This window comes from Spinacia oleracea, chromosome 4 (assembly GCF_020520425.1).
Source record: "Spinacia oleracea cultivar Varoflay chromosome 4, BTI_SOV_V1, whole genome shotgun sequence".
In the NCBI taxonomy this organism is placed as follows: domain Eukaryota; kingdom Viridiplantae; phylum Streptophyta; class Magnoliopsida; order Caryophyllales; family Amaranthaceae; genus Spinacia; species Spinacia oleracea.
In genome coordinates, this window is record NC_079490.1 from 125,896,808 (window position 1) to 125,968,440 (window position 71,633).

General features: G+C 36.7%; 4 protein-coding genes and 1 long non-coding RNA gene across 7 annotated transcripts; 3 read left to right on the forward strand and 2 right to left on the reverse strand.

Annotated features, from left to right (window-relative positions):
* The first annotated feature begins 7,902 nt into the window (after positions 1 to 7,902).
* Positions 7,903 to 11,872, forward strand: LOC110794354 (putative methylesterase 12, chloroplastic). Its single transcript, XM_056826440.1, has 5 exons — positions 7,903 to 8,524; positions 9,340 to 9,579; positions 9,683 to 9,826; positions 10,483 to 10,617; positions 11,439 to 11,872. Exons 1-5 carry the CDS (start codon positions 8,264 to 8,266, stop codon positions 11,709 to 11,711), a joined length of 1,053 nt encoding a protein of 350 aa, XP_056682418.1. The 5' UTR covers positions 7,903 to 8,263; the 3' UTR covers positions 11,712 to 11,872.
* Positions 11,873 to 15,405: 3,533 nt separating this feature from the next.
* Positions 15,406 to 25,751, forward strand: LOC110794355 (uncharacterized). Of its 3 annotated transcripts, XM_021999316.2 has the most exons (7): positions 15,406 to 15,965; positions 21,931 to 22,095; positions 22,472 to 23,504; positions 24,000 to 24,646; positions 25,133 to 25,310; positions 25,398 to 25,519; positions 25,613 to 25,751. In XM_021999316.2, exons 3-6 carry the CDS (start codon positions 22,611 to 22,613, stop codon positions 25,476 to 25,478), a joined length of 1,800 nt encoding a protein of 599 aa, XP_021855008.2. In that variant the 5' UTR covers positions 15,406 to 15,965; positions 21,931 to 22,095; positions 22,472 to 22,610; the 3' UTR covers positions 25,479 to 25,519; positions 25,613 to 25,751. The 3 variants fall into 3 exon arrangements, with proteins under 3 accessions (XP_021855008.2, XP_021855009.2, XP_056697917.1); XM_021999317.2 differs by lacking the exon at positions 21,931 to 22,095 and having other exon boundaries at positions 15,407 to 15,965; XM_056841939.1 differs by lacking the exons at positions 15,406 to 15,965; positions 21,931 to 22,095 and adding an exon at positions 22,182 to 22,202.
* On the reverse strand, positions 17,439 to 19,718 carry LOC130471679 (uncharacterized). Its single transcript, XM_056841940.1, has 2 exons — positions 18,835 to 19,718; positions 17,439 to 18,109 (listed from the first exon to the last, which is right to left on the reverse strand). The coding sequence occupies exons 1-2, from the start codon at positions 18,904 to 18,906 to the stop codon at positions 17,600 to 17,602; spliced, it is 582 nt and encodes a 193-aa protein (XP_056697918.1). The 5' UTR covers positions 18,907 to 19,718; the 3' UTR covers positions 17,439 to 17,599.
* A 2,632-nt stretch (positions 25,752 to 28,383) lies between the features above and the next one.
* Positions 28,384 to 32,032, reverse strand: LOC130471860 (protein FAR1-RELATED SEQUENCE 5-like). Its single transcript, XM_056842195.1, has 6 exons — positions 31,999 to 32,032; positions 30,279 to 30,957; positions 29,922 to 30,129; positions 29,030 to 29,335; positions 28,735 to 28,870; positions 28,384 to 28,649 (listed from the first exon to the last, which is right to left on the reverse strand). The coding sequence occupies exons 1-6, from the start codon at positions 32,030 to 32,032 to the stop codon at positions 28,384 to 28,386; spliced, it is 1,629 nt and encodes a 542-aa protein (XP_056698173.1).
* A 28,117-nt stretch (positions 32,033 to 60,149) lies between these two features.
* LOC130459843 (uncharacterized) lies at positions 60,150 to 62,484 on the forward strand. Its single transcript, XR_008919518.1, has 3 exons — positions 60,150 to 60,258; positions 62,142 to 62,214; positions 62,418 to 62,484. It is a non-coding gene; the product is annotated as an uncharacterized lncRNA (long non-coding RNA).
* Positions 62,485 to 71,633: the final 9,149 nt, after the last annotated feature.

Genomic DNA, 71,633 nt, shown 5'->3' on the forward strand with positions numbered 1-71,633 from the left:
GCCGAAATACACAATTGTATATCAAGTACATTCAAAAACTTATATCGAAGCACGTCAACACGGTCTACACACGAACTGGCCTCCCACAAATAAGGTCGTAGACCTCAGATTTCCTCACATTCAAATCGCACAAGATATCATCAACAACAAGTGATATCCTTGCATCCTCTATTGCACCCTGATGATGATAAGATAGCAAATAATTATTATTTGTTACAACAGACAATTGTTTTGATAAATAAACACACACAACTAAACACATGGAACTACATGAACCTACCGGTTTGAATGTGGCAGAAATTTTGTTGCGTTGGACTATGTCTTTTATCCATGCTAGCATTACAACACAACTTGACACACTGCATGACCAGTGTTTGACAATGATAAAATCAATATATAAACGAACCAACTTATATTTATGCGAAGAGATTGTGTTGGGTTACTTACTCATCGCTCGGTGGGACAGAGACAATGTCAACCCCCCATCCACTCAGTTCATCCTTTACCCATGACTCGTCTTTAGAGTAAAACAGGGTGTCCAAGTACTTCAACTGCAAGATATGTTGTAGTCAATCATATGTATGAAATTTATGCGACATTTATTAAATGTTTTTACATACAATCATTACCATGTGGCTAATCAGACGACCGTGCTCAGACAAAGGCTCGTCTGATGTAGGATCAAGGACCCAAATCCGCTTATCCTTCATGGATAATGCAACACAATACCAACGTGTGTGCGGTGGAAGTGTGAAGTACATGTGCAACACGGGTACTACAACCTGCATAAATTGCAAAATGGAAATGTATAGTCAATACTACCAATTTTCAATAATTTTACAGATAATTATAAAAAATGTATTAAATTATGAAAGTGAGTAATTAAGCATACCACAAACATTTCCTGAATTACGAGGTTTTCAAAGGGGGCACCGAATGGGGCTACAAGAGACTGAGGGGGTTCGTTTGTTTGTACCTTAACCTGCCACAATTAGAAGGTGTAGCTCAAGATACGTTTAAATAAAAATGGTCGGATCATGATAACATAGATGAGAAATTCGTCTGAATACTAACCCCGAAACCAGGTTCAAGCATTACACTTCGTCCTCTGCCGTCACCCAATTCTGCCTTCCACCTGCTAGTATACATCTTACTAGCCACTTTGACGTATTCTATCCCCGCATACTCATCCATTGCTACCATTCGATACATCTGATATTTTCTTAGACATAAACCATCGAACTCAATCAACTCAGGTCCTTCATCCCTGCATATATTGATCCATTGGAGAATAATAAACTATTGTATTCCAGGTTTAAAATTATAAACATTAACAATATACATTCATAATCCCCTTATAATTTACTAAATAGTTTGACATTTACTTGCTATTTCCCTGGCTCTCCTTGATGAAAGTAACCAATTCCTTCTCCATATTAGTTCGACTCTTCCGGGAGCTCCTAAGACCTGGAACTCCCTTTAAAATTTCAGCGGTGATTACCTGTGCACATTAGATATGTAAAACCCAACATTAAAATTCTCTAAGATAAATATATATTGGATTGTTCATTGACAGTAGTGTAAGAAAATATACCGGCTTCTGAGCAGGAGATTGTACTTCAGTTTGTAGGGCGGTCACAGATTTCGTAAGGACAGAACAATCAGAGGAAGAGGGAGCCATAAATCCAAGAACATCTTAGGTAACCGCAGAAGAAGGACCAGGGGTTATGGGATTTATAGGATCACTCGCCAAAACTGGAGAGACTGAAGTGGAAGGCGGAGGGAACCCAAAGCCTCGGGTGCCAAAACCACGAGCTGAACCAAAGGCCTGTGCAAAACCCACCGGCCACGGAACTCCAAAAAGCTGTGTAGGGATTGTGGCCGTAGGGATTGTGGCCGGCCTGATTGTCTGCGTACCTCCGAGAGCAGGGCTAACAACCACACCACCCACACTACCACCACTTGTACCTCCACTATGAGTGTCCTTCAGCCCACTATCTTGATCCCTTACCCCTACTATTCTTGACAAATCAAGTTTCATACTTCTTAAAACCTCTCCTTGGTTGTGCATTTTCTCCTCTACTCTCTCAAATCGGCTTGTTAAAACATTCAGAACCTACATACATAATTTTTATTTTCAAATGCACACAATCAGAATATCTACAGCGCGGTATGGATGCCAATAACTAATAAACTAATCAACTAATAATCTAATTAAACCAAATTGGATTAGACACAATAGCAAATAACCTCTTTTGCAATGTAGGAACCCCGCATATCTCTTGGCAATCGAGGATGATGTCTCTCGCCGTAAGCAACATCAACAGACTGGTTGTGGCAAATCAAAATAAAACATCAGTCCTTATATGAATAAATCATTACACTGCTGAATCACTACTCACACAACATGACTATTTGGTATTCCATCTCACCTGAGTTCTTCTATAGTCACCTCCAGCTTTCTTGTCTGCCTCTATCAGGGCATCGACATCAGATTGGGACCACACAGCCACCCTCGGCATAAAACACCATTGCCTAGGAACAACATTAAGGTGGTCCAGGTAGAACACCTACAACAATAACCAACTTGCTTCAGAATCAAATAAGAGCTTTCAAAATTATACACAGTAAATATAAATATTTTCAAAAATACCAACCGTCAGAAACAGGCTGCAGCCCCCCAATCCGGAAACAACTCCATGCTGATCAAACTGACGTGCAAACATTTTGCACCATATCTTTAGCCACTCAAAACAGAACGTGCACCAATCATATGAATTTGTCTCCGGTGCTACCGATGCGGCAGGTAACAACCTCCCTGCCAAGGTAAAACCGTCTATGCTTGGGCACAACACCAGCTCCAATATAACAATCATAAAGGCTATTCTAAATTCATATTCCTCCTCTCTTGTTACAATTGGGACAATACTACCCACCGCCTTACCCTGTCCATCCCTCATCCCAACTGCAAATTCCCAAGCTTTCTGAACAGAAATCCCACCACTATCCCCATACATCTGAACAATATGGTCTGCTATATCCCTATGGCGTGTGTCTAGGTTGGCATTAAGAGATGGAACAGGTTGAGTACCCATAGGCAGCCCCAAAACGGAGTTAAATTGGATGGGATCCAGGCTGAATTCCATATCGCCCCCACCATAGAACACCCCTTTAGCACCATCTACCCTCGTCACTAACCAGTAGGCAAATTCAGGGGACAGGTTGTGTAGTTTCAGGGTGAGGAGGGCTCCAAAACCCATTTTCCTAACTAAATCCCTTCGACTCTCATCCAACAGTGACAACAACTTTGAAAACACCTCAAGCCTATCATTCTCATGCATTACTCCGCCTTTCCTCAGCCTGGTGGACACAACAGTCTCCGATTTATTCACCTGAGCACCTAAACTCAACTAAGATGCATACAACAATGGCACTCAATCAAAACCATGTAAGAATTTATCATAAACATCTGTTATGAGTAATGTACATTCAATCAAAAACTAGATAGTAAGTTAACAATTCAACAAACCTTCGGTCTAATAGTAGTGGTTACGTTATGAATACTAACGACGTCTTCGTCATCGTTGCTCTCTGTACGTGGCTCCTCCTCTCCACTAGTCTCCGCATCATACACTATTCTCTTCTTTCCACTGGAAGAACCTTCCACTGCCTTTAGCCCACATGCAGTTGTTCTCTACACCCACAACACAACAAGTTCACTTATGACTTAATATTAAAAATAGAATTGGATTAGAGTTGGATTCTTCTATTTAATACAATAGCATTCTTGTACTAATTACCGTTCGTGCTCCTGCCCTTGTAGACACGCCCTTTCCCTTAACAACGTCTTCCTCTGTTTTTTTCTCCTTTGGAAGTGGAGCATTACGTTTACCCATTTTCCTACAAAGTTATAAAGCTTAATGACTACAATAACAACGTAAACTAAACACAACAAATTCACAACATTCAAAAACATCACACTCCAATTACTTTCTTTTTTAAATGCACACATATAAACATCCACACATAATTAGACCCATTTTGGTACAAATCTACCAACCCAAATCTCATTTGCGATACCAAACTGTCAAACACTTTCAATACCATATTAGTATCAATATAAAATTATGATCCTTTTTAAAAATAATTCTATATTTTAAGTACAATTCTCCATATTATCAACACTATTTCTAACAAATTTCACATCATTTAAGCGACACATCAAATATACCAAATTTGTTCAAATATCAAAACCCAGTTACAAAACAACCGCCATTCATGCTCCTAATTCCACCATTTCACAAACAAAAACCTAAACAAATTTTAATAAACGATTATTAATAAACGAACAAAAACATGCAGCAATTAAACCAGAAACCCTAACTGAAACCCAGAAATTCTTAAAATTTTACGAGTTTAACAATTACGATTACAAATATAAACCCTCCAATAAACCTAAATACATAAACTTTTAAAATTTTCGATTTGGGTTTTAGGGTTTTACCTCTTGATGACAAATAAATCTTCCTCCAGCGCAATTGCTTTTCACGAATTCACCAAACCGAATTTATCGGCAGTTATCGGCGGTTGAGCGACTGAGTGGGTGGTTATTTTGTGAGAAACGACGGAGGTTACCGATTTTGGAGGGAGATCAAACGAGCGGGAGCGCGGAACAGGTGAAGAACTCAAAGGAACTGCTAAGATTATGGAGAGAGAGAGTGAGATATTAAGTGTAAATTTATTTTTTTCACATTTATTCCAATTTTACAGCTGCACTAAATTTTTAACAACTTAAATTTAAAGGTAAAACAATTTTTTTTTCGAAATTTGAATTTGAAATACCAGAAATCTAGAGAGAGAATGGGAAAGTAAAGGGAAATGAAAATGTTGGTGGGCCTTACACTTAATACCACCTAAAATTACCATCATGCCCTGGTTATACCTTTGCAATGGTATAGTAGGTATAGTCCAAGACAACCTCGGCTCGGGCATCATATAACTGGTTGTATTTTGTGAGATATAACCAATGCGGAGTATGACTGCGAATGATTAAATGACATACTCCCTCCGTTTCTTAATACTCGCATCGCTTTCCTTTTCGGGCCGTCTCTTAATACTTGCACCGCTTCTATAAATGAAAATTTATACCAATATTATTTCTCACACTTACTTATTAACCCCACATACACCCCTATTCCCTACAAAAAAATCATTTAAAAATTCACACCACCACTCACCACTCCCCACCTCTTACTCATTTCCCACTAACTATATTATAAAATACCCCACTATCAACTAACACCCATTAAATTAATGAGTCAATTCAAATGTCTTAAACTCCGCACCAGTCAAACCGGTGCGAGTATTAAGGGACGGAGGGAGTAGTATAGTCTCCGACTTCCCCAAAAATAAAGATGTTTGATATTAGGGGATTATGCATGATATAACTAGTTGTACTTTGCTAGGTATAACCTATATTGTTTTTTATTGCTCATTATCAAAAGTAGCTAAGTTAACAAGGGTGAAAACTAAATAGATCTATCAGAAATGGTTAGAATGTACTCCGTACTTGGTGAATAATGTGATAAATTTGATACTTGTGTGTTATGAAAAGTAGAAACCACAACTTGATAAATGGATATTTCTAAAGTGACCATCAAAATGACAACCACTAAAAGCTTAACTCCGTATAAGTAAAAATCATAAAAAGTCTAGACTCGTATTGATAAGAATTTAATAAAATCTCACTCGACTATGTTTTTCCTTATATAATGTGAAAAAAAGATTGTCAAAGTTGTTTGATGAATAGTGTTCAAATGAGAAATAATACAAGTACTGCTAAATGGATATAATAGTAAGCTGTACAAATAGAGTGACCTATGGGCTATTGGCTATTTTTCTTGGGTCTACTACGAGGAGATTCGATCACCTTCGGCGGGTGGAATAATCTCCCGCGGGAGTTTGTATGGGTACCTCGATGAACTGCATCCCTCCTAATTGAGATTTTTTCATATCAAGGCTCGAACCCGAAACCTTGGTTAAGGAACAAGATACCCTTAACCACTCATGACCAACCTCAATTGGTTATGAGCTTGGTTATGGCAGTGGCTAGAGCTGATCAATATGGGCCCGGTCCGGAAAATTACCGAGTTATGGGCAGAATATTCCGGCCGATTTTCGTGCCCGACCTGAGGCTATGTTTGGCAAGCACTTTCAGTCACCTTAAATAATTAGGTGCTAATAATATAAGTCACCTTATACAATTAGGAGTGTTTGGTAGGGAGCTGAAATAAAATATAAGTTGGAAAAAGTGACTGATATTGAAACGTTAATCTGATTAACGTTTGATTTTCAGCTCCTGAAATTTTTGTTTTCTTTTGACAAAAAAGATGTCTCTAAAATTCTAAATAATTTAAAACTCTAATACTATGTTGTATAATTGTAACTCGCTATGGGAGAAAAAAAGTCCCTCCTCTGTGAATGATCAAACGTCGGTAAGCACTTCTCTCTACTTTTTTGTATTTGTATACTTTTGCTTATATGCTTACTGATTCTCTTAAATTTGATTATTATTCTTTGTAATTATGCTTATTGCTTGTAAATCATACAGAATATTGATAAATTGTTGTAAATTTTGGTTTTTTTTGGTTGCATAGTATATCAGTCAGGAAATTTGTTTAAAGTTTTGGGGTTTTTATTTATTGTTTTGGGTTTTGATCAAAATCTTATTTTTCAATTTTAATTTCAGTGGTTGTAGACTTGTAGCAGCAGTATTGAGAAAAAAAATGTTTGGGCTATATTGTGAAAATAACATAATCAACTACTCTTTTAGGAGAAATAGAAAAAGAGTTGTTTAATTTCATATGGGGAGCATAGTAAAGCTATGAATACCGACTAGATAAAACCTTAATGATATTTAAAAATTACGGGTTGCATCCAATAACTACTTAACAAATAGTCTTTAGAGAAATTCTTCAAGGTAGGAAATAGAGAATGTAGACATCAACAGAAATAAGTTGGTGTTGCTCTTCTTATGGGGAGTTCACAACCATATGCTGCAAAGATGAATATATTGCCCATATATTCATTCTACTGATATTTTCTTCGTACTTATTATATTTTCTATTAATATTCTTACTATGGAAATAGTTATTGATATTGAAATATATAGAATAATACTCCCTCCGTCCCATATTAGTTGTTACATTTACCTTTGCACAAAGTTTTAGGTGATAAGTAGTTGTTTAGTTATCAATTGTTATTTTATTGAAAAAGTAGATGTGATAGGAGTTAGTGGGGTATTTTTTTAATTGAATGAGAGAAGTTGTGGGGACAAAAAAAAAGTTAGTGGAAAGAGAGAGATTATATAATAATTGTGGGGTCATTCCTAATTTAGAAGTGTAACAACTAATCTGGGACGGCCGAAAAAGGAAAGTGTAACAACTAATCTGGGACGGAGGGAGTAAAAATTTCAGGTACTTAATCAACTAGTTTTACCAAACGGGTAATATAAACATTTGCCTTATCAGTTTCAGCACCTTATCAGTTTCAGGCGTTAGTTTATCAGTTTCAGCTACCTTATCAATTTCAGCTCAATTTCAGTTAATGTTGCCAAACAGAGCCTGAACCTTTTTAAAAAATTGCAGGTTTTGGACAACGTAAAACAATAATTTTTGTTATAAATTTGGCCCGGCCCGAAGCCAACTATTTTGGCCCAAAATAGTGGGTTCGGGCACAAAAATTGGCCCAAAGTTAGCGTGGTCTGATATTATGTACAGATTTTTATGCCATCGGTCCGGCCTGAACTCAGCCCGGCCCGGCCCGCCTTTTGATCAGTCCTAGCAATGGGCAATGGCTATGAACAAGCAAGAGTTCATAATGCAATAGTTCATCCTGTCATTCTGGCGGGGGTGAAATGCGAACACAAAAAAGCAGTTGAGAAATTGTAGGCAATAAATTTAACATCGCATAAAATCAGCTTAACATCAAGCTCACCTCACCAGTCACCTTCTCCCATCTCATTTTCTCACTCCTCATTTAAAACTCCCTGCTTTGCTCTTCACCTACTCTTCTCTCTCTCTCTATTATTCACACACACATTCGAATCAATCAAACTATTAACTTAAAAATCATAGAATGCCAACTCAACCCCAAGTCAAACACGCTGCTCTACCCCCAATCTTCCGCCGGAATTTCTACTCATTTTCACTAAATTAATCCACAAACTAATAACTGGGTTTTGCTCAAAATCGAATTCTCTGAAATGGGTAATCGATTTATTTGTATGTCCAAGAAAGATACCAAAATTAATGGATCAAAAAGTAGAAGAATGGGTAGTAGGTCGCAGAGGAAATTGCTTGAAGATGAAGAAGTTGCTTTGCATAGAAGAGCTTTATCAATGGCGCTTCAACAACATCAGTTGTCGCAGAGATTTGATCCTGGTTCTATGTCGTCTCGCCGTGTTGCCGGTGGCGCCACCTCCCGCCGCCGTACTCTCTCTGACCCCTTTTCTAACTCTAAACAGGTGCTTTTTTTGTCTCGAATTTTGTTTAATTGATGCTTTTAGAGTGTTCCGTTTTATTAGAGAAATGGTATTCGTGGACGACCTCAAGAGACTCTTGCCTCGTGCAGCCGGCCCTGTCCCGTTGGGACTAGTATGTATAAAGTAATCGAGAACTGTCAACATAGTTAGGGAAAATATATTTGATTTTGGTTTAATGATTGTTTGGGGAGAAAGTTTGATAATCATGATGTTTTTAAAAAGTGGAAGATTCAATTGTGTTTTCGGAACCCCAAATCTGGATCTTGTAAAAGCTGGGTCAGAATAATAGCTTTTTCTTTACTTTGAAATTTATTTTGCTTCTTTATGCTGTATAAAAAAAGGTTGTTTTTGAGGTTAATTTATCAGTCTACAATCATGATGCCCAAAAGTTAAAGAGAATGGGAATTTGATAATGTTTCCTGTATTAATCCTTTCATGGTAGAATTGAGTTCTTACAAAAAAAATATTCTTTTTGTTTTTTTCAAGTGTATATTGAGTGAGCTTTCAGTAAATTGAATTCGCTTGTGTCACACTGGCAACACGACTTTGCCGTGGTTTAGTGGCTTTTTGATGATATGAACATCCAAGTTTTGGTGATAGAGAGAAGTTGGAAGCATAGTTCAGATGTTCTGAATGGAAATGCTATTGTTGGGGGGTCATTCATTCATTCATTGTATATTTGTATTGAAAGAAACATAGATGAGGAATTGATATACCCGCGTTTACTTGCACTTAAATTCCATCTTGAACAAATGGCAGACTGTAGCTTTCTTACAGTTCTGCTTATCTTCCCTCAGGCATCCGACTTTTTGGAAAGTCTGAAAGGAATGAAAATTGTTTTAGTACATGGAGAGGGCTTTGGTGCATGGTGTTGGTACAAAACCATTGCTTTGTTGGAAGAATCTGGATTGGTTCCTGTTGCTTTAGATCTCAGTGGATCAGGTATAGATACAAAGGATACAAATTCAATTGCTACACTCGTAGAATATTCTAAGCCACTGATTGCTTATATAGAGAACCTGCCAGGTGATGAAAAGGTGAGATGCCATTAGTAATATTGCTTTTTATCTATGATCAATTTGTGGCAACTTTATGGGCCAATTTTCAGGGAATTTTATGAAATTTGAGGTTTACTTCTAGGTTATATTGGTTGGTCATGGATGCGGAGGTGCATCTGTTTCGTATGCTATGGAGCACTTCCCGCAGAAGATTTCCAAGGCAATTTTTGTATGTGCCACAATGGTCTCTAGTGGACAGAAGCCCTTTGATGTTTTTACTGAAGAGGTATCTTTACCATCTCAGCTTACTTCTGTCTATTCTGTATGCAAATCTACTGTCTTTTTCTAATCTACCTTAAACTATAGTTCCCATAAAAAAAAAAATATATATGCAAAGCTGTTTTTACTGAAGAGGTATCTTTACCATCTCAGCTTACTTCTGTCTATTCTGTATGCAAATCTACTGTCTTTTTCTAATCTACCTTAAACTATAGTTCCCATAAAAAAAATATATATGCAAAGCTGCATCTAAAAATCGTCATACAAATTACAGCTTTGATTATTATACATGTATATAATTTTGGAGATTGCTAAATCTGTCTGATTGGAATGAGTCAGTGGTTGGGGTATTTTCTTTTTTGCATGACATCTCCCGATGTGGAGGGCAATTTTGTGTGGTAAAAAAAATGATGGAGCCTGTTATGGTTCTTCGTCTTCTCTTTGTGCCTCCCCCATCCTCGTCTTAGCCGTCAGATTTCCATTTTGGTTTTTAAAAGAGGTTAAGAGGGTCCATTTGACTAAAATTTGGTTGCACATATACTTTTATCAGATTCTAAAAGAGGTTAAGATCACCCATTTTCAATTGTCTCTTGTGCCGGTGGTTGCATGTTCAACTCTGGTAAAATTTTCAACTTGCATATTTTTATAAATTTGTTCCTGCAGCTTGGCTCTTCTGAAGATTTTATGAAGGAATCAAAATTCTTGATTCATGGAAATGGTACTGATAATCCTCCTACGTCATTCATGTTGGAGAGGCAGCATATGAAGGCTTTATATTTCAACCAAAGCCCTCTAAAGGTAAGTTGAGGAAGAACTATCTTAAGTCGCACAAACACCAAGTAAAATCATGTTATAATTTGCATGGTGAATGTTTATTATTTACACGAGTGACTCAGAAACTTCCATATTTAATAAATTTGTGCTCTATTCTCCCTGAGAAATCTGACCAGTACTAGATTGACTGATCCGAGTTACTCACTCCAATTCCAAACCTTTGCTATACCCAAGATAACATGTCCTAGTTTTGACCCAAACTGAAAATTAATTTGACGAGTTATCTATTAGTGGTAAACCCCAAAAGTTAAAAGCTTTTTGACAATAGACTAGGATCTAGATTCAAATCGGATAGCTCAAACGAATGACCCATCACCCAAACATAATGTTGAACTAATTGAGCTGATCCAGACAAGCGATTTGCCACCTCTACTCCGTTCTTCCCTGATATTGGAGAGGATCTAATAGTATTTGTCATGTGGCCTATGTTAAAATCTGAATTATTGTGACCAGAATTGAGGAAGTGCATGTTAAAAGCTTGGAGGGGGAGTTTGAAATGAATTATATGCTAGAAACCTGATGAGTTGGACAGCTGTGTAACGATTCAAGTCTTAGGTTGACATAATTAAATAGTTTTCAAGACTTCCTATTGAATTTAGTCTGCGTTTCTTGGCACATAAGAAAAAGGACCATTTAACTCCCGTTTACTATAAAGAAGTCAAGAAATAAACATAGTTGACAAGATTTGTTTAGAGATTTGTTTTCCCCCTTGATATGTTCCTCCTGTTTGAGTTAATAGTTATTACAGATTTAAAGGAAGCTATCCTTATTTATTATTATTTCAGGATATTGCTTTGGCAATGGTCTCCATGAGACCAGTCCCTCTGGGCCCCATAATGGAGAAGCTATCTTTATCGCCTGAGAAATACGGAACTGTTAGGAGTTATTACATTCAAACACTAGACGATCGAGCACTTTCACCAGACGTCCAAGAAAAGCTAGTCAGAGAAAACCCACCTGAGGGAGTCTACAAGATTAAAGGTAGCGATCATTGCCCGTTCTTCTCTAAGCCCCAGTCTCTTCACAAGATGTTACTTGAGATTGCTCAAAAAACATAACATACTTCAATATATAGCTGCTACTTGTTTCATGATTGGAAGATTTTCTGCTTATTCGCCACTTGCGCTTGAAATTGTACAGGAGAGAGATAAAGGTTATATACCTCATTTGTTTTTGTTATTTATACAAGAAAATCTTCATTTGTTTTTTGTTATTTATACAGGGAAATCTTCAAATTCTTTTTTATTTCAAATATGTTGGGACTAAAATGGGATTCCTGGGAGGTTAGTGAGCCGAAATACCAAGTTTATCTTCAATGACATGCTCTTTTTTTTTTTTTTGTTAACTAGTGAAGAGCACGTGCGTTGAACGTGGGAGTAAGATATTGAAATTTGTTTATATGCAAAATATTATTAGGATATTTACATACATTTCATTATTGTTATATTTTACAAAAGTATTTGCATGTCTAATTACATAGGGTTTAGTTTTGTTGACATCCAAAAGTGGACTTCTACCTTAGAAAATAGTTACATATTCAAAAGAGGTTAGTTAATTTTGTACATAGAAGCTTTGTGGACCTGTACATAATCAAAAGCAGCTGAGTGAGACTTGTTCAAGTTGTACGATGTCACAAAATTACTTATAATATACTTAGCATTGAAGTGGTGGGTCGAACAAAGTCTACAAAATCTTGTTGAGTCCCACTTCAAGCATGCATTGTTTTAGTTTACTTCAAGCATCCTACGGAATAAAGAGTAAATTAGAAGATCCTATGAAATAGTAAAATTTAAAAAATAAATTGGCAATTCTAGGCTATTCTCACCATCTCTCAAGGAGATGAAATAGCCCATATGTCACTTCAAATATTTTCACATGAACAATTAGTAAGAGAGTTGTAGCTAAACGTTAATATTTGGAGAATTCACTTAGGTAGACATACATCCATTAGATTCTTTATTTCATGTAAGAATGTAAGATAATATTTTAGGTTCATAATTAACTTTTTATTTCGAGCCACAATCTGTAATTGGCTATTCTTCCAAAAGTGTATATTAAATTAAACCCAAATTAATTAATCTAAGAACTCAACTAAAAGGAAGAAATATGAGAAGAAAAATTTGTAATCAATTCAAGTTCTCAACCTCTTAATTCATAAAGCACATTCTTTAGTTGAAACAAACATCTAACGGTATGAAACAAACATCTAACGGTATGCAATTCTTGATCTGGGTATTACAATTATTATTTCCCTCGATTCTATCTTGGTGAATTAAAAGTATAAAAACACTCCCTGTAAAAACACCTGTGTACTCAAAGGGGGTGAAGCTAATCATGCAATTTTATCAAAGCCATTATTTAAAATTTTATCTACAACTTAAAAGAAATTTCATCTAAATTCATGATAAACACAAGTGTCAACTTAAACATACTTGCATATTTTCACATGATGCATATAAGAGAGGGGAAAGCGGAAGAGACAATGTAGACTTGGTGTAAGTTCCTTTTTCTTATCAGCATTGAACCACATACCCATAAACAATAAATGCAAAAACATAATAATGTGAATGGCGAGACCAAACCTTAATACTTTCAGTTGCCCATTTGTTAAGGTTCTTGTCCTCCCATGTTCCAGCCTAAAACACGGACAAGAAACAGGAGTTAGCAAAATTCAATAAACTCAGAGTAACTATGATGCTAATGCAGTGAACAACGGCGACAAATATAACAAAATTGAAAGATTCTACATCAAATCTTTGTGTTTCTAGGATTGGATTATGTCTGAAGTATGAATGAGAAAGGCCAACAATTTGAACTACTTCACCAGAAAGAACAACAAGATTATATTTTTATACAAAAGTAACATCAAATTGACAGCTCTTGAGAAGCTATAATCTTTAGATACCCCTCAACAACTCGATTATTTGAAGAGTACATCCAAGTGTACATCCATAACTATTTGTCATTCAAGAGGTGTTTAGGTTAAGTATATTAGTGGCTTTATGTGGTGAGGTATTTGAAGTTGAACCTGCCGAATATAGAATTTTAAATTTTCTTCTCTGTGAAATAATATAAGTAAAAGGACTTATAGTAGTACATTAATTAAACTAACCTGTCTCGAAGATGCTGAAAAATGTCACTTGAGTCTTTCCTTTAGTTTTTTCAATTTCAACTACATCTTCACGTCTTAATGTTTTAGGTTGGTCTATATTGTAGACGCTTTTTTTAACACTGATTATTTGAGCATCATTTTTGTTCTCTTCATTTATAATAACTTGGTTTTTCAAATTTTTCTTGTTATGATAAGCTTCTTGTCGTCTTTTTCTAGTTTTCATTTTTCTTTCCTCAGACAAATCGGCATACCATTTTCTCTTATATTCATTTTATTTTAATCTTTTCTCCAAAGGAGTCGCCATACCTAATTTCTTTGCTGGATAGGCAGAGATAGTCCGAAGGTGAAGTTATATGTGTATATGTCTACTACATAATAAGAACAAGTAGTAAATAGAAATCAAAAAGTTTAATATCACGTATAAATTCACAATAATGGCACAGTTTGATGTCTTGTTGTTCCCCTACTAAAAACTCACAATATTAATTAATAAAGTACACTTGAAGATGAGACTTCTAGATTGACTCCTTATTCAAGCCTAATAACCTTGGAAAACCATTAAATTTTAAATTAATAAAATAAAAATGTTGAGGAAAACTTAAACAAACTACTGAACACAAAACTTTGATTTATTAAACAAGCTGAAAATTAAATTAAAACTCCAGTAATGTGAAATGACTTGATACCTGTTATTCGCGAAATTTGTAACACCGACTTTATGAGCCCACCACCTAACCAATACACTCTACAATAAAGCTCCAAGCCTCGACCTTAAAAGCTTATCGTTTTCACCTCTTCCGTGTATTTTGTGACCTACGTACATACATGCACTTGTAATGGAAGATGTAAACGTCATTTTTATGGGGAGAATAAAACAATAATATTTGGAACCTCGAATAATGTGGGCAAAACAACATATATAATTTTGGATTTTGGATCGAATATCACTCCAGATGTTAGATGTGCCCGAACAAGAATAATTGGAACTTAAAACTTGTGACATATTCATGTACAAGAAGAATATATAATTTGAACAAACTCATGACATTACAGACGTCAATATTAAACTTTATAAGCAGAGAAAATGAAGAACAATTTACGAACATGAAAGATCAAAAATATATATTCAACTTACATATTAATTACACTCATATCTCTTTTAATATGATCATCGAATGGCACTTTACGAATCTATTTGATATACACATACATCCGGTAAGGAAAAAAGTTAGGAAGCAACAAGACAGTTCTCTGCTGTATGATATAAGAAATGCAAAAGCCTCATCTCCCGGAGACACCTATTTCTCATGTTCGCAACAAAGAAGGTGATGCGTTTTAATACTTGCATCAAAAGATTATAGAATATGGAACAACTTCAGGCTTTCAATATCCCATCAGTCCCTCCATCCCATAGTATTCGCATGTTATTCTATTCGTGAGAGATTTAGAATCAGAAGGCATCGCTAACTACGAAATTACAGTCAACCCAGCCAAGCTGATGCATTGAGAATCAGATTGCCAATTTGACACATAAATTTATGCAGCTTAACGGGTAAGTAATCCAGCTGGGCGCTTCAAGGTATAAAAAGAAGTGGAGCGCTAAAAGCCGCCCTACATTACTCAAAACCGCCTCAATATTTTCCACTTTTCCCCCTTAATACCCTTACTTCCCAAATCTGATTTTCAACTTTCAGATTATCCATCTAGGAGAGAGAAAATCCAACCACCACCACAAACTCAACTTCACTCAACGCCGACCACGGCGGGATCGCAGCACCTGTCGCCGGCGAACTGCAACTTCCGTTTTTTCTTGCCCACCACCCCTTTCCTGTTGCTCTTCTTCACTCAACGCCGACCACCCCTTTTCCTGTTGCTCTTCTTCTCGCAGCAGCCAACCACCCCCTTTCCTGTTGCTCTTCTTCTCGCAGCAGCCAACCACCCCCTTTCCTGTTGCTCTTCTTCTCGCAGCCAACAACCCGACCAACTTTCCGACGAACAATCCAGCGACGACGACGGGGCAAGAAACAATAGCTCACGGCCGACTTTCCTTTGGATCTAGCAGCAGCAATACCGGTAGAATCAGATGACGGGTCGCCGAAATCCTGCGAAGGTAAGAAAAGAACCGCCGGCGACGAGAGCCAAGCAACCGGCGGCAAAGGGAGTGAAAAAACCGGCGAGGAAGAGGCTTGCACAACCTATTGTAAGTCTGATTTTAATTGTTCAATTGGGTCAATTGGGTGAAGCGAATTTGCTGGGTTTTTTGCTCAAATAGATGCTGCGTTTTTTGTTGGGATTTTTTGTTCAAATTGATTATGTGAATTTGATTTCTGTATTGCAATTGGGTTTTTTATGTTGTTTCTTACGAATTCAATTGGGTTTTTTTGTTCAAATCAATGATATTTCTGTATTGCAATTTGTGAATTTCATTTCTGTATTGCTATCTGGTTTTTTCTGTTGTTTTTTGCGAATTCTTTAGAATTAAAGGGGTATAGATATGTATTGGTAATAAGGAGAAATGAGATAGGTGATTATGGATCATTGTCTTGTGAAAAGGATTGGGTTAATGGTTATATGTTCCTCATGAAATGCAATTTGGCTCAATTTATTTTTCTGTTTTTTGAATTTGTTCTTCAAGGGCTCTTGCATTTTCTGTACTATTTCTTTTTTTAATGTTTAGAGACAATTGTTGATCTTGTTAATGGAGCAGGTTCTTAATTTGGATATTGGTGATTATAGACATGCTGCTTATAGTTTAAAACTCTGAATATTCTTTTCGCCGATGATACATTTGTGTTCGATTTGTATTGTACTTTTTGATGGTGATTATTTGGAATGATAGCTGTAATTAGGTTAACTAATCTAAAGCTAGTCGAATTTGGGTTTAGGAAACATAGACTTATGCGAATTGAGCCTAGTCCACGGTCTAGACTTATGCAAATTAAGCCTCATCCATGGTAGGAGCTTTAAACTCAAAAGTCCCTTCCATGGATGGAGCCTAAAATGCATAAGTCTCTAATTTTTTTTTAACAAATTAAATAGACATGGACTTATGCGATTTAAGCTTCGTCCATGGTTTAGACTTATGCAGATTAAGCTCAAGCCATGGAACGAGCTTAAATTTCATAAGTCCATTCCATGGACGGAGCCTAAAATGCATAAGTCAACAACTTTTTTTAAAAAATAAAATCGACACCTTTTTTCCATGGTCTTGACAATAAAGTTAATTGTAATTATTATGTTTATTAATTATAGTTATTACGTTTTAAACTTGTATTGTTAATTAATATAAACATAATCTTAAAAGATGACTATATATATTAAAAAATTTATTTAAATGAAATAAAAATGAAAAAACTAGCGTAAATAGTAGTAAAAATGTAATTTTTGGGGCTATAACTATAAGCATGTTCGTACCTTGAAAAAACTAGCGTAAATAGTAGAAAAAATGTTAAGAAATAATCATATTAATAAATACCTAAGTTTGAGTTTACTAAATATTAGGCATTTGTTATGAATAGTGAAATAATATTCAAAATTGATAGTGTTATTAGGCTCCATTGATGCTAATAAAAAATACTTGTTATGAGAATAAGAAAAAATATACTCATGATTATAAATTATTTTGATGGTAATTAATTATTGATTTTCAAATATATAGCAAAAAGTTGGGGAATCTTCCTCCGTGTATCTCACTAGCGATGTTGACTCTGGTGCTCGACATACTCGAGATCGATGTATTGATGCTTCAGTTAGGAGAGAGAAGCAGGTTGCACAAGTGATGCAACCGGTGCATGAGAGTGAGTCTTCTCGTCCGTTTGATGATGAGGATGTGGATCATGGCTTTGAGCAGGAGCTGGAGGCCGAGTTCGCTTTGGAGGATGAGGATGTTAATATGACATTTGGCCTTGCTTGAGCGGAAGACATATCACGAACAAGTTGCTTTGCGCCTAGACTAAGGCCTCTCATCTGCCGATTGCCCTCTCGATATGTAATTAATTCATGGTTGTGAATACCATGTTGTTCAGGACCCAAAACAATATTCCAACCTTCACCATCTTTGCATGGTGCCACCTTAATCAAAAACTTGCAACCACATGCTTGAGTTTTCGTGTTTGGTCGTTCCGCAGTTTCCAAATTTCTTCCTTTGCCTCTATTTCTTTCACCGCGGTTACATCGCAAGTACAATTCTCCTCGTTTCCATGAGGACTTCACAAGCTTAAAACCATTGCTAATAGCAATGTTTCTAGCCCACTCAACAGCAGCATCATCACTCGAAAATATTTCAGAAGTTACGAATTTTGGATTATAATTAATACCATCGCTTCCAAAATCTAGCAACGGAACCTGCCCATTTAAAAAAAAAAAAAATCTTTAAACAAAGTAATTTTTATAATCAATATATAAGAAAAATACTAATTTTATTTTAATGACACAAACTTATGCAGTTTAAGCTTATACCATGGTAGGGACTTATGCATTTTAAGCTCAAACCATGGTGTAGACTTATGCAGTTTAAGCTCCTGCCATGGTATGAGCTTAAAACACATAAGTCTGTCCCATGGTACAAACTTAAAATGCATAAGTCTGTACCATGGTCGGAGCTAGAATTGCATAAGTTTATGAATTGTTTTAAGTACACAAAAATTTTAAAAAAAATCTTGTGAGTTAACAGACTTATGTATCGTAAGCCCACACCATGGTGTAGACTTATGCATTGTAAGCCCCAGCCATGGTACGAGCTTAAAATTCATAAGTCTGTACCATGGTACAAACTTAAAATGCATAAGTCACTAATGTTTTTTTCGGAAAAATTTAACCAAATTAAACAACAAATAAAAAACTTAAAATTTAACGGACTTATGAATTTCTAGTTCCATCCATGGTATAGACTTATGAAGTTTTAGCTCCGTCCATGGTTGGAGCTAGAATTTCATAAGTCTGTACCATAGTTGGAGCTAGAATTGCATAAGTCTGTACCATGGTACAGACTTAAAACTCATAAGTCTGTACCATGGTCGGAGCTAGAATTGCATAAGTCCATTAAATTTTTTTCCGGAAAAAAAAAATACCTCTTGTGAATTTGAATTTCCTCCGGTAGTCTCGGCCATGTAAAAGTTGTTTCGCATTGTGGTGGTCGGCATGGTGTTGGAAGTGGGTTCCGGCGGCGGTGCTCCGGGCTACAGTCACCGGCGGTGGTGCTCCGGCAGGAGGTGGTGCTCCGGCTGCGGTGGTGCTCCGGTGGCGGCGCTCCGGCAGTGGTGGTCCGGCGGTGGTGCTCCGGCAGTGATGTGGGGGAAGCGGTAAAAAAATAAATGGTAATGGTAAATGTTAAAAATAAAGGGGTAAATAAAGTGGGTTATATAGGTAAAATATTAGGGCGGTTTTGAGTAATGTGGGGCGGTAAATAGTAAGCCCCAAAAAGAAACAATGACATCAATTCTCTTTTCTCTGTAGCAGGCGGCAACGGATAACAGTGCCCCTCTTCCTTAATTGTTACTCAGCCTTAACAACCGTCTCCAGCGGTAAATTTTCCCACCCAGTTTCACAATCATATTAAAAATTCAATAAATTGCAAAAAATAAAAAATCTAAATCATAATCCTAACATGCACATACAAATCAAATTTAGACTAACAAAAAACAACGAAAATAAATTATGAACACTTAAACCAAAGATCTGAAATTCAGATAAAATTGAACTAAACTCAAAACCATAAAAGGGTTTACCTAGATTACTCCTCTATGAAGATATTCACCGGATCCGCGGATTAATTTCAGATGAGTACAGAAAGGAACTAAGCTCTTGACGAGGAATCCTGAGCGTAGAAAATAGAAAACTGATTGTTTTTTCAAAGAAAAGAGTCAAAGACACGTGTGATTCAATATACATGTACACTTGTTGTCTTCATTAAAGTACAATGGCAAAGTTGTAAATAGCAAATCAAATAAAGGGCTTAACGGGGTAAAAAAATGATGCAAAACACAAATGTGTTATCGGCTTTTTATATAAGTAGAGGATATGGATGTTGTAGTTCCTGTTGCTGCCTTAGGCAAGGGCCAAGGGATCATCGATTGACTGAAGGGTATCTATCATCAACCAAATTTATTCCTAAATATGCCATTACATATTTTCAACTTCCCAAGGTGTCCATCAGCACACGTGCTCCAATCAATTAATTAAGGAAATTTTGTCAAATACAACCCAATAACGTTGCCTCTTTACGAATTACAACCTCAAACTTTCTATGCAAATTACAACCTCAAACTTTATACATCACTCTTAATTACAACCCTGCGTGACTTTCCGGCAAAAATAATCGTAAAGTGATGTCATTAATACATTTTCCAACATTTTAATTGATTTCCAAAAAAAAAACACATTAATAAAAAAATAAAAATAAATTCCTAGTTTTTTCTCAACTCTCAATTACTCTCTCTAATGAACTCAATGTTTCCAACATCTCCCTCCGTGACTCCATCATCAAGCTCCATCATCAATTATGGTTCGTAGATTGGAGATGGTTCAACAACTACAACATTATCACCGATTTACAGTTGTCATAACAATCAATTTTAATTTTTCCCATTTTTGTTGCTGAAAGCATCAGAGGAGAGAGAAAGAGAGAAAAATGAGTGGAGTTGTGAAGAAGGTTGCGGATGCGAGCTTCAAGGCTAAGAGGAACATCAAAAAGGCATTGCTAAACTCTTGCCTCCGATGACGCTCACAAGAAGTTCTTCACCCTTCGTCAAACTTTTTAAGAATTGCCAAGCCTAATTTTCTTTTTTTCTCATTTATATTTTTGTTGATTTATTATTATTTGTTGTTGTTGGTAGGGGTGTTCATTACCGGGTACCCGGCTAAACAGGTACCCGCAAATGCGGGTACCCGGATTTCCGGGTAGTAAAGTTTTCGGCCCATGACCCGACCCGGAATAACCGGGTACCCGTTAAACTATTGTATTTGGACGACGTCGTCGCTTCTTTTCTTCCTTTTTTTAAGTCGGACGTCTCGTTCCTTATGCAGGGATACATGACACGTATTAGGCAAACAACTAATGTGGGTGCATGGGAAGCACCCCGAGAACGGGAAAGCCGTGTTCCTTTTTCGAGCCCCCTTATGTGGCAAGGAGGGGAGCTAGCTCCTCGCATCATTCTGGGGGAGAAAGTGCCAGGGCGGCCCGTCCTCAAAGGAGACACAAGAGTGTGGCTCGTCGTCCTCCAGTCCCGAGAGAGGACTTTGAGGATGATTCTTCCAGTTACTCGGACGATGAGGCAACCAGGCAGCTGCCCCCAATGGTGCTTGGGAAAGAGGACTTGGATTTATTTCCATCTGACATTTTACCAAGTAGGAAATGGCTTCGGTACCTAAACGAGTAGGGATGTGACTTTGAGCGATTTCTTTTTCTACCTCGTGGCTTTAGCTTCAGATGTCCTAGCTCCCATAGTACCGCAGACCGCCTGTCCCTGGGTGAGGTTCAACTGGAGATTCGTACGCACCTCGATTGGACTTTCTATCTATACGATTGCTTTTAGGCTAAGACTTAGGTTTCCTTTACATCCGTTCATACTTGATGTCTTGGACGGGTATGATATTGACCTGGCTAAGCTGACTCCCAACTCTTGGGAAAATATCTTTGGCTTTATTGCCAAATGTTCTTTTAATGACGTCGCCCCTTCCTTTCCATCCTTTGTTAGATTAGTGGATATTGCGCCTTCCTCTCGTTCACCTCGGGGATGGTTTACCCTTTACAGCCGGAGAGGTTTTAAGATATTGGTAGGAAAGTCGTCCAGTTGGGTGTGGTGGAGGACTAAGTGGTCCATTATACGAATGGAGGACGTCACGCTTTCGAGACATCTTACTCGGTGGAAATTTAGGCCGCGCTTTATTTCCAAAACCGATGCTCTTCCTCGTCTTCTTTCGAGGGAATGGAGACTTGTAAAGCCTTTATTTCAAGAAGAAATATATGTATAGGTTGTGTGCTAAGAGTCATGCCTGGGTGCCCAACAGTTGGCTTACTCACGTAGGCCAGTTTACTAATAGGGTATTTCTTGCAGCCGTTTGCTTGTGTCCGTATTTGCCTAGAGGTAGTTTTAATCCGGAAATATTTGGGTACTATGTGAATTTTTAGTTCCTTTTTTCTTCACTGACCTCCTTGGTTTGTGCAGAGTCTGCAATGAGTCGTTTGTCCCCATAAGACAAGGGGGTAGTGAAGATGCCTGTGTGGCTAACCCATATGCTGACGAGGTTCTTCAGGCCGTGGAGGCCAAAAAGAAAGAGTCCTCGAGAAAATCCGACGAGAATTCCCCTAGAGTTACTATATGATTCCAAAGGTTACTATATGTTTTAAATAGTTACTATATGTTTTTAACAGTTACTATATGTTCTAAATAGGTTCTATGTGTACTATGTTTACAATAGTTACTATATGATTCCAAAGGTTACTATATGTTCTAAATAGCGTCTTTATGTTTTAAATAGTTACTATATGTTTTAAACAGTTACTATATGTTTAAATAGTTTCTATATGTACTATAGTTACTAAATTATTTGAAAGGTTACTATATGTTGGTAACAGTTACTATATCTTCTACATAGTTACTATATGTTTTTAATAGTTACTGTATGTTTTAAACAGTTACTATGTGTTCTAAATAGTTACTATATGTTTGAAATACATGACTTACTTTCATTATTCATTATTTTCAGGTTTAATTTTGATACACAATGTTCAGGAGGATCATTGTGTAAATTAATTAAAGAATTCTCTCCTGAACAAAAGGCAACTATTCAAGAGATAGGCTTTGGAGGATTGTTATGCCTTCTATTAAGTCGAAAGAACACTCAAATGATGTACTGGTGCATCAAATGCTTTGATGGAGTGAGTTCTTTGTTCACTATCAGTGATTCCAAGCAGTTTGAAATCACTGATTATGATGTGTACGATTTGTTTATGCTCCCCCTGTCTGAGCTGGAGGTTGAAGAGGTTAAACGCGGGCGCAATTCTACTAATCCTGATTTGGATTTGAAGATCAAGTGGAGAAAAGAGTTTGGATTTGAAGAAGTCAATGCTCAAATTCCTCTGAGGGTGCTTGAGGAAAGGATCAAATTGTTGACAGACGGTGGTGATATGTTTAAACAATTGTTTGTTTTTATTGCTTTTTCTACATTTTTTACTCCTACAGCCAATAGGACTGTAGATTTACGATTGTCTAAGGCTTTGGAAGATCCTAAAATGATTCCCAAATACAATTGGTGTAAATACGTTCTTGACGTATTATGTGAGGAAACTGTGAAATTTAAAAATTGTTTATTGAAAGGCAAAGATCAAAAGACATTTGGAGGCAGTGTTGTGTTTTTGCAACTTGTGTATTTTCAGAGGATTAAGTTTAGGAATTCCAGTAGTATTCCTTATCAATTACCTCTTATTCAGCATTGGACATCGAAGATGGTAACTGATCGGATTCATGCTGAAAATGCAAATATGAGTGCATTATATGGTTCTGGAATTTTGGAGAAGGAGAAGTATCCAATTTCCAAAAAATTTGTTTTTGTTGATGGTCAAATACATTTGAGACAAATAAAATCTATTTCCAAAGAAGGTGAACCTGACAGCAGTGGGAGAAGTGCTGAACAGCCCTCTGTTGGCCGTCGACGTCCAAGTCGGCGTCCTAGGATTCTTCGGTTTGAGCTCCCTGAATCTCATCCTAGAGATGAAGAAATTCTCTCCAAAGCCACTGATGTAAGTTTACTTTATGGTTGATATATTTGTTATTATAAACTATAGTTATTTTTTATATCCTATACTTATCTTTTATACAGTATAGTTATCATGATCTTTGTTTTATTAATTGTAGATATATTATAGTTATCTTTTATATACTATAGTTATCATTTATGTTCTATAGTTATCTTTGATACACTAAGTTATCATTACTTTGTTTTAGTAATTGTATTATATACAATAAATATTATAGTTATCTTTTATATACTATAGTTACTTATTATTTACTATAGTCACCTTTTATATACTATAGTTACCTTTTATTTAATATAGTTATCTTTTATTCACTGTAGTTATCTTTTATATACTATAGTTACCTTTCATATACTATAGTAACCTTTTATATAGTTATATTTATATACTATAGATACCTTTTCTTATAATATTTGTTGTACTTTTAATTAAATTTTCCTAATATGTTCCATATTTAAATTTATGTATTTTGTTTTACAGAAGTTTCATGGTCAGTGGTTGTTGATGAAGAGAGATTTGGATGTCGTTTCAGCCATCCATGCTGACGAGCTGTTCAAAATACAGGCTTCGATGGCAACGCAGAGCCATGGTGATGATATTTTGGAGAATTCCACTTATCAAAAGATGGTTGATGAGTTAGTGGATTTTCATCAAATGGCGAAGAATCTACCAAATGGTTGGGATGCTCTTTTTGATGATAGTAACAATCCTGTTGTTACCGTTGCCCCACAACCTTCTGCTGTTGTTCCAACTGAGCCTGCAGTTTTGTCTACTGCTGCTGTTGTTGATCCAACAACATCTACCGAAGCAGTTGGTAATCCAGCTCAAGCTACCTATCAAATATATGAAGTTTTTGATTCTTTGAATGCCAAAACTAAAAGAACTACGGAGGATGATGATGATGAAATGGATGAATGTGAGCGCGTGTGGGCTGCATTCCAAAAATGCATCATTAACAACAATGCTGTATCCAATGTGGATGTGACTGTCTATGGCATAGAGGAAAACGTGCTGTTCATGTATCCGTTTATGATTGCATTTGAAGATTTAATGAGACATCTTCCAGCATTTGTTCAAGAAGTTGTGGATTTTGCTACTTTGTCTGATGGAGAGGGTATTTTGACTGAGTAAGTTGAAGTTTTTTCATTTCATAATTTATTGTTTTTCTGTATATGTGTTATAGTAACTTTATATTTGATATAGTATCTTTATATTTGTTATAGTAACTTTATATTTTGATATAGTATCTTTATATCTGATATAGTTACCTATTATATACTATAGTTTCTTTCTATACTTTATAGTTTTCTTTTTATATTTTGTAGTTACCTTTTATACTTTATAGTTATCTTTTACATATAGTAGTTACCTTTTATACTGTATAGTTACCATTTGAATACTATAGTTACCTCTGTATTTTATAGTAACTTCATATACTATAGTTATGTTTTGTATACTATAGTTTCTCTATACTTTATAGTTACCTTCTATATACTGTAGTACCCTTTTATTTACTATAGTTTCCTTTTATATTCTATTATTAATTTTTATTTATTATAGTAATCTTTATAATATTTTTGACCTAGTTATTGTTCCTTTTTTATGTTTTTCAGTGATAAAGTTGTTGAATACAATCCATTTATTGCGGTAGCAAGAGATGACATGTGGACACTTCTTTCTACCTTTGATATTCTTTTGATTCATATTGAAACATGGGCTTTCTTATTGAATGAAAATGAAAGGAATTCTGCTGGTTGTCCTCAGAAGCTGTTTTTAGGTGGCACATACTGTGTAAGTTATATTTTTAATAATATAGAATGTTAATAATTTTAATTTTTTTGGCCTTTGTTTAATTTTTCTTCTAATATTCATTTGCAGAAATATGTTGCTGCATTGATTGAGAAACCAGACGATGCAAAAGTCCTGTCTGATTTGTCTGTTTTCTTTCTTATGGTGTGAAAGATGTTAATGCAGTTCAATCTTTGAAAGATAGTAATATGGTATGATTTATATTTTCTTTATATAACTATATTATTTTCTTTTTTTTGTCTACTTTTTGTAGTTGTAATATGTTGTTTTTCTTTATTATATAGATTTTTGCTCCTGTTCTGATTGAAGATCCGAAGCATTACTACCTGTTTGTGGTTAGTATGAAAGACAAAAGTGTCTATTTCATTGATAATATGCTTCTTGAACCCAAAGAGATTGAAGGAAGGAAGAAATCTTTTTCTGTCTTGGTAAGTTTTTTTATAGCTACCTTATATTTATTGTAGTTACTTTATAAATGTTATAGTTACCCTTATACTAGTCTGAGTTTTTTAGAGGAACTATATTTTTAAAAAGGCTACTATTTTTTTAAAACAGTAACTATGTTTTTAAAATAGTTACTATCTTTTTTAGAAAGTAATTTTAACTTTAAAACAGTATAAATAGTTAGTGTCTGATTTAATAGGATACTCTATGTGTACTATAGTTACTATATTATTTGAAAGGTTACTATATGGTGTGCAATAGTTACTATACTCTTTTAGAAATAATTATGTGTACAATATTTACTCTATGATTCCAAAGGTTACTATATGTTGTTAATAGTTACTATATGATTTTAATAGTTAATCCAGTCCTTATTGAATACAAATACTTTGTTTTGTACAGTGTTCTCCATTGGAAAAACTATTGAAAGATATGGATAACATTCATCATGAAGATATTAGAAGCTTCACATTTATCCCAGTTGGTGGTAATTGGAAGCGAGGTGCTTTTGACAAAGACTGTTGTGTCTATTTGATGATGTTTATGATGGTCTTTCATGGTGTTGAAGCTATACAAGATGGTGTTGGGATTTTTGACTTTGATCCCTTGGCAGATGTAAGTTTCTGTGTTTAAATTAATTAATGTTATTTTTATTTTCTCATCATAGTTATTGTTTTGTTATTATAGTTACTGTTTTTATTCTAATAGTTTCTGTTCAAATATTTGCAGGAAGATTTCAGGAAGTTTCTCAGAGCTTGTTTGTGTAGCACAATTGTGTTGTCAAATTTGAATGTTTACAGGGATGAATTTCTGAAACAAATGGTTGCATTTAGGGGAAACAGGAAACAAGATGTTTTGGATGCCTTAATTAAACAAAGGGAAGAGTTGACGCAGAAATACATGAATGACCCTTCAAAAATTGAAATTGTTGCAAAAAATAGTTCAGCAAGGAAATCCAAATATGTTGAAACAGAAGATGAAGCTGAGACAGATGTCATTGTTGAAGAGAAAGGACGTGGCAAAGGCGGGAGACGCGCTAGAGGAGGCAAACGCGGTAAGGGACGTGGACGAGGTGCTTCACATGGTTAATAATGATTATTGGTGAAAAAACAATTTAATTTTTTGTGTTAGTGTATAGTCAAATTACTGTTTAGAAAATACAATTAATTCTAGTTTTGATATAGTTACTCTCAGTGATTTTTAATTGTTTGATATATGAGAGTAATTATAACTTTTACAGTATTTGTGTCATATTGTTCAATTATTAAGTACAAATATAGTTTCTATTTGAATGAAATAGTTACCTTTCTAAAAATATAGTTACTCTTATAAATTTGTAAGTCATATGATTGCATAACGAAAGTTACTATATTGTCAAAATAGTAACTATATTTTATAAACAGTTACTATATGTAAAGAAGGGTGACCACTAAATGTGAAGAGTTAGTATATATAAATAGTGAATAATTTGGTGTATAAATCTAATAAGTTACTATCTTACAGATATAGTTATCTTTAATAAGATATAGTTACTCTCTTTTTTATGGTATTTTATTATTTGATAAACATATAGTTACTATAAGTCATTTTATGGTTACTATATTGTCAAAATAGTAACTACATTTTATAAAGAGATAATTTTCAGAATAGTAACTATATTGTATTAAGAGTTACTATATTGTCAAAATAGTAACTATATTTTATAAAGAGATAATTTTCAGAATAGTAACTATTGTATTAAGAGTTACTATATTGTCAAAATAGTAACTATATGTTATAAAGAGTTACTATATTGTCACTATAGTAACTATATTGTATTAAGAGTTACTATATTGTCAAAATAGTAACTATTTTATAAAGAGTTACTATATTGTCAAAATAGTAACTATATTGTATTAAGAGTTACTATATTGTCAAAATAGTAACTATATTTTATAAAGAAATACTATATTGTCAAAACTATAATATAAACATTCAAGATATAGTTATTTTGTAAAAATTGTGTGTTTTATAAAGAGTTACTATACGTTCAGTATAGTAACTATGTATTGTAAAGGAGAACTATAGTATAAACACTCAATAAATTTGTTTAAAAATGTTGAAGTAACTGTATATGATAATAAAACAAGAACATCACTAAAATAGTTGTTCTTTAGGTGTAAATAATTAAATATTTGGTGTCTTGGATCCAAATTCTTTGTGTTTCTTTTTTTCCTTTCTTTGATGGCTGCTTGTAATTGTCATATTGACCCTTTATTCTCTTCTTACTCTTTCCTTTAGTATTAGCACGATCAGGATCAAGCACCATTGTTATTTCAGAATTAGTTGATTCCCCGTCTTGTGTTTCTCGTTGTGCTTCAGCTTTTGCCTTTTCTTGTTCTGCTATCTTTGCAGCTTCTTCTTTTGCCTTCCTTTATTCTTCCTTTTTTATGATTTCATCAACTGCTTTATTATCCGTTTTAAACTTCTCCTCGATAAATTTTCTGGCCTTTGCTATCTTATGCCCTTTCAAAATTAAGTTATAGTATATGTGGTATAAAATTTAAGTGTTAAGTAAAATATCAACTGTAATTGTAACTATATGAAAATGAACTAATGTATATTGAAAAAATTACCTTCTGATCATATGTAATCTCCAACCAGTAAAATTGTTGATTTTCCCTTTCTCCCTTTTTATCGTATCAACCCTTTCCCATATCTGTTTCTTTGCATATCTAGTCCATCTTGTTGTTATGTAACGATCTGGAATTGTATTGATTGAATATAAATGCAATATTCTCAAACAATGGAAGCACAACCATCCAGATTCTTCAAAGTTTTTGCATGTGCAAGTGACGGTTGAATCTTCCATTTTGAATTGAACTTCTTGCCTTGATCCTGTTAGACTATATACATATAATACAATATTATTCAAAAGAACATCTACTCCAAATATTAAATAAAGATTTATAGTTTTTTTTACCTGTTATTCCTTCTATCCACACCTCAAAAAATACTGTTCTTCCAACATTTCCCTTGAACTTTGCACTACTTGCCACAGAAAGCTTGATCTCTTCTTCAAAATCACGGAAAAGTGTTATCGTGTATATATTTGCTGCCTGTTTTAATACAGCACTCATACTTAGCTCTGAAGTAGGTATTCCCCTTGTACAGTCAAAGTCGTCTTTTTCTTCGGTTTTTCTCCATCGATTTATTGTAGCTTGAAAAATACTATAGAACTCTGTTAATGTTGTACTTTTATTTGCTTTAAATCAAACAGCATGGTTTGTACTTTCACTTCTTTGTGAAGAAAGTATACCGGCAGAAAAAAAATCTTTACTTAAAGTTGTACACCATTTTTCTTTAAGACCATACAATTTGTTGAACCAGTCATCCTTTTCCAGCTTAAAAGTGTTGATCATAGATTTCCAAGTTTCTTCAAAATCATTTGGTGTTATACACCCACTTAAACACTTGTAGAATGCATTTTTGAAGTTTTTATCAGACTTCAATAAACCAAACCTACTGTTTGCATTTTTACTCAAGTGCCACAAGCATAACCTGTGTCTTGAAGAAGGAAAAACCTGAAAAACAATAATGAATATATATAGTTCCACAAAATAGTAACTATATTTTATAAAGAGTTACTATATTGTCAAAATAGTAACTATAATGTATTAAGAGTTACTATATTGTCAAAACAGTTACTATAATTTCAGAATAGTAACTATATTGTATTAAGAGTTACTATATTGTCAAAATAGTAACTAAATTTTATAAAGAGTTACTATATTGTCAAAATAGTAACTATAGTTTATAAAGAGTTATTATAATTTCAGAATAGTAACTATATTGAATTAGAGTTACTATATTGTCAAAATAGTAACTATATTTTATAAAGAGTTACTATACTTGATCTCAAATTAAGATATAGTATTTTCTGAAAGAGAAACTATATTACATTAAGAGTTACTATATGTAAAGAAGGGTAACTATAAACAATAAATAGTAATATTTTTAATTATACTCAGTAACTATATTATATAAAGAGTTACTATTTTCAAAAAAGGGAAACTATAAATTATAAAGAGTAATTATATGTAAAAGTTATAGTAATTACAAACAGTTACTATATGTAATAGACAGTAACTATAATATATGAAGAGGTACCTGTTCTATTCCAGCAGCAATAGCTGCATCTTGATCAGTGAAAATTGATATAGGGTACTCTCCTCCCATAGCATTCAGAAAAGTTTCAAACACCCAAACAAAAGATTTTGTGATTTCATCCCCAATGAAAGCACAAGCAAACATTGTGTTTTTCCAATGGTTATTGATACCAACAAATGGAGCACATATGAGATTGTACTTATTTGTTCTGAATGTAGTATCAAAAACTAGAACATCTCTATATATTTTGTAATCTTCTCTCATCATAGAATCCTCCAAAATAGACACTCAACTTTTCCTTCATCATTGAGCCTTACTCGGAAAAAGAACTTAGGATCTATTGATTGTAAGTCATACAGTTTGTTCACTAGTGTTTGTGAATTCTTTCCATCAATTTGCTTCATTTTTAACTTGTAGCAGTAGTTTAGATGATTAATCATCGTATGACCTACACAGTCGTCTCCACCAGTTTCTGTTGACATATATCTATAAGACTCCATTGGTCTTAGACCACATTCTGACATTGCCTCAATAGCTTCTTTTTTGGGCTCTGTCATTTGTCGTTCCGATCGGTGGAGATAATTACTTATTTCTCTTGTCAAAGGGTGATTATATACCACTACATGCTTTTCTATTTCAAAATCTCCATTTTGGTTCATCTTTGCAAATATTTGAGCTTCACATTTTGTTCTTGTTATCATAACTCTCTTTCTCCTTTCTTTCTTCTTTGCATCTGATTGATCATCTTCATTTTTGAGTTCTTTGTTTTTAGGAGGGTCTCTTATTCCAGCAGCAGAGCAGTAGAAGTATTTTCCATTAACAATTGTGGTTCCTTGTTTATATCTATTCTTCCCTTTTCGTACACTAAAATCAATAATAGCAGCATGTTTGCAATATAGATCATAAATCTCATCGGTTGTTTTCCTTGCTTCTCCAATTAAACTGCCATCTAATTCTTTATCAATGTTTTGTTCCTGCTCATTATTTGGATTTTCAAAAATGCTGTGGTTTGTATCAATTGAATGTATTATTGAACCTGTACATATACCAATATTAGCTTAGTAATTCTTTATAAGTTATAGTTACTGTACAGTTAATATAGTTCTTTCAAAAATAGTTGTTTCCTTTATGTTACTTTTTATATTTTATAGTTACTCTACAGTTAATATAGTTACTCTTTATATGTTACAGTTACTCTACAATTTATAAAGTTCCTCATGATCTATTGATTGTAACTAAAGTTACTCTTTATATGTTATAGTTACTCTACCATTAATAAACTTACTCTTTATATGTTATAGTTACTCTACAGTTAATATTATTACTGAGGATCTTTTTATTTTAAATAAAGTTCTGCTTTATATGTAATAGTTAATATAAGTTACTCTTTATTTAATATAGTTCTGATTGTTATAGTTACTCTACATTTAATATAGTTACTCTTTATATGTTATAGTTACTCTATATTTAACATAGTTACTCAGGATCTATTGATTGTAAATAAAGTTCCTATTTATATGTTATAGTTACTCTACATTTAATATAGTTACTCTTTATATGTTATAGTTACTATAGTTTATTTCTTATATAGATTATTTCTTTATGTGAAGTTACTCTATAATTAATATAGTTACCTTTTATAAATTATAGGTACTTTACTATAAATAAGTTATCATTATATGTGATAGTTACTCTTCATTTTATATAGTTACTGTTTATATTTTATAGTTACTCACAGTTAATATAACTCTTGTTTATATGTCATAGTTACTCTACAGTATATAGTTCCTCTTTATATGTGATAGTTACTCTTCATTTTATATAATTAGTCTCTATATTTTATAGTTACTCTACAGTTACTATAAGTCCTGTCTATATGAGATAGTTACTCTACAGTAAACATAGTTTCTCTTTATATGGTATAGTTACTCTACGATAAATATAATTCCTCTTTATATGTTAGTTACTCTACTGCATTATAATATGTTAACTATATCAAAATAACAGTTACTATATATTTATTAAGAGATACTATATCATACCTTCTTCAATACAATGATTTGCAACCATAACTTACTGAGATGTGCCTTCAACTTCATCTTCAACGTCATATACTTCTCTATGATTCTCTAAATTTTCTAAAATAATAATAATTACTCAATGAGTATGAAAGTTACTATAATTCTTCGTAGTTAGTTATTAGGATTCGAATATTACTGTCATAATTATACAATTTTTCTTCTATTGCGCGATTTAAATCGATATTCAAATCGATTAAATCGTCCTCCATTGTTGAAGCTCGAAGAGAGAGAAGCTGTTGGAGGAGAGAGAAGCTGCTGGAGGAGAGAGAAGCTGCTGTTGGAGGAGAGAGATTTCAATTTTAGGGTTTCGCGCATTCTGTTATTTTGGATCACGTGATTTCATACGGTTCAACACTGCAAAATTACTTAATTCCCCTGGTCCATGGTAACCTTATGGTGGACCGGGTCCATGCAAGCGGAATTGCCACACAAGACCTCCTGTGCGACAGAATGGGGCTGCGGGCTGCTACTATAAAGCCCGAAAATCGCAGCATTGTAATGAGGCTTTCATTTTGTAAAAACACGTAATTAGTTTTAGGATTTCAAAATTAGAATTCTCTCTCTAGAATTAGTTTAGGGCTTAGATTAGAGATTAGGATTAAGGATTCTTAGCCTCAAATTCTTGATTCTAAATTCAATACAATCATCTTTAATTTTCAGATTTCTTTCCTTTTGCTTTGAGCTTTGTTCTTCATTTTGTTCTTCAAGTTTGATGCTAATTCTTCAATTCAAGGTATAATTCTTCTTTTCTTTTTGATTTGTTCTTTAATTCTTTAATTGCTTCATTAATTTCGTTTATGCTTTGATTTCATGCTTGAATTCTAGAATTAGTTTCATGCTTTGAATTTCATTGATTTTTCCCCAATTTTTGTAGTTTGAATTTTCTGAATTTTATTGTTTCAATTAGCTTCATTAGTTCAATTAGTTTCATGATTAGGATTAATATTAGTTTAATGGTGATGTTAATCATGCTAATTGAGTAGTTTAGTCTAGAGGTTAGGGATGAAGCCTTGGCATTGAATTTGGGGAATTTTAGGGAAAATTCATGATTGATGTTGTGATTAAATGTGATTTAGTGATAGGATTTTCCATGATCAATTGAGTAGTAGTTGCAAATTCTAGTTGATTGAATTAGATTGGAATGTATGATTTAGGTTTGGCAAGACATTGTGAGCCTAATTCATGCAAGTGAATGATAGTTCCTATTATATGCAAGTTTATCTAGTTTAGGATTATGAGAAAGCTTTCCATAGGCTAGGTTGCTTCGCGTGCTCCATCCGAGAGGTGGCGAGCACGTCATTAGTTTTCATTCCCCTAATTGCTATGTCGTTGCATATTCATGAATTTCTTGACCTTGTTATTTCTTTGATTCGATTCCATTGCCGATTCCCGATTCCTCTAGAATTCCTTTATTTGTTTGCATTTCTAGCTTAGATTAGATTAGTTCAAAAACTCAAATTCCATTCGAACTAGCTTGTGAACGCATAGATTGAATAGTCAAACATATCTATTCCTATGGGACGATCCCTATACTTGCCGCTATAGTCCATATAGCCGGTTATATAGTGGTTTATAAATTTTGTTTGATCGGGCGATTTTCTTTTCAACGACGGAAAAACACCTTATCAAAATGGCGCCGTTGCCGGGGAATGGCATCATTGTTTGATTTTTCATTCTTGTTCTCTAGACTAGTTCATTTTTCATTTTCTTTTTTTTTGAAAACCAAAAAAATGACAAATTCTCTTGTTGCTCAAAATGACGAATCGATTTCGCTTGATGATCTTCTCTTTCTCCATGATAATTTCCTAAGCTCTTTGAATTTTGAATCTCCAAAATCATTATTGGAGAGGCTTGCTTTCATAGAATATCTTGAAATTCAAGAAGAGATAAGAATAGATTCTTGGTTGAGTTCATTTGAAGTCATGTCCCAACAAGTTGTAAAAGGCTTTTTGGGAATTTCTAACCTTTTGCAAGAATCTATTAAGGATGTTTCATGGAGAAGAGAAGAGTTTGAGGCTACATTGCCACCTTTGATGCATGACATTGAGGAATTGAGTATCGGAAAGTTTGTTCCTACTCGTTCCGCTTTGAGTGAATGCCTTGATGATGGTGATGAAAATCTATTTGCTCCATTTTGCCTTGAAGTGCTTAAGTCGATTCAAATTGAGGAAAAGAGTGAATGTGCCAACCAAAAACTTTTAAAAGTTAATGAAGGATCTTATGTTGAGATTTCTTGTGCTTTATGTAATGTGAGTGAAGTTGTTTGTGAATCTCTTGTTCCCACTCCCTTCCCTCATTCCTCATTCCGAAAGAGAAAACTCAACATTTATCCTTCATTTCCCATTTTTTTTCCCTTTTTGTCAAGACTCCCACCGCTTGAGGATTCTTTTTCCTCTATTAATCCTAATGATTCTCCTTACCAAAAGGAGCATGAAGAAGGGAGTATTTCTTTTGTTTTTAATTTTGATTCTTCTTATTTTTGGTTCCCCACCCCTTGCAGGCATAGAGTTGAATTCTACTTTATGCTTGCATCTCATTTGACTCTTGCCTACTTGTTACTATTGGATATGTTTTCCATCGCATATGACAAACTATTGCGATCGTTGTCGAGGTACTTACTAGAGGTAAGAAGCGTCAAGCTAATGACGTAAAAAGAGCGCTTCTCGGGAGGCAACCCGTGGGTGTTGGCCACTTGGCCCATGTATACTAATTTTTCTTGATTTTTGAAGTTTTTTGTGGCTCAAGCTTTCTTGATGTGGAAATATTTGCATCCATCTTTGCCATGTCTGGCTATTCTCCTGGTGAGTTCGTTCGTTATTACGGTTCTTTGCGGGACTTGCTCCCACGTCATCACCGGTAATATCCTTCTAACTCACATGTATTCTTTGGGTTGGGCATCTTTATTGCGGGGCATTGGTTGGATGGGTAGCTGTGCCCCTCCTAGTTTCGTTTTAGGCCTTGAGGACATGGCCTAATTCGAGCTTGGGGGGAGATTCTATTGTTTCCTACTTTGATCTCCATGTGATGGATTGCTTGATTTTGTGAATATTTTGGATTTTGTGCATATTTCTTGATTAGTTTCATTGATTTTGTGAATATTTTCTTTATTTTCATTTCCTTTCTTTTTCTTGTTTTTCTTGTTTTCCTTTTTCATTCTTTTTCTTTCTTTTTCCTTTTCGATCTTTGTCAAGGCAAGTTTTTCTAGTTTTTAGTCATTATTCTTGATTTGGTTAAATAAAATTGGAATTTGTAGGATAAAATGCTTTTATTCCTAATTGGTAGATGTTTGCACGATTTTCAATGTCTTGGGTCGAATCTAGGATTTAGGTGTTAAGAAAGTTGGTTGAACTTTGGGTAGCATGTGTCTTGAACCCTTGGCTTGTGGTAAGATGGTGTCGATCTCTCTAGTGACTTGAAACCGGAGAGAGTAGTATTTGCTCCCATGTGAGGTTCATGTTCAAACTAGCCCAAACACATATACATATATTGAGTGGCATGGATCCTTGGCATTGACTTTCTTATCTCCCGAGTTTGACTATTTCCTTCCCGAGACCGCGACCGAACTACTTTAGGGGACGATAGAGGCATTTCTTTTGGTGACTATTTTTCTTTTTAGTTTAGGACTTTATTTTCTATTTTTCTAATATATTTTTGTTTGCATTTGCCCCCTTGCTAGCCATTTGAGCCTTGACCCTTCATTTCTTATGAGCACATTACAAGCCTAATAGCCTTTGTTTTGTTTTCACCCTTAGAAGTGATAGTGAAGCCTATAGTTATGATGCTTGTTGGTTTTGGAATGATTATGCATATTTGAGGAATGATGTTTATTGGTATGAATGGCAAAGTTTGGAAATGTGTTGTATATAGTGAATAAATAAGCAAAAGAAATTTTTTTGAAAAAGCCAAAAATAGAGAAAAACAAGGCAATAAGAAAAGTTTCAATTGAAACACAAAAAAAGAGAAAATCAAATCAAGAAAAGTTCAAAAAGAGTTTTAGTTTAGTGTTGTTGTTGAATAAGTTTGGGGGTAACCCAATTAAGTGGTATGAGTTTGTTATGGTTCGATTGCTTGAGTTGAGTTCATTCATTGCGTTTCACTTTAGGTATGAGAACAAAATTACCAAATTTGTTCCACACCTTACCCCTAGCCTATGTTACACCCTAAACAGTCCTCTTGACCCTTTTGAGTTGAGTCATTGTCGGTGGAGGGAGGATTTGGTCAAGTTTATGGAATGGGATTGTCATGCTAAGATGTCGGGTAGCCTAATCTTGATTTCTCCGGCACCTTCGCGGTGTCTCGAGACGCTATTCTCAAGGGTGGATAGGATCTAGAGATTTGACGTGGTATGCTCGGTTGTAGGGGAATTGATTAGTGCTTACCCTTAGTTCACTTTGCTTGGCATTTGAATCTTTCACTCGATTTAGGACATTGTTTAGTGTGCTTGCGTCTATTTAGTTAGTAATATTAGCATTCTTTTTGTGCTCGTTCCATAATAAAGGCCCTTATCTTGAGTTTTGTAGTTTCGTTTTTCATTTTCTTTTCCTTTCTTTTCCTTTTCTTTTCTTTTCTTTCTTTTTCTTGTTTGTTTTTCATTTTTAGTTCTTGCCTTGATTCAAATTTTTGGAAGAGTTATGGATGTTTCTCTTCGGAAACCCTTGCGAGATCCCACTCGCCCTCATGAGCGATTGTGGGGTTCAAAGAGCTTGTTGCATGCGCTTAAATGCAACCGTGATTCCTACGAAAGTGAGTTAGTGTGCATTCTTGTAGTTCTTATTTTCGTAATTTTGATTTTGAATAATTAAGCTCATTCTCCTCCCCGTTTCTTATTCTAGCTTTGCTTGAGGACAAGCAAAGGGTTAGCTTGGGGGAGTTTGATGAGCGACATTTATGTCGCTCTTAGATTAGGATTTTAGCTCATTTTATTAACTTTTTGTTATTATTTTCGCTTAGTTTTATCGGTTTTAGTTCGTTTATCGCATTTTTGCATTAATCGTTACATTTTCTCGTCTTGCGCATATTTTAGTCGCTTTTTCTCTAAATATGCCTTTTGGCGCATTCTCGTTGCGTAAGGTTCGATTTGAGTATTAACGTGTTAATATTGTGTCATTATGCTTGTCGACGAGTTATATGCTTCACGATTTGCAAAAACGATAAACGAATTAATAATAATGTTTTCGATTTTTAAATAACATGCTTGACGATTTACTTTGCTCTTGTGTGTGTGTAGCTAGGAAAGCACTTAGTTACTGCCCACACGACCAACATAGCAAGAGCCAACACGCAATCAGAACAGCCTTGAGCCTTGAGCCAGCAAAATACACTCGAGCAGCCACAACAACACTCACAGCTATGCACGAGCACACTTGCAGCGGCTCTTGTGCACTCACCTTTGCAGCAGTTTGTGGACTCTTCACATGGCAGCTTTGAAGTGTATACCCAACAGCTGTACATTAGCATAGTGGCAGCCACAGCATGGCACAGCATTGCAAGAGCCTAGGCATAGCAGCATCACAGAGCACGCAAGCAGAAGAGCAGCGCACAGCAAGAAGCCACAACATCAGCCTTTGCACACGAACAAACAGACAACATAGCTGCTGTTGCTGTGCACACTTTGAGCTATTGTTCACCACAGCAACAGCCAAGCATTGCAGCAAACACGACACAACAATACCAGAAGCAAAGCACGCAGCAATCGCACAACAGAACACGCAGCTGTGGGCGCAGCAAAGCTCGCAGCAGTCTGTGCGATCGAGTGCAATTGTGTGCGATCGAACTGTTGCTGTGCGAGCGAACTTAAGCTCCTGTGCTGTCCAAAAAACTGGAATTCTCAGGCAGAAGCTCTTAAAATTATTGTGCGACCGAATGATGGGTCTTGTTCGACCGCACAGAATCTCTGCGCCCACACAAGACCTCCTGTGCGACAGAATGGGGCCGCAGGCTGCTACTATAAAGCCCGAAAATCGCAGCATTGTAATGAGGCTTTCATTTTGTAAAAACACGTAATTAGTTTTAGGATTTCAAAATTAGAATTCTCTCTCTAGAAATAGTTTAGGGCTTAGATTAGATATTAGGATTAAGGATTCTTAGCCTCAAATTCTTGATTCTAAATTCAATACAATCATCTTTAATTTTCAGATTTTTTTCCTTCTGCTTTGAGCTTTGTTCTTCATTTTGTTCTTCAAGTTTGATGCTAATTCTTCAATTCAAGGTATAATTATTCTTTTCTTTTTTTTTTTTGTTCTTTAATTCTTTAATTGCTTCATTAATTTCGTTTATGCTTTGATTTCATGCTTGAATTCTAGAGTTAGTTTCATGCTTTGAATTTCATTGATTTTTCCCCAATTTTTGTAGTTTGAATTTTCTGAATTTTATTGTTTCAATTAGCTTCATTATTTTAATTAGTTTCATGATTAGGATTAATATTAGTTTAATGTTGATGTTAATCATACTAATTGAGTAGTTTAGTCTAGAGGTTAGGGATGAAGCATTGGCATTGAATTTGGGGAATTTTAGGGAAAATTCATGATTGTGTTGTGATTAAATGTGATTTAGTGATAGGATTTTCCATGATCAATTGAGTAGTAGTTGCAAATGCTAGTTGATTGAATTAGATTGGAATGTATGATTTAGATTTGGCAAGACATTGTGAGCCTAATTCATGCAAGTGAATGATAGTTCCTATTATATGCAAGTTTATCTAGTTTAGGATTATGCGAAAGCTTTCCATAGGCTAGGTTGCTTCACGTGCTCCATCCGAGAGGTGGCGAGCACGTCATTAGTTTTCATTCCCCTAATTGCTATGTCGTTGCATATTCATGAATGTCTTGACCTTGTTATTTCTTTGATTCGATTCCATTGCCGATTCCCGATTCCTCTAGAATTCCTTTATTTGTTTGCATTTCTAGCTTAGATTAGATTAGTTCAAAAACTCAAATTCCATTCGAACTAGCTTGTGAACGCATAGATTGAATAGTCAAACATATCCATTCCTATGGGACGATCCCTATACTTGCCGCTATAGTCCATATAGCCGGTTAGATAGTGGTTTATAAATTTTGTTTGATCGGGCGATTTTCTTTTCAACGACGGAAAATAGCCCTATCAGGAGTCGATCCAGTGTCGGATAATTTAGACTTGGCGTCATAGTGTTCCTGCCGTCCAATTAACGGGTGCGGGCGGTGGAAGGATTTACTCGAGAAGCCGGCCGGGTCATCTGTTCTCGTCGAACCGGGAGGGCCAAATTGCTTCGTTCCACAGCCGGACGCTTTGTGAATGGACTGGCGCCCCTGTTGGCTATCGGCCGAGAAGTCTCCCCAGCCCTCCAAACATTAGACCTCAACGACATTCTGTTTATCCGGTTGCCGCCAAGGCTAGAATGCTTGAATTTTGAACAGATTGACCCGAAATCGGCCCGAAGCGCTGACTCGGACTGCTTGAAATTGCGTAGCTTGCGGCTTTGGAATCTTGAATAATTGAGGCTGCACTTTGTTGTCTAAAGCAATAAAGAGTGCGTACTCGGAATAATAAAGGGGACGGTGGCATCGTCCTTTGTTGCAGACCCCTGCGCCATGCGCAGGCTCCGGCGTTCGGCGCCGGTGTACTACCATGAGGGCTTAATTTTGTATAAATAGGGAGCTTTCCGGATCATACTTTGCATCAATCCTTCCCTACTTTTCTTTGTATACTGCTTCCTCACGAAAAGAAAGAGAAAATGGCCATGTCTTTTGAAAATGCCTTGAACTCTTGGCTTGGTTCGTTAGGCAAGATGAAGAAAAGGGAGCTTGATGGCATGCATCTTGGGGTGCTCGCCTTCTTCCTGTTTGTAAAGCTTGACGTGCACTTCATTCTTGCTGCTTTGGAGGCTTGGGATCCAAATCATCATGTCTTTCGCTTCGGAAATAATGAGGTATGTCCCCTCCCTGAAGAGTTTAGTGCCATATTGGGGTGGCCCATTATGCCGGAGCCATGCATGCCTAGTGTTGAAGAACACTTTTTCTTGGGATTTGAAAGATATTTGGGCTTGAAGCCCCCACTTTTGAGTGCTGTTATATATGGCAGAGGGGTGGATTTGTTCCTCCTTGCTACTTACTTTGCTGGGCTTGATGTCCCCAAGGTTTTCCGCTTGAGGGCCTTGAGTTTTTGTATCTGTGCTCGCTTCCTCTTTTCGAAGCAGGGATTTGGCAATGGTGATGCCTCTCTAATAGAGATTGTAAAGCAGTTTGCTAGTGGCCGGGATCCGATGCCGCTTGTGATTGGCGAAACATTGATGGGCCTTGATATGTTGAAGTTGGACCCCTCTTCTTTGCCGTCGCGAAGTCCGGTATTACTCCAAGTAAGGATTTGGAGCTATCTTGTTTATTAAAATTGTACTTGTATTTTGAATGTTGAATTTTGAAATGATTTTCTTGTATAATCCCCAAGGCCTGGCTCATGGAGAGACTCATGCTGGTGGCACCACCGGAGAACATGGAAACCTATAATAGAAAGGGGTTCACTGTGCGGCCCATGGTGTATGGCCGGCTTTCATTGGATGAGTAGCGATGCGCACTCTCTGAAGTTGAATCTTGTATAAGGTGGGTAGTTCCTTGATGGGGGATTTCTGCTATGAGACATGCCCCAGGTTCTACTGTTTTGAGGGTGCTAAGCCTCACAATGTTGGTCTTCTACTCGCCTGCTAGAGTGATGAGACAGTATGGCTTAAAACAAGAAATCCCGGATTGTGCTGAAGACAGCCCGAGACCTATTGTGCTGAATGCAGATCGACTTGAAGTTTGGAGGCGGTATTGGGTTGCCAAACCATTCTTGAATATTCAGTACCCACCTGAGCCAGTTACTTTGTCTGCGGGTTATATTGTATGGATGAAAGGCCCAAGCCAGAGGGACATTTCTTTCTCCGGACCAGCTAGAGTCCGAGGTTCTAGAGCTAGACGCCCTGCATCAACTGATTATGAGGAAGATGACGGGAGTGTGGCCCATCCGGTGCTTGACCGATCTGAGTCCAAAGGAGGTTCGTCATCCTCCCGTCTTGGAAGACTAGCAAGTTCCTTCTCCCGCCGCTTGGGAAAGGGGAAGATTGATTATTGATTGCAGGAAGAGCCAGGGGATAGTACTCAAGGTGCCAAGACTCAAGAGCATAGTCGCCCGACCCTAGATCTTTGTAGGCTAAATGTGTTTGGAGTTGTATTAGTAAGAAGTGTGTTTTGGAGTGTGTTTAGAAGATGTGTTTAGTGGAAGTGAAAAGGCTTTAAACTTTGCTTCACTTGATTCCAATTCCTTGTTCTTGAATTAGCTTTCAAGGCCTTAGAGCCAAAAATAAAAAGGAAAAGTTATTGTGTTAAATTCCGCTTGAACATGATTTTCTTTGAACTGGCACATTTGGAATAAAGACAACAACAACAATTGAATTTTGAATTTTGATTTTATTTTTAGGATGCCCTTAATTGAGGAAATTTTGAATTTTTTGTATTAAAGTGGCCGGGCCTCGGAATGAGGTTTCCTACGTGTCCCGTTAAGGAATCAGGCCGAACGTAGTTCTAACTTACAGAACTCTTTGAATTGGCTTTTGAATTTTGAACATAGAATTTAGACATAGAACATCTTGAGCTGATCGAGGTTTGTAAGGGATCGGAACTCTGTCCCATCCACATCTGTTAATTTGACTGCTCCCCCGGAGAGGATTTTCTTGACAATATATGGGCCTGTCCAGTTGGGTTTGAATTTTCCCCTTGGGTCCATGACGCTTTTGCGAAGGGCTTTCAGGACAAGCTCGCCTTCCTTGATGTTTCGGGTTCTGACCCTCTTGTTGAAATGTCTGGCCACTCGGCGCTGATAGACTTGTACATGGTGAGCGGCTTGAAGTCGACGCTCATCGAGCATGATTAGCTCATTGTATCTTGTTTGTACCCATGCAACTTCTGGGATTTTTCTTTCGAGGACTATCCTTAGAGAAGGTATCTCTAGGTTGTAATGCCTCAATTCCATAGACCAATGAAAATGGGGTTGCACCAGTTGAAGTGCGAATTGAGATTCGATACCCCCACAATGCAAAGTGCAGCTTCTGGGGCCAGTCCTTGTAATTCGTTGTCATTTTCATGATGATGGTTTTGACATTCTTGTTGGCTGCTTCGACTGCCCCATTAGTTCGCGGGAGATAAGGCGAAGAACGATGATGCTGAATTTCCCGGAGCATAGGTCCGTTGGGATTGTTGTATTGAAGATTGTACGGTATCCCCTTTTGAAGTTTGAACTATTAAAGCTTGCAGATTTTTTTAGAACATGAACCTTTGGAGTTTGTAACTTGATTTTTGTACTTTGGAATTGTAGATGCCTTGCTTGGCACAACCTTGCTCGGTTAGAGATTATAGAACTTGAATTTTGAATCTTTGTATTTTGAATCTTGTACTTGTTGAATGGATCTTCACATTCTCCTTGGAAATGGGTTCCCTGATCACTGATGAACTTGTGAGGAACACCGTATCTGCATATGATGTTTTCTTGAATGAACAGGGACACTTTCTTGGAACCCAATAGCTTGAAAGATCTGGATACTTGGACTCTCGAATAAACCCGGCCTCTAGCTGCTTAGAGACTTCTTCTTGAATTTTGAGGAAAACATCCGGTTTCATGTGACGGAGTTTCTGCTTGATTGGCTTTGAACCTGGGATGAGGGGAATTGTATGCTGACCGATGCTTGGATCAACCCCTGGCATATCATGATAGGACCATGCGAAGACGTCTATGTACTCTGAAAGTAGCTTGATATGATCATCCCGCTCTGCTTGAGATAGAGTTAGACCAATCTGAACTAGTTTTGGATCACTGTTGTTAGAAAGGTTAACTTTTTCTGTTACCTCAATTATGGGCGTCCTGTCTTCATGATTTTAAATAGCTTTTAGTATTTCAAGGTCAGTTTCTTGTGAAGCAAAGTTGTTTGGATTAGAGGTGTGTTTTGAAATTGGACTTGAAGAGTAGGAGGAAATTGAAGTATTATTGAAATTGGCAATCATTACATCGATAACTTTAACTTGAAGGTCGGCCTTTAGAGGCTCTTGATTGATGCAAGACTCTATCCCTAGACTCTTAGACTCATCACTCGACTCGGATCCAGACTCATCCTCTAACTCGGACTCGCTCATCATAGATCCTTCGCCCACAGTAATCTTAAACATTTTGCTATTTGGACTAGTAATCTTGAGGGACTTCCCCCATCCTTATGCATTGAAAAGAGTTTATTGATTGTCTTCGAGAGCCCTTATGCGAGTCTCAACTTTCTCAACACGTTCATAGAGCTCTGCTACAGCCGTTGCTAGTGAAGTCATCTTAAATAGGGTTCTGAGAATGAGTCCGAGCACCTAGTTACCACATGATTTTAATTTTGGAACTTGGACTTCCCGACACATGATATGATATGCATGCAATGAATGAGACCTAGACTTGACTCTAAGTGCCACTCTGAAGATTCAGGATTTTGGATTTTATATTTTTATTCGGGATTTACGACCCATTGGAAATATTTGAGAGGAGCTTCGTTCTTTTGTGGAAGTTATCTCCTTGTACTAGGACTTGAAATATCGGAAAAAGAAGATCTCGAAACATTGGAACTTGGACTATTTTAGGGGAATTTCAACCCATTTGAAAATTGGACTTGTATTATTTCAAGGGATTTTCAACCCATTGGATGTATTTTAGGAGATTGAATTTTGTATTATTTCAAGGGGATTTCAACCCGTCAATAGAATTTGGGAATATTTTAGGGGGGATTTCAACCCATTGGAATTTGGAATATTTCAAGGGAATTTCAACCCGAAGTAGAATTTGGAGTATTTTTAGGGGAGTTTCAACCCGATAGAATTGGATCTCACACTATTTGAGGGGATTTTCAACCCATTGGAATTTGAAAATTGGACTTGTATTATTTCAAGGGATTTTCAACCCGTGCTAGAACTTGAATTTGTACTATTTCAAGGGACTTTCAACCCGTGCTAGAACTTGAATTTGTACTATTTCAAGGGATTTTCAACCCGCTAGAAGGAATTGGAATATTTTAGGGGGATTTCAACCCGTGATAGAATGCGGAATTTGAATTTGTATTATTTCAAGGGATTTTCAACCCATTGGAAGTATTTTCGAATTTTGTATTTGGGAATAATGGAAGGCAAGGATTTTTTTTGTAGCTTGAAGATGAGTTTGACTCGGAGTTTGAACTTGGAAATGGAAAAGACGCATTTTTGTATAAGGTATGAGGTTTTGAATTTTGAAAATCCCGGCATTACGCCGCCATGGATTTGAAATATTGGATTTGGAATTTTGAAAGTCCGGCATCATGCCGCCGTGGACTTGGAATTTTTGTCATGGAAGTTTGAAATTGAATGAGGAAAATTCTGGCATTACGCCATCATGGATTTGGAATTGAAGCTCTTGAATATAGTACCTGAAATTTGAAAGATTGAATTTGAAACTTCGAATTTGAATTTTGAAATAGGGAATGGAAAATTCGGCATTACGACGGCACGAGTTTGGACATTTGTACTTGAGATTTTGAGATTGGAATTGGAATTGGTAATTTGAAATTGAGGTTTGAAATATGGAATTGAACATTTGAATGCTTGAAATCGAATTCTTGAACTTGGAAATTGAATGCTTGAACTAGAAAATTCGGCATTATGACGCCGTTGGATTGAACTTTGAATTTGAATTTGAAATTTGGACTAGAAAATCCGGCATTATGATGCCGTTGGGTTGAACTTTGAGTATGGGGATTTGAAGTTTAGACTAGAAAATCCGGCATTATGACGCTGTGAATTTTGAGTATGGAATTTGAAATTTGGACTAGAAAATCCGGCATTATGACGCCGTTGGATTGAATTTTGAATTTTGTGTGTGAGGCGTGTTTAAGGGTTTTGAATCAAATGAGTGGCACTCCTAAAAGACCATAAATCGGCGATTTTAGATGCATGAGGTTTGAATGATGCTCCTAGGGGTTTGGTTTCCTAGTTGGAGGCTAATGGTTTTGGCAAAGCTAGAACTCGAGGTTAGCCATTCATGCGTGCAAAGACGCCCACACAATGCACAAATAGCATGTTGTCACACTGACATGAATATGAATGCGACATGCAAAGTTCTCAACCTAAGGTAGGTCTAAGTTTTGTATGATGCAAGTGGTCGGCTTTGGGTGTCGAAAGGTACTCGACTAAGAGGCGGATCCGGCAACAACTTCCACATCCACCTAAGGGACATGTGTGTCGGTAGACGACCTCCATACTTGACATCGGGAATGTCAAGAAAATGCCAAGTTTCGGTAGGCGCGGAAATGGTCACACACTTTGGTCGGGAACCGTATGGAGAGTCACCATTTCGTTGTCCCCGGGGCTAGCCCGAATGTAGAACACATCCGTATTAGGCAAGGTAGAAATTCGTTTTGCATAAATATGGTTTTCGAAATATGCATGAAATACCTAGAAATTGAAAATCGCATTTGAATATTCGGTATCAAGGTTTGGGAGCGTCCTTCAAAATTCAAAAAACACACTGACTCCCACTTGAAAACTTGAGCAACATAGGCAACAAGCCACTGTGAGCCACTGTGCTGGATGCAGGCAGTGGCGTTTGGCGCAGGGACCTGCGCCTGGCGCCAGTGCTGGCATCCAGAACTTAAGCAGATCAATGGCTTGCTGCTCAAACTGTGCTTGTATTTTCGAAGTTGAAATCAGGAACTCCCCAGTGGAGCCGCCAGAATTGTAGGGGGTTTTTTCGTACTCTTTTCCCCTACAAGGACGGTTTTTATAAACCTTTGTATTTTTGTACTCCCTCCGTCCCTTAATACTCGACCTGTTTTGACCGGACACGTTTGCCAATGCACAACTTTGACCATCAATTTCTTTAACTACATATTATAAAAACTTATAAAAATATTAATATTTGAAAATATATATTAATATGAAGCCAACAATATAGTATATACTAACATTTGTTTTCATATACTATAAATAAAATATGGTCAAAGTGAATTATGTGAATAGTGCAAAAAGTCAAAATAGGTCGAGTATTAAGGCGGAGGGAGTATTTTGTAGGAGTCGCCACCAAACATTTTTAAGGGTCCCGTTTAGAAAGACCAAAAAGTGACTCGATTAGGATAAGGCATTGAATCTTAGAAACGGATGGGTGAGATCCGGGCAAGGGAACGAGATGCTTATTCCGCGAGCTTTAGAAATAATTCAAATGCGCGGCACAACATTTTCGAAAATACCCTAGTTTAGACTATGTGGGTTTGAATTTATAACAAATAGAATTTCTATTTTGTATCGTGGTCACTTTGCTTTAAAGTTAATTTAAGGGAACCTAAGATCGGTTTGTCTAAGAAATTATCTTCTTTAAGTGTGATGTAACGTTGCATTTTGTATTTAGCATGTGCAGTGATGAAAGCAATAAACAAGTAGAGCAACATCACAATAGAAAATAGGTGCAAAATTAGTAAAGTACAAGACCACCTAGAAATGGACTAGGTGGTGAAACCACATTGCCTAGAAGGACTAGGAAAGTAAAGTTGCGTAGTTGAAAGTGCGGAATTGAAATTGCATAATTGAAAGTGAGGAATTGAAATTGCATAATTGAAAGTGCGGAATTGAAATTGCATAATTGAAAGTGCGTAATTGAAAGTGCGTAATTGAAATTGCAATATTGAAGTGCGATATTGAACTTGAATTTTAGCACATGAGATCCGAACGCCAAGGGACTCCTTAAGAATAAGTGCGCCCGACACGGATTCAAAGAAAAAATCTCTACTTTAGGTCAAGTTGCTCGACCCTAAGTGTCTTGGATTTTGAATATAGAAATATTGAACTTGAAGTATAGAACTTGAAATATAGAACTTGAAATGTTTGAACTTGAAATGTTGAACTTGTATATTGAAAAATGGAGTCTTCAATCTCAAAGATTGGACCTTTTAATGTTGAAAAGGATTCATCTTTAATTACTCCACATTTTGAAATGATCCTAGTTTAGGGAAGTGATTACAAACAACCCTAAACATCATTAGATCTTGAAATTTTGAAACTTGAACTTGTATATTGAAAAATGGAGTTTTGAATCTCAAAGCTTGAACCTTCAAACATTAGAAAGGCCTCACCTTGATTACTCCACATTTTGAAGATGATTCTAGTTTAAGGAAGTGATTACAAACAACCTTAAACATCATTGAATCTTGAAATTTTGAAACTTGAATAACATAAAGTGAGGATTTTGCAAAAGTTTATGATTGTTGTAAGTGACACTTTTAATAATAAAAGTGTCAACTTTACTAATCATTTTGAAATAAAAAAATCATGAAAGTATTGTAGATTAGGTTGGGATTCAGAAATACCTAGTTAGGTTTAGGCTATAATTCCTTTTAGAGCTCCCAATTGCTTAGAACTTTGGAAATTGTATGAGATTTTTGGAGAGAAGTTTGTATTTTGATTTGAGTGGCAATTTTTGTATTACGACGTTGTGTTTTCGATTTTCCCTCGCTAAATGCTCAAAATTAGGGGGTATAAATAGGAGGATTTGCTGCTAAACGCTAGCTGACGCCAGCATCCAGCGCAGCTACCAGCGCCAAGTGCTGCTGACGTGGCGAGGAAACTGCCAAAACAAGGACGAAGATGCCGTCCTTGTATTTTGGCTTGCAATGGTTTACCTTTATACGAATTGTACGAAGTTGGCACGTAGTGTTTGCTTGATGATTAAGGCTTGTTTTGCGTCTAAAAACAAGCCGTTTTGGGTTTTTGAATTCGGTTTTACGGGACGAGGCCCGGCTTGCTCGGTTTTGTGGGTCAGCGCCCGAATTAAGTTTGCTTAGTGTCATTTCGACTGGAACGGGTCTTGTAAAACCAATGGGATAGTCCATTGGGAGAGATTGTACTTGGATTTTGAAATTGGTTCTTGGAATTTGTATTTTGTACCGAGTTCCAGAATGGGAACGGTCTCGGTTATTGGACTTTGGCTCTGGGATTTTGGAATGTGTTCTTAGCAATTGGTACTTCCGCACGGAGTTGTTCCAACCACCTAACAAGGACAATGGTATCGTCATCATCCCAATGGGGAGACACGATTTAGGTGTCTACAGACTCATAGGTAATTAATCAGGATGTTCTCCCGGCATGTTATTCCGCTATGTTTTTCGGTCTGTTATTCCGACAAACGCATATAACTGGAAATACGAGAATGAAACAAGGAACTTGCTGGATTGTTCTTAGGGTTTTATGCTTATTAAACATCTCCTGTTTTGTAAAATCTAAATTATTGGCAAATTCTTATTAGATTTGCCATATTGATTTTTTTTCATTCAATTGTAGGGTCATTACACAATTAGTTTGTTTTACTTTTTATTCCACTGCATACAACTCATAATTAGACTAGTAGAAATATAGATTAAAGACAAGATTAGAAATTAAAGACAAGATTTAAAAACTATACTAAGGATCAAAGACTAGACATAAAGACTATATACTAAGGATTAAAGACTATATTTAAGGATTAAAGCCCATGAGATTTCCATATTATTTATAAACAATGTCATAACTTTTGATTTTCTTTAGGTATTCAAGTTTTTAAATTCATGCTTGATTATCATTTTAACGAGCATTTGAATTTCATTTTATCTATAAAATTTTTTATATTTGATGAAAACACTACAACAAAATAAGTAATTAATAACACCTAATTTACAACGTTTATTCATAAGCGTTGTTGTTATAATTAAATTACAGCGCTTTGTTTTTTACCGCTGCTAAAATTTACAACTGAATATCACTTTAATTATAGTTTAGTATAATACAGCGTTTTTATAAATGTGCCGTTGAAACATACGGAGTATCCCGTAACTCTTTACCCCGGGGAAAAAAAATGACAAAAAACAAAATTCTTTACCGCCCACGAGGCCACAATACGGGGTTCATCTCAACTCGCCAAAAAATTCTCCACAATGCTAAACTGAAATTCTCATTCCGATTCCCTAAATCCAAAACTTTAACGGCTCGTTTGGTAGGCGGTAATAATAAGGTGGGAATGGTGATGAAAATTTTATTACCACATTTTAGTTATTTGGTAAACTTCAATGGCAATGGACGGTAATAAAATCTGGTAATAGAAACCCAAAATATAACAATTCCATTACCATCTAAAACCCTGGTATTAGATAGGAATGGGAATGCTTCATTCCTAAAAAAAAAGAGGACGCGCGTTCATTAACGGCAGGGATTGATTTATCGTTTATAACATCACCACTCACTATCTCACATCTCTCTGTCTTTTTCTCTCTCTACCTAAGCGAGCAACAATGGTAAAACCCTAAATTTCTCTCTAACGGCTCAAATCAAAGAGTTTGCTTCAATTACTCCAAAATTTTATCCTTGGATTATTGGTTTCGTTGCTCTCTTTCAATTTTTAACTTTGCTTTTCCTATTTTCAGCGATTTTTCTTGCGACTGGGAAATGCTTAACTAGATTTTGGGTTTTGATTTTGGATGCATATATGTTGTTTGATAAAATGCCCAAGAGAAATTGTACAGCTGGTTAGCATTGACTAGTGTTAATGTGGGTAATGACTTTTTTATTCGTTGTTTTTAGAGTTGATCTTTGCGGCTTTGTGGTTGAATTTCTTTGAGTAATGGCTGGAATTGAGTAGGTTTAATTATCTTCTTGCTGTTGTGTGGAGTGGATGGAATTGGAATGAATGAAGTTGTTTGATTTTAGATTTTTGGATTTAATTAAAGTTGTTGCATGGTGATAATTTAATAGTGTGGATGTTGAATTGGTCACATAGTACGAAGTAAATGTTTATTGTGTTTTGTTTGAGAATGATGTTTGTGGCGGAGGGCTTGATGATTATTAGCCCATTACTGCATACCAAAGGTAAGGAATGGGAATCTCATGTCCATTACCATTTTTTATTAACATATACCAAACAAGCACATTACCATTACCAAATCTCATGTCCATTCCTTCATTTCCTTCAAACTAAAATCGTCGAGTTTTCTTCAATTGGAACTTTGTCGAGTTTATTTGTGATTTTGCTAGTTTCTCTGGAAAACCTTTACTGACGACGACATTTAGTTGTGGAGGATTCAAATTACTTCTTCTTCTTGGTAAGTTATGCTGAAATTTGGTATGAGTTATAAATTGTGATTTGGGGTATGGATATTAGTATTGTGATTTGCGTTTTACAGGTTTATCAATTGGGAATTGAACTTGCGATTTGGCATGTGTGAATTACTGTTTAATTGCGATAAGCTGGTTACTTCTGTTGAATTTGGTATTTTTTTTCTTAATTTATAGATTTTGACAAGTTGATTCTAGCTGAATATCTGACTTGATCTATCGAAAATTATTATACACTTCATAATTGCTTGCATTGCTGATAATTTTGGGATATAATTCCCAAATTTGTGGTCTCTAGTGGTTCCTTGTACTAATTAGGATCCTCGTGGGTTTCTTTACCCTGTGGTTTGATCTACAAATTGGTTTTCTACAGGTTATGTGGGACATGAAACTTCAAACAATTGTGAGCAATGAGTTCGCATGTTAAACTCTGAGTTCAATGATATAGCAAAGAATGGGGGTTTAGACCTTTATCCTCATTACTTACAAACTCAAATTGGTGAAGTTAATGAATAGATATATGATAGAATCAACAATGGTGTTTATAGATGTGGGTTTGCCACAAAGCAAGAACTGTATGTTCAAGTCAATACTTTTTTGAATTTGAATTTATGATCCATTATGTTTTGTTGTTCTGGTATTGCAACCTGGCCTACAGAGTTATGATTATGCTTGTTTCTGAATCATTTTCCTAGGTTGTTGACAAACTGTGTGAAGCACTGGACAAATGCGAAGATATACTTGCTAAACAACGATATTTATGTGGCAGTTCACTGACTGAAGCAGATATACGTTTATTTGTAACTCTAATTCGGTTTGATGAGGTAAAATGAATGTGTAGTAGTGGATTCATTAGTGCTAGTCTTACTATTCAGGAAAGGAAATTCAGTTGTCCAAAACCATATTTCACAAGTCATCAAGTAATCGGCATTGGTTAAGTTTACAAATTTGTGTACTTTCTGAAAGTTCAATATTCACTCATTTTCTGGAAAAAAAAAATCGTTGAACCCCTGGTCCAATTGTTTATGTGGGCTATGTATGATCTTAAGTGTTCCTAGGGTCTCAGGGAAAACTCTTTAATGATCCTCTTTAGTTTCTATGGTACAACCTTCTATTAGATAATACAAATTGAATGAAATTTCACCTATATTGTTCTATAGTAACTTTTTTTAATATTTAGGTCTTGTACAAGCTCTACTATACGCCATTTTTTGAGGGGACGAGGGGGCGAGGAAGATCTATTTTACAAAATTAGAAGCACAACTGCCTCCTGGTGAAAGTAGGTAAAAAAAGGAGGAAAAAATAATCTGAAGTGCAACTAATTGAGAGGAACCCTGGATCAACTTTGAACTATTATAATAATCATGCTGGAATTGCAGCACTCAAGTTATCTTGTTACCCTGCACTGTGCATACCTCAAGCCCTAGTATTGAATAATCATATTCGTATATGTTTTTCATACTTAGTGTTCAGTAGCGGGTAGTGAACTGATCATCTAACTCTTCTTATTCCAGAACTTAAATGTCCATGTTTCTCCATATATACTCTCTCCTTACACATTGTACTCTAAGATGAAATGTATAATTTTCAAGTTTCATAAAGAACTACTAAACTGTTCTATTTTGCATTTTTAGTGTACCATGACTTACCATGTAGTTAATGAGACGGAAAAATCTGGTGCTTTCAACATATCTTCTTCAACATTCTGTAATTTTATTTCAAGAAATCAAGGGTCGGCCTTTTTGCCCGAGTCTAGAAGATACCATCACATATATATCTTATGCTTGTCCTTGGGTGTCTAGATGTTTTTCTTTCATGAAGATTTTGGGCGTGATAAAGCAATAAGTTTCATGGTAACATGGACGTCTATAGTTGCTAAAACAATCTCTTATATAGTTCTATGTAGAATTACGCTAGCTTAGTACTGTAGTATAATCAACACATCATTTCCTTGCACTTGTAGTCGGTCAAACCCAAATGGGAAAGGAAAAAGGAAGGTGATGCACATATGGGATGGATTTTCTCTGACTCTGATACGAAATAATCTGGTGTTGAGCCTGATCCATTGCATGGAGTAAAAAGTATCAGAGACCTTTATGAGCTTGCTAGTACTAATTACTCTAGAACTTTTACCGTGCATGTATGTATCATTCATTCATTCTATATCAACGTTATGATAGGTTTCTTTATCCTGTGGTTTAATATACAAATTGGTTTTCTACAGGTTATTGGGACAAGAAACATTGGGTTGTGAGGATGAAAATGGTTGTTCAAATGCTGGAGTTGAAACAAGTTCAACTAGTGGTCGAGCCTGCTGATAAAATCAGTTGAACCGCTGACAGACTACATCAATATCAGAGCACGTAGGGGTTAAGTTTGACAGAGAGAGGGTAATATTTTCTTCTTGATTGTGGAAACATTTTATGTCTTGTTTTAAGTTCATCTTGTAAAAATTATAAACTATCAAAAAAGTTGATCCTCATATGTTCCTTAAGAATACATAAACCACTTCTCACTTCTCAGCATCTCTCCCCTCTTTTTGTTCTTCATACAGTACAAATAGTAGCTACTTTTCTCAATTATCAGGATCAAAAGGTGAGACATTGACAGATTCCTCAACAAAGACACCTGAATTTCACAAGCTTTACCAGTTAAGTAAAGATTGAACATCCTGGAAGAAACTCTGAAATTTAGGCAGACAAACTTTTCAATAGAGTCGGTCTTAAACAGATGGCTCGGACATGGGTTATACAAAGTAATAGAGTAATCCAAAGTCCACATGCAGGCTTAAAAAAACAGCTCTAATGAGCACAAAAGCAATCTTTGTAACACGTGAAGCACATTGATTTTTGATTGTTTTTCAAGTCTAATAAACGGTAAGAGTGGCTGACTGTACGTTTTGGGTGAAATGGGTCTATTTGATATTTCAGTGTTCTTTGCAGTGTGCTTTTCTAGTTTAAAGAAAAATAGAAATGAAAAGACTATTAATTGTGCACCAAGTATTTGCAGATAGAAGGTAAATGTAACAACTTTGTGTATTACTTTTTAATTTTTTTAATTACGGGTGATTAATTGATCTTATTGATTTTGTAGTGCTCTTGGAAAAAATGGCATTGATTGTGGATAATATGATGTTGCATTCATGAAAGGAGATCATCGATCACAAGAATTCATGAAGATGTATATATCAAAATAATGGTCTAGTGATCAAGATCAAATCAACGAACTGAGAATTCAGTGATCTATGAAGTGAGAGGGGTCATGTTCTTATTTGGTGCTTTATGTGAAGTTTTTTCCCTGATGTACAAGAATGTGTATTATACATGGTTAACTCTATGAAGTGTTTATTTGATACTCCCTCCGTCCCAGATTAGTTGTTACACTTTCCTTTTGCGTCCGTCCCAGATTAGTTGTTACACTTCTAAATTAGGAATGACCCCATAATTATTATATTGTCTCTCTCTTCCCACTATATTCTGTTTTGTCCCCACGCCCTCTCTCATTCAATTAAAAAAATACCCCACTAACTCCTATTACATCTACTTTTTTAATAAAATAACAATTGATAACCTGTAACACCCCGACCTCTAATTCAATTATTAAAGCATAATTAGCAGCGGAATTAACCAAGTTTGGTCGGGACATTACCTGTCGTAACTCCCTCTTGGGAATTACAAGGCAACCTTCATATTCTAAGCCATTAAAACTCCAAATTAATATAATAATCCTTTATATTCCCAAAATTAAGGTACATCACTTACTAAAAGTCTTTAATTAAACTATTAAAGCATTAAGCATAAACTAGGTGAATAATATTAAAGTGAAATCCTTGCCACTACTCGTTTCCATCGTTCCCAGCAGTACCTAAAACAGAAAACAAAAACGGTGAGCCGAAGACTCAGTAACGAACTATTCTAGCAACGTAAATTCATTTCAATTCATTTTATTTAATATCACAGGGAGAATCGAATAATGTAAAACATTTTATAAAGTCCTTTATTTAATTCATTCATAACTTTAGGGTGCACATGCTAGCCGTGGCAAGTATGACATGGTGGAACGTCTTCCACGATGGACCGTTGTCCATAAAACATGGGGCCTTGGCCCGAAAACATGAGAGCCTTGGCTCAATGGGCGGATGCCCCATGGGTACATGCATGACCGAGAATCGTAACCTGTGAACATATACTGCCAAACGGACTAGGTCTTTCACTTTCTTTTATCATGTTTCGTTTAATTTTACATTTTAGCCTTTTTACTTCAGTTGAAGTAACATAATTCCTTTAGATCATGTGATCAAAATAAATCATTATTCCTGTCATGGTTTCTTATAAACATTATTTTATAAGAACATTCAATCAATCATAATATAAGGAATAATTCCATCAAATCGTATTATAATAAATAATTCAATAAAATCATATTTCATTTCCCGCAATTCATAAAACATGTCAAAACATTCATTTAATAAATCAATCATAACGTTGTAATTTCATAATCGCATTTATAAGGGAATTGCGGGTACTAGCAATAGCAGTTACCTAACTCCGCGATTTGCTAGGGATTTCCCTTGGTTCTTTCGTACTGAGCTCCGAGTCCAATTTCTTTAAAAATATTAAATAATTGAATTAGTACTAGATCGATAAATAATTTAAAATCAATATTTTACAAATCATAAATTTTATAAGTAATGAATTTATAAATAACGAATTTTAATAAAATTATAATTTCGAAATTTAACGAAAATGTTATTATTAATCGAATTTTCAATCGAAATACATATATATATTATTAATCGGTTTTCATGTAAATAATATTAAAAATTCCGTTTGTTTGCTAATTTAGGCTAGTAATTTATTTTAGTAAAAACGGTAATTAAACCTGAAAATAATAAACAACTCATTAGTAAATAATTATATGATAAAACTTTGTTGAAACATGAAAATTAGTAATTAGGAAATCTGAAAGTAACAATTCAGTTTTCAACTTACCAAGGCCCAATTGAAATGGCCCAAACTTAAAATGGGATTGAGGAAAAATAAAAAAAAACAAAGTATAAAAATCTATTTGGTTTTGGGTTTTCTGGGAAGGAGGCACGACAGGGAGGAGGGAGAGGAGGAAAGAGAAAAGGGAGGGAGGCGTTTGGGGGCTGGGTTCGGTGGCGCCAGATACGCCGGTGAGTACGGTGTGAGGGGGTCGAAAAAGCACGAGGCTAATGCGTGACCTCGTCCCTCGTGGGTGTGACGCTTCTTTTTGTCAAATCAAGTGTAATTGGATTTCCTGTGAGTTTACACCCAATTGACTAGTAATATAGGAGTCGCCATTCAGTTTTTAATGACAATGAGAAAAACTGACAAAACCCGGTTATCGTGACAGAAAGGGAGTGCAATTATGTTTGACCACGACGGCCGTAGGTTCCCTTGTGATCCCTTGTGTGGGGATCTCTCAACGTACACCCGCAGGGTAGAGATTGAGGGTTCGGGGGACTGTAACTACCGAGAGGAGTACTCGCTCGTCGATAACTCCAGAGGCACGATATCCTTACTAGTATAGCTCAGCATAAATAATTGAAGGGACATGCGTTAACTATTAAACTAATCTGAGTTGATTTTAACAATATGCAACATATAATACTAGATCGAGCGCGATTATCTGATTTAGATTGTACTAAGGGACCTAGCATGATAATCCAATTTCCCAAAAATATTATCTTTATTAGGTGTGATAGAACAATCAGATTCAATAGTTTAACAGTTCATAAAAGGGCGAGGAAAGCAATTAAATCATGGAAAAGGGACACATCACGACGCACCCTTAAGAGGTGCGTCACGGTTCTCAGAAAACTAACCACTTTGACTTTGCTATTTCTCCTTTTATTTAACGAATCTCAAGATATGGGACAGGATACGTTCTGTTCGATTTTTGGATCAATTGCGACAGAACGCGTGATCAATTTTACAGCGTGAGGCTTAGGCTTAGGGGTTGGAGTCAATACTCAGAATAATAATTGTGTGTGTGTCCCTTTCACGTCGAACTTGGGGCTATATTTATAGAAAAGAGTTCGTGGAAAGATAGAATTGTAGAGCTCTAATCCACGAAGAATTGGAAAGAACACGTCCCAGGTAATTTCAGCGCCCAGGGCTGGGCGCCGAAGATTTCGGCGCCCAGAGCCAGGCGCTGAAAATAGGGTCTGGCCCTTTTCTTAGTCAGATTCGGACTCTTAGAATCCGGAGTGTATGAGACTTAATCGAGTCTTTTAGTGCGTATTAATTTTATGACGGAATGCGTCTGGGCCCGTTACGAACTCTAGGCTCGTTAGGATTTTAATTAATACGTAACTCTTATTTTCGAATCGTATTAGAAATAGGATTCTCTCGTAATTTCTATCTGATTTAGGATTTATGTTGGAGTGCAACACCTAATTCTGACAGGTTCCTATCTTTTATGATTTGCCACTTTTAACAACTACCCATTACGGCAGTTTAATATTTTTAGCAGGTTTCCATAAATAGCAGGTTTCTATAAATAATAGGTTTGGGTGAAATGAGAAGGGGGATTGAGATTCGTTATTTTATAGGAGATGCGTTGCCAAGTGGAGATTTATGTTCTCATCATCGAACCTTCCCTTTCGGGAATGGGGACAAAAGTAGGTGTCTACAGTTAGCCCCCACTTTGACTGAGTCTTGGAGTAAGACGATGGTCAAAGTACTAGACGGAGTGCGTCACACAAGTCATGGTGACCTGTTTTTGCGAGGGTCTCACGAGCCCCCGAGTGATAACATTTGACTTAAGGGTCATCACTTGAAGTGTCGACATATCCTTCACGTGTCATTGGGATTTGTCAACGGATAGTATAGAAACTCCCTCACTTTGTCATTGGAAGTATCTAAAGAGGCGTAGAAACTCCCTCACTTTTTCATTGGGAGTAGCTACAGATGTTTTCGAAATCAAAGCTATAAAGTGAAATGGGGCCTGGCCAAGCCCAATCACGAGGTAAAAATGTTTTTAAAGATTCTCATTTTCAGGGTTAGCTAAACGAGAAAACCCCCTTGTTTTTATGGGATGTAAAACGAAGGAAAATCCAGCACATCGTTCTTTTTTGGAAAAACGGAAAACCAATCCTTTAATTTTGGGGAAAAAGGAAAACTACTCACATCGTTCTTTTTTGGAAAAACGGAAAACCAGAAAAAGTTATCGCTGCAGCTACTAAGGACCTGCGCGGTTAGTGACGCAGACCCCGCCGGCTAAAGATGGCAAGCCTGTCCGCTAAGGGTGGACACCCCGTCCGATAGAAGTGGACGAATCTGTTTTTGAAATTTGAAAATAAGGACCTACGCGGTTTGTGACGTAGACCCCGCCGGCTGAAGATGGCGAACCTGTCCGCTAAGGGTGGACACCCCGTCCGATAGAAATGGACGAATCTATTTTGAAATTTGTTTGTGCTTTTTGAAAATAAGGACCTACGTGGTTTGCGACGTAGACCCCGCCGGCTGAAGATGGCGAGCCTGTTTCATTTTGTTTTTGAAGATTCTATTTTTCGAAAACTGAGGACCTGCGCGGCTAGTGACGCAGACCCCGCCCGCTGAGGGTGGGCGAGCCCTGTCCGTTGAGGGTGGACGTCCCTGAATTCGTTTTTCGGTTTGGAACTCGCGTGGTTCGTGACGCGATCTTGCCAACTGAAGATGGGCAAGTTCCTATTTTTTTGTTCATCGTGACTTCTTTTAAGAATTTCTTTTATTCATTCTTGCAAGGGCGAATTCTTTCGAGGGATGCTCGGACTTAGTTGTAACCTGAATGTGGGTTGACAACGGGTTTAGACGGACCTTTGTCTTGTGACCGTCTTCTTTTTGAGCTAGTTTTTACGGCTCGATTTTTGCCACCACTTGATCTTTGCTCAGAGGACCATGTACAAGTTTCAACGGCGACCTTTCTCTGAGGTCGAAAACCCGTTCTTTTGAGTTTATCCAAACATGGGACTGCGTTTAGCGTAGTCCGGGAATATGATTTTGACTCCGCACACTCTTTGTTTGGAGTCTATATTTTTTCGCGAGCCCCCAAGCACTTGGGCTTGTCGGTCATTTTCGCCAAGAGAGGTACGTATTTTATAACGTCTTTTAATCATGTTTGGGGTCGTGCTCGTATGTGCGAGCGACCTTTATAGTGGTGTGCTATTTTGGCGAAGTCGTGGAATGCGACTTCAGTCTTCGGGTGACGAAGTTTATCTTCCAATAACATCCGGTTTGGCTTGGCCCGGGTTAATCTTTTGACAAACAAACATTTTTCATTTTGAGAAACCAACGACTTAACAATATTTTTTGGTGTTTCGAAGAATGACCTTGATATTTATTTTGCTCATATTTGTTTTGAAAAGTGTACACATATATTCCTTGAGACGAGTCTAAGTTTCGACCAAGTTTTAACATTCATTTTTGCTATTTGGGTGCTAAAGGTGCTTTTGGTCGATCTTGATCTTGATTGCAATAGGGCCTCGTGTCTAGCAACACGGTTTTAAGTCCTTTCTTGTTCCGCGTTTTGTGAAATCTGGGCCTTGGGCTGCATATACAGCGCCCAAGGCTAGCCGTTAATTATTTCGGCGCCCAGCCGTGGGCGCTGAAAGTCCTTTCCTGGCGATTTTTGGTTTTCGGATTTCTTAACGCGTTTCCGAATGGGATCAGGATGTCACTTGATGTCTTCAGCTATATATAGGGGCTAGATACGTCCCTCTTTTCCATCATTCTCAATATTCTTCTCTAGACACTACAAGAAAAAGGGGTTATAGCAACGCCTTCTAATGCAACAGTTTTACTGGCGTTGCTATATCATACCTATTGTAACAGTTAAATAATTATTTATTGGAGTAAACATAACTTTAAAAAAGCGTTGCAATAGAAAATATATGGCAACGGTTGTAGATTATATTTATTTTCTTGTAATATTTTTTTTACTTTTTTACTTTTTGATGAGATATGGCAACGGTTCTTCATCCAAAAAAGTTTAAAAAACTGGAAATTAAAAATTGGTATTACTCCCCAAACCCTTAAATTGTAAAATACTCTGTATATACCAGAGCCCTGTTGTTTTTTCCCCCTTATTTGGATCTGCTCTTCGATTGAATTGGAAAAAATAAAGCGATAAACCCTAGATCTTCGTTCTTTGTGTGTTCGTTCTTTTTCATCATCTTCCTCGTTCTCTTCCATCCTCTTCATCATTTTGAAGCAGTCCAATTGGAGATTGGCATTTCTGAATTGGCGATTGGGTCTCAAAATTGGAGATAATAGAAATTGGCGAATTGCATTTCTGGATTGACGGGAAGAACAAGGTCAGTCTATATATTTCTCTTCGAATTTGGTCTTAAATTCAAAATTTCATCTATTTAAATTGTTAATCGTTTATAATTGGATTTTTTGTGAGGTTTTAAGGTTAAATTAGTGTTTTTTTATATGATTTATATTGATGCGTGTATTAATTTTGTGATCGATCAATGGGTTATTTTGGATAATTTTAGTTCTGAATTTCGGTACTTCCCGTGGTTTCTATTCCCTAATCCCCTTTCTGTATAGTTCCTAACTTCTTGTATGGTAGAATATATGATCATGTCTCTAAAAATCCAACAACTATGGGTAGAATTGTTGAGCGTATTTCATAAACTGGTCAATTTTTAATGGGTTTGAGGTTTTTCGGATTTCATCGAGAAATTTTGGGGTTTTGACTTTAATTAGAAGCTTAATTACTTATGCTGTAGTTTAGCTGTATTAGATTGTTGGTACCATGAATATATCATGTCAATTATGGACCTTTTTCTATTTTAATGATTTTGTGTAAAATTTTGAATGCCATAGCCAAGTAGTATCTAGCTTTTGTCAAGCCTTGCTAAATCAAGTAATGTTTTGTTTTCAACTTGCAGTTAGCCATGTTAATGTGGAATTACTTTTCTGTTGTTTTCACTGATATGGGTTATGTGCACCTGAATTGAAGTTTTGTTGTATAGGTGACGAGAAAGGTGGTAATGATCCATTGACTGCATTCGGCTTTGGTGGATGCAGAATGACCAATCAAGTACAAAAGTTCGAGTTTGTAGAAAGTATAACCAGCTGAAACATCACTGCTGCCATTATTTCTCTGTTTGTGAGTAATATTTCATTCATGTTATTTCCTTTTAGTGAATCAAGTTGTTTTTCTTGGTATATTTCCAATCATGTTCCACATTTGATTTCACTTTCTATGGTTAGTTCACTACATCATTATATGCATTTAAACCATAGTTGAGGTATCCACATGTTGTTGTGGCATGAGACGAGGAAACAATTTCGCGTAATCATAGTGGATTCTCGTCCAAAGCTCGAGGTTCAACTTTTACTTAGCAGATTTGTAACTAGGGGGTCTGAACCTCATATACACACATACAAATGTTGTTTCATAGACTATCATGAAGTCACTCGAATTTTATTTGGGGCCTGCTTCAGTTTTATTAATGGAATTCTTTACTGTTAAGACTGCTTGTCTATCTTTGGTGGCTAATGCCTTCCATATTCTGGTGTTGGTTTGTTGTAAAGCATATAATTTTCATGAAAGGGCCCAACTTGATTCAATATATTTTAATGAACTTGGTATGTAGGTTTCCCATTGATTATCTTAATATGTTCTATTTATCTATATTTCAATCACTACATGCTTGCGTTCTTATGCCTGTACTTTTTTGGCAGTTGACCCTAATGCAACTTCTAAAGTGCGTTTTCCTATTAAATTGTTTGGTTCATTTCATAACTCTCAAAACTCCTCTGCTGTCTTTTAATAGGTACAATGCGACTCCTTCAAATTACATTTCTATGATTGTTACAGACTTTGGCATGGTCAATTTTCTGTCAGTTGAAATTGAATACATGAACTGCAACCTATTTTTGAGGGGGTTTTGGAGTAAAAAAGAAACTGAGGTGTTGTATAGTAAAGAAAATATTCATCTTGAAGTTTGCCAGGTAAAGAAAATTTTGTTGTAGTATGATGTTGGTGGTGGTTTCCTTTGAAATTTGGCGAGCACCACTAAAAGTAGGTAAAATAGTAGTTATGATTAGCAAGTTAATTTAGATGTTAGTTAGTCCCGTGACTCTTGAAAATTTGAAATTCATGGAATGCAGATGAAAAACGGAAACTTTATGAATCAGATGCGCTGAACTTTCATGTAATAGAAATTAAAAGTACAATTTGAAGATCAAACATGGATTCTTCGAAATGATAGTTATGTCAGCCTCGTCTAGACCCTTCATTTCCCTAGTGGTAGAGAGATGTTGGGGCTTTTTACCGAGATGACCTTTATTTGTTTCAGATGTACTGATCGAATATACGACCTAGCTAGGTTAGGGGTAGGTTGGGTGTGAAGACACGCCAAAATGCCCAGTATAAACCTAAGATATAACCCTTGATTTGAAACCAAAGCACTCAAAGATTATACTCCACATGTCTTTACCTTTCGCTCCTTGAAATGAGACCGTCCCCGGTCATGCCTGTTTTCCTTATTGCTGCAGTCTCTTTCCTCATGGTTGTTGGTTTTGTCTAAGCTTGATTGTTATTTCTGTACCATTAGTGTTCTTGTTTTTGAGTTTTATTTTGAAATGCTATATGATATAGGAGAATATATGACATGGTCCTTAATTATTTTTCTTTTTATTGTTGTGGAATCACTCGAATGTGTCATGTTTCTTCAGTTTATACCTTTATTTGTTTTCGAAATCTGGACGTAATATGTTCTGTTTATAATTGTACCCTAGTACTGCCTATTCTGGCTCTCTTCTTTTGTCAGAACAGAATCATATCCAAAGCAGAAGTCAGCAAATCATTGAAAAGTGGTTGAATCTACCCCATATGATAACACCATATATTATCTCGAATCTAACATGAAACTCCTATAAAGTTTTTTCATTAACTCGGTTCTACAACTTGATACTTGAGTAGGTTACCTTCGTATATGAATACTTACTGGGTTAGTTTGATTTTGAAATGTTGCTATGAAACAGCCCTTCCGGTAAGCAAGTGCAGACCAAGCACGCTCTGCTGTTGGTTCTGGGCAATCTTCTCTTGGAATCAAAGGTACTTCCAATCACCGATTTGTGATTTCTTCTTATTGAGTTTTTGAGTAACTTTATCGTTTTGATTATTTTTGGTTTGTTGTAACGGAAATTAATTGTTATTTAAATTAGTTATAGCTTATGAGTGTTAAGCCTGTGTTTTCAGTAGTTATGCTTTTGTAACACAAGAACTAAGAACTGGCATGTAATGTTTCTATGAATCAGATCTACATTGGTGAGAGTGGACCACAAATATGTATGTTTGAGTAGGACAAATATTTCATGGTTACTGATGGGAAGACACAAATTCTGGGTATATTAACAAATGAAACAAAGTGCCTGAGGTGTGAGACCGTCACAACTAGAAATGCGACATTCTTCGATCTAAGCCGTGATATAGAACAGAACAACTCCATCCAAGGTAATTCACGCTTTTGGGATTAGTACTCGGATTCTTGTAGATACCAGTCTTTTAAGTTTCTTAAAAGAACTTCTAAGCACCTGCAGACCCCAAAAACACAAGCTTTAATTTGGTTACATTCAGTATCATAAAACTTTGGTCACATTCAATGTCAAGTTATGTTTTGGAAAATGCATTCACCAATAGGTACACCCAAAGACCAAAGTACATAAAAAACAAGAATTCACACTTCTTTGTACCTTAGTATCAATTGTACTGATATTGTGCTTCTTAATTATGTGATCCTTTTGAACTCTCTCTTCTCAAGTGATTCATCGGGTTTCCTATTCTATGAAGTTGTTACTATTTCTGACCTTTTTCATTTCCTTGTCCTAGTGACACATATAAGTAATTGCTATGTTGTTGTTTCTTATATTTTATTTTTTAATTAATGTTGTTTACCCTTATCATTAGCTACGTGTTTTCTCTATCTAATATTGTTTGACGAATTAAAGGTCTTGTTCTTTTCATCCTTTAAAAATTATTTAGGCAATATAAGTTTGGTTAAGTTCTGGCAATTATCTAATATTGTTTGACGAATTAGAGGCCTTGCTCTTTCCATCCTTTAAAAATTATTTAGGCAATATAAGTTTGGTTAAGTGCTGGTTACGAATTTTAAATTCATTTTACAACCAATATATTCTTGCATAAAGTTTGATAAGTACAAATTAGTTATATTATGGCTATATATGTTTTGACCTGAATAACTGAATTTAACTTATTTGAACTTATTTTGTTTGTACCTTATTTTTCTTCATCGATTTGTAATTGTTTCAAAATTGTTCATATTCGATTGAAATAATTTGTCACATGGATTTGGAACAAGTTTTAATTAGTTCCATTTTTGTGGATAGTTCAATTTTAAATAAACTTTGTCGGAATTTCCACTTTCACTATCATTTTATGTTACAGACTTTTGTAATATATAAGGGTGTACAATGTGAGTCTTGATAAATTTACATTAATCATTTGGTATTGAAAAACGTTGTCATTTACCCATTATTCTTAAGGTTTAGCTCTCATTTTTAGCTTTTTTTTTATTACGTATTTGAATTTCATTGATAATAAGTTTCTTATGTGTTACACTTGATTTGTTTGTTGTGCAGGATGGTGCATATATTCAAGAATTACAAGCTACTTTAAATATGTGAAGATTCACAGGGGTTTTGGCACATAATTATTATATAGGTTTTGAAAAATAAAGTTATCGGATCGTGATCGCAGGATATTTTTTATTTTAATGGATTTAGTTTTAGAACCTATATTTTTTTTTACTATTCAGACAACTGTAATAGATATTATGCTTATAGAATTAAGCTACATGAAATGTATACGTTTTTTGAACTTATTTGTTATGAAAATCTTATTATACGCAGCCCATATTTATTACATATTTATGGATAACTAAATCCATTCGAGAGCGTAGCTTTAGACCAATTGAATACGTTGCCATATAATCAAAACCAAAAGCGTTGTCATACACTCAATAGAAAGCGTTGCTATAAGTATAATTGGATGTGTTACCATAAGTATAAGAAAATGTTGCTTTAGTTTTAAACTTCTACCAACACCAAACTAATAAGTGTTGCCTTAAGTTGGAGAAAACAGTTGCCTTAAATGTGTAAATATTGGCTTAAGTTGTTGAATAACTGTTGCCATAGGTTAAAAGTGTTGCCTACAAAAAGTGTTGCCTTAGTTATTTTTGGCAACGGTTTATCATAACTGTTGCCTAAATCCGGGAAACTGTTGCCATTGACTTATAGCAACGCCCCCTATTGGTAACGGTTTTTAAACCGTTGCTATAAGCCTATTACAACATTTTATTGGTCTATGGTAACGATTTATTGCCGTTGCTATAAGCCTATTTTGTAAGTGTCTCTTATAGTTTCTTAGCTTTAATTCCTCCTTGCTTTTGTCATGTCGATTCCTCCCTTCTCACTCCAACGAGCTGTTAGGCGTTGGCTACGAGCCCTTACTCCTACAGAAAAGGCTTTGTTGAAAGAATACCACTTAGAGGCACTTTTAGGCTTACAACAAATTAATATTGATTATAACTTTCTGCATGCAGCCCTAAGATTTTGGGATTCTAATCATCATGTTTTTGTCTTTCGGGGCAACGAAATATGTCCTTTGCCAGATGAATTTGCTGCGATCCTTGGTTATCCTACTAATGCTACTCCTGCCACCATTGAAGAGGGTAAAACAACCATAGGGTCTTTCCTAGGACTAGATGCTAACATGCTTGCTGAGATTGTTGTAGGTCATGAGGTTAATTTGGCAAAGCTTGTAAAACATCACTTTAGACCTAGTAAAAATATGACCGAACAGAAATTGAACATTCGAGCCCTTGTATTTTGCTTGTTGAATCATTATTTGCTGTCGAATAACAATGGTGAGTTCGGTGACATAAGGTTGATCCCCTTGATTAGCCAGATGGAAAGTTGCTATTCTATTATGCCGTTGGTTGTTGCCGAGACTTTGCTGAGTGCGGATGAGCTGAAGAAGGATGCCAAATCTGAATATTTTAAGGGGAGCCCCCTATTGCTGCAGGTAATCGATCTTTTCCTTGCGCACATGTATGTTTTTTTTGCATACTGCCTGGAGCTGAGTTTCAGCGCCCAGGGCTGGGCGTTAGAATTTTCGGCGCCTGGTCCTGGGCGTTGAAACTGCGCCCCCAGGTTTCGTTTTTTTTGTTTATTGATTGATCTGATCGTACCTGTTTTTTGCAGATCTGGCTCATGGAACGACTTAGGCTCTTAGAAACTCCTGTCGATCCTAAACATTATCGCCCTATAGCCTTGGGTAACCGGAAGTATTTGCACCGAGGCCAGGACGAGGCCGAGTGGGCCTCTTTTTTTTACTCATGGTATCTGTTCTATTAAGTGGGTGGTACCGTGGTGGGGTTTGACTACTATGACGGGGGGGTCCGATGTATCGGTTTATGTTTCTTTGTTGGGGCTATCCCGGCCCATTTATATCTTTCCTTACCGAGTCATGCGTCAATACGGCTTAAGGCAGACTATCCCCTTTTCTGATACGGTACCACCTAAAGTAGCGGCCTTTTCACAAGCAGGGGTTCAAGCATGGGCTAAGTATTAAGATGGTCTCCCGCGTTGGGCCGTAGCTACAAATGGCTTTGTGGGTCTTTCTGAAAACTACAAGTTGTGGATGAGTTCCGATGATAAAGTTGTGAGGACCGAGGCTCGAAATGGGGAGCCGACTGAGCTTTTGATACCTCGTATTCGGGTTAAATATGAGGGTCGTGATTCTGCACCCATGGTATTAAGACTGTGAAAACTCGTCCTGATCGAAAGCGAAAGGAAGTTCCTCCTCATTCCAGTTCTAGGCCTAAGAAGATGCCTAACATGAAGGGGCCTGCCGTTGTTAAAAGAAATGCAAGCTCTCGCGGAGATCGTCGCCGGAACAATGTATGGGTTAGGAAGGCTCAACCGCCAGTAGAAACAGTGACTAATTCAGTTGATGTTGATAATCCTTCCCCCACCATTGTCTGTGTCCTTGAGGCTGAGCGGGCTGTAACTGTTCAAACTGAGAATGTTTCTAAAGTCTTGGCATCTTTGGAAGTTAGTGTCCAGGAGCCGGTTCTTATGGAGATTGATATAGGGGCAGCGCAGAAGACCGTGGGGGTGGATCCTGCGAACATTTCCCTCTACAAAACTTTATTTGATGATCAGGAAGAACTAGAATAGTGTAGTTCTTGCTAGGGTGTAGGTGCCCTTTATTTATTTCAGTTGTGTTTGTTTTTTCCTTCTTAGCACTTTTCTTTTCCTTCTTATTATTGTTTAATAAAGGCGTATTTTATTTTTTACTTTCGTTTTTGCTTCTCCTTTTTTTTTTATATTTTATATATGTCTAACACTTTTGCACAATGTATATATATTTTTTATTTAATTGGACCGAATCCATAAATAGGATTGCCTACGTATCTTTGTTAGAATCAGGTCGCGCGTAGTTCTAGCTAAAATAAATTCTAGGATGCCGAATTTTAATAGATATGCCCTGAGGTGGAAACATATTATTTAATCGGTAAAATGAGTGAAGTATTATCATTATTTTAGTCTGCTGTTTTTGCCGTAAGCCGCGTATAAAAATGAAATTCCATGTGTTTTTTGTACGGCTATTTTTTGGTACGCATATCTGAATACATGTTGTACCCCCCAAGTGTTCGTTATTTTTCCGTTATGTGCGGATAAAATGACGAGCACTTCTGGAAAAAAATTTAGGCAGGCAGAGAGTTTCAACGCCCAGGCTGGGGCGTCAAAGATTTCGGCGCCCAGCCCTGGGCGCTGAAAATGATTTTTGGGCGGTCGTTTTTGAGGCTTTGCTTCACATGTTCTTGCATTTATTTCTTTTCTCTTTGTTTTGTGCTTTGCTTTTTACTCGTATTAAAATCAATTTTGAGGCTATTTCAGAGGCTTTTTTGACTGTTAACATGAGACGCATTTTTGTCCGGATTAATTTTTCCTATTCGTGACTCGAAACGGTTTTGAGAATAGGGTTAGTGTGTGGAAGATGTGAAGATCTTTGTGTAAGCTTTTGAGTGGGCTGAGGTGCGTGTTGATGCTGGGGGCGGTGTTTATTTTTATGAGTTTTTTTCTTGAGCAACATTTGCATGGTTTCTTTTGCTTTCTTTGGGTTGCATGGGTTAGACCCATATCTTTTGGTAATATGATAATGTGGTTCTTTTTGGGGTTTGATGAATTTCGATGTCACGATTCAAGACCGAGTGGGCCTTGTTTATTGGGCCTAGAGTGGGCTGCCTCTTTGCAAGTACGTTTGGTGCTCATTTAGTGTTAGAATAAAAGTTTTTAGGAGAAATATTACGCCTTTATTAATTTGGAAAGTAAGGAAAACACACTGCAATAAAATTAACCTATATTCTAAGGGGTCTTAGGACCATCTAAAGCCTTTATTTTTTTTCTACCAATCTAAACAACTACTAGGCGCTTTTTACTAAGGTGCTCTATATGGCTCAAGCCTTGGGTTTAGTCTCGTAAAACTTTGGTCCTTCACCAGTACTCATCTTGAATTCTATTCCTTTTGCGTTGACCCACTGATATGTCTTCACCCATCCGTTATCGATCTCTTCTAGTGTTGATGCAGGAGCGATTAACCGGGTTGGGTCGAAACCTTCATCTTGTAAAGCTAGGGTAGTCATCACAGTCTCGTCCTCCATAGGCCTCGATTCGTTAAACAGTGTCCATAGAGCCTGGTTGTCTAATATTTCAGCTGTTTTGGTCTTGGTGAGGTGGGGTGCCTCATCCAAGGTGTGGCAGTCATGGAAAATTTCAAATCCGGGTTTTAGCAAGCCATCCTGAACGAAGGGTTCAGGGAAATCACAGCATGGGTGTTCTTCTCCTTCCCGAATGAACATCCCGTTAAGGGTTTTTTGATACGGGGGAAGGAGGGTGGTTTGTTTGGCCTTGTTAAGGCGTAGCCCAGACAGGCGGTCAGCAATATCTTCCTCCGTTGGTTCATAGCCTAAGCCAAAGGGAGTAGATTTGTTGGGTAAAGGATGGAATGTGCATTCCTTCTTCCTTATGCCCAATGGGGTTCCTGGAAAATAACCTTGAGCTAACAGCATTCTAGGGATGACTCGGGATGCGCGCGGATCTAGGAATGCTGGATCATAGTCTTCGATGAACTTGATTGCTTCATCCATTTGAAACCCATATAGGTCGTCTGTAGTTTCGGCCGTTCCAACCATAGTACAACTGATGTCGAGAGGAGGGGCGCGGATTTCCAGTATTACCCCGTTATGGTTAAGTTTAACCATTTGGTGCAAGGTAGAAGCCACACCTCCTAAGTCATGGAGCCAAGGTCGCCCCAAGAGGAGGTTGAAAGTGGGCTTGATCTCGATTATTTGAAACTCCGTGGTGCGTGCCACATGCCTGGTTTGTATGGTAAGGTTGATTTTTCCCAACACAGGCCTTCAAGAGTTATCATAGGCTCGTACCCCTTGCGTGGAGGTTTGGAAGTCATCGTTTCCTAGCCCCAAGCAATGGGCGGTTCGCAATGGGCAAACGTTAACTGCCGAACCGTTATCTACGAGCGCTAGGGGGATGTTTTGTCCTTTGCATCCAACCACTAGATAGAGGGATTTATTGTGAGCACCCCCCTCTTTGGGCAAGTCTTTGTCAGTGAAAACTATGGCCTTTTCTCCAGCATCTCTCGTGACGTGGTTAACCAACGAGTCAGGTGTGATATCCGTAGGCACTGAGATGAGGTCAAGTGAGCAAATAAGCTTTTCGCGATGTTCCTTTGAAGTACACATGAGATCCCAGATGGTAATCTCGGCCTTAGTCCTTTTTAGTTGCTTCAAGAGAGGATTTTCAATGACTTCTGCGACGGTGGTGTGCCGTCCATTCTCAGGAGTTTGTCTGACTGGGATATCATCCATAGGAGGTGGGCGAATATCCGGTTGATATATCCTTCAGGATCGGGTGAGATTGTCGACTTCGGGTTACTGAGGGGTGGTGTCAATGAGAGCATACCCGGGCCAAGTTTCAGTAAAGAGGTCCTGGCCCGATACTTGAGATAGGTAGATATCTTCAGCATCATCATCCCACACACCGCACACTTCTCTCTCGATTCGATCCATAGGGACCACAGCGAGTGGTGCACCTTGAGGTGTAATATACACCGTAGGGTCGAAGTTCTCATTTTCTGGTTGGTCGAGAGAGATGTGATAAGAGCCGAGTGGGCTCTTGTTGTTGTTGGGTTTGCCAACGATAGGGAGAGGTATCACTTCATCCTCTATCATGTCCTGGATCATATTTTTTAGATTCCAGCAGTTTTCAGTGTCATGCCCATTTCCTTGATGGAATTTGCAGTAAGTACCTTCGACCCAATATTTGCTCTTGACAGGAGGGTCACGGGTGGGGCCTATAGGCCTCAATTTTCCTTGATTGGTTAGTCTTTCAAAGGCTTGTACCAAAGTCGACCCGAGTGGGGCAAATTTTCGGTCTCGGACCCATCTTCCAGGGCTTCTTCGGGCGGGAGTCTCCTCTACGGCATGGACTTCTTGGGCTTGGGATGTGTTGCCCCTGTTGTAGGTGTTGCTTTTGTATGCGGGCTTACTTTGTATTGTTTTTGCGAGGTCATCCTCGATCTTTATTCCCACATCATAAACTCTTTTGAAAGTGTCAAGTCCCAGGTACCTAAGGTGTTGTCTGTAAGCCGGGTCCAGGTTGTCAATGAATTTTTGGACCAATTCTGTTTCAGGAGGCCTATTGATTAGTTGGGCCGCCTGGTCCCTCCATCTAGCAAACTAGGTTGTGAAACCCTCATTTTTCTTTTGGAAGAGAACCTCCAGCTCGCGCATGGTGACTTGAAAATCCATGTTCGACGAGTATTGCTTGATGAAGACATTGACAAAGTCTTCCCAAGTGGGGAAGAGCTTAGGGTCCTGGTGGTAGTACCATTTGAGCGGCACAGGTTCCAAGGATAAAGGAAAGGCAGGTAAATACATGGACTTTTCCACGCCCTTCAAGTTCATGGCATTCACAAAGCTCAATAGATGATCACGGGGATTGTTTGTGGCCTTAAACTTTGGTAAGTCAGATGAACTAAACTTTTCTGGTAGTTTTCCAGGAAAAGGTTCAGGATCGAGGGAGAAGTACTTGCTCCCCATGGTTTGCTGTAGGACCATTTTTTCAATCCTCTTCTCGTTATCGAGGTCATTTTTGGCCTGTGCAGCCGCTAAGGCTTCGTTTTCCATTTTCAGTTGGCCCATAAGTTGGGTCATTTGGACCATCTGGTCTCGCAATTCTTCGATGGACATGTTTGAGGGTGCGAATCGAGGTTGGGGAAGCGGAGATCCTTGAAATGAGGGATGACGGACGGAGCTTGGAGTCACTAAACCTGGTGTTGGCGATGTATCTTCGAGACGCACTAACCTTTGATTTCCCGATCGACACCAAGTGGCAGGACCAGTCCTATGCATAAGATAACCTAAAGTTTAGGCCCCAAAGTTTCAAGCATTACTTAGTCTAGACTTTGACTCTCTCTATTGGTCTTTTCGCTCTTTCTTTTGTTGGTGCACTTTTTGGTTTTTCTTTTGGTCATTCTTTGGATTTTCGAAACACTTTCCCGTTGTGACATTCATAGTTATTAGCATGTTCGGTTTTGGTGCCGAGTATTGTCGTCGTAGGAGGCCTAACAACGACACAAAGAGTTATTTATTTTTTATAAGTCGCTTTTAGAATCGAGTGCTTTTTCTTACGCCCTCGTAGCAATTTTTACGAATGGCTTTTTTTTGCTACGTGTTTTTTGCGCGGGCACCGAGGCTGCTGCGCCTGACCAGAAGGCCAGGCAGCAACTTCAGCGCCCAGTGTAGGGCGTGAGAAATTTTGGCGCCCAGCCAGGGGCGTTGAAAATGCGTCCCTGGCTGGTTCTCGTTTTCTGTTTACGTCTACTTTTTGTTTATGCGACTTTGATTTAGCGTGCTTGCCTAATAACGTCCTTTACGCGTTGTGCAGAGTTTGCGGAACACGTATTTTGGTATAACTATTTGGCCAATTGGTTTATGAATGTTTGGGCAATTTTTTAAGGTCGTTGGTTTTCTAGCATGGTTTGTTACACAATCATATATTTCTCTACACATAACTAACATTAGATCATGAGGCAATAATAACATGTCATGTAGTTTTATGATAGGCTTCTATGGGTAGCATTTGCGCCTGGCTTGGTACAGCTTCTATCGCAGATCCAACACATGCCCCGGTCGGGGTAGTGTCTTCAACAGACGAATTTCACCCAAGAGGCCAATCACGATGTAAGCCAAGGGGGCATGCACCAATGAGAGGGACCTAATGGGCGAGCGATTGGGTTTGGGACGGGTGTACTACTAGCGAAAGTGCCGAGTGGACAACATTCGAAGCGTATTCACCCCCCGGTCGGCGATGGGTAGCCTTAGTCCGAACTCCCTGAGGGAGCCAAGATACGTTATGCGGTTCTGCCCG

What these genes read in the sequence shown, in the direction of transcription:
- LOC110794354 (XM_056826440.1), top strand. Translation starts at nt 8,264, where the DNA reads ATGGGTAATCGATTTATTTGTATGTCCAAGAAAGATACCAAAATTAAT. An exon ending in CCTTTTCTAACTCTAAACAG is followed by an intron (nt 8,525 to 9,339) that starts GTGCTTTTTTTG and finishes ATCTTCCCTCAG; the next exon opens with GCATCCGACTTTTTGGAAAG. An exon ending in ACCTGCCAGGTGATGAAAAG is followed by an intron (nt 9,580 to 9,682) that starts GTGAGATGCCAT and finishes GTTTACTTCTAG; the next exon opens with GTTATATTGGTTGGTCATGG.
- LOC130471679 (XM_056841940.1), bottom strand. Translation starts at nt 18,906, where the DNA reads ATGCCGACCACCACAATGCGAAACAACTTTTACATGGCCGAGACTACC. An exon ending in GAAATTCAAATTCACAAGAG is followed by an intron (nt 18,110 to 18,834) that starts GTATTTTTTTTT and finishes TTAAATGGGCAG; the next exon opens with GTTCCGTTGCTAGATTTTGG.
- LOC110794355 (XM_021999316.2), top strand. Translation starts at nt 22,611, where the DNA reads ATGATGTACTGGTGCATCAAATGCTTTGATGGAGTGAGTTCTTTGTTC. An exon ending in TTCTCTCCAAAGCCACTGAT is followed by an intron (nt 23,505 to 23,999) that starts GTAAGTTTACTT and finishes TTTGTTTTACAG; the next exon opens with AAGTTTCATGGTCAGTGGTT. An exon ending in GGAGAGGGTATTTTGACTGA is followed by an intron (nt 24,647 to 25,132) that starts GTAAGTTGAAGT and finishes TATGTTTTTCAG; the next exon opens with TGATAAAGTTGTTGAATACA.
- LOC130471860 (XM_056842195.1), bottom strand. Translation starts at nt 32,032, where the DNA reads ATGACGTTGAAGATGAAGTTGAAGGCACATCTCA. An exon ending in GAAGTTGAAGGCACATCTCA is followed by an intron (nt 30,958 to 31,998) that starts GTAAGTTATGGT and finishes GTATATGTACAG; the next exon opens with GTTCAATAATACATTCAATT. An exon ending in GTGGATAGAAGGAATAACAG is followed by an intron (nt 28,650 to 28,734) that starts GTAAAAAAAACT and finishes ATAGTCTAACAG; the next exon opens with GATCAAGGCAAGAAGTTCAA.